Raw genomic sequence first — 72089 nt, forward strand, 5'->3', positions numbered from 1 at the left:
TTGTCCATTTCTTCCAGGTTGTCCAGTTTGTTGGCATATAATTTTTCATAGTATACCCTGATAATTGCTTGTATCTCTGAGGGATTGGTTGTAATAATTCCATTTTCATTCGTGATTTCTTTTTGAGAAGCCTGGCTAGAGGTTTATCAATTATATTTTTTTCAAAAAACCAACTCTTGGTTTCGTTGATCTGCTCTACAGTTTTTTTTAGATTCTATATTGTTTATTTCTGCTCTGATCTTTATTATTTCTCTTCTGGGTTTGGGGTGTCTTTGCTGTTCTGCTTCTATTTCCTTTGGGTGTGCTGTTAGATTTTGTATTTGGGATTTTTCTTGTTTCTTGAGATAGGCCTGGATTGCAATGTATTTTCCTCTCAGGACTGCCTTCGCTGCATCCCAAAGCGTTTGGATTGTTGTATTTTCATTTTCGTTTCCATATATTTTTTAATTTCTTCTCAAATTGCCTGGTTGACTCATTCATTCTTTAGTAGGGTGTTCTTTAAGCTCCATGCTTTTGGAGGTTTTCCAGACTTTTTCCTGTGGTTGATTTCAAGCTTCATAGCATTGTGGTCTGAAAGTATGCATGGTATGATCTCAAATCTTGTATACTTATGAAGGGCTGTTTTGTGACCCAGTATGTGATCTATGTTGGAGAATGTTCCATGTGCACTCGAGAAGAAAGTATATTCTGTTGCTTTGGGATGCAGAGTTCTAAATAGATCTGTCAAGTCCATCTGATCCAATGTATCATTCAGGGCCCTTGTTTCTTTATTGACCGTGTGTCTAGATGATCTATCCATTTCTGTAAGTGGAGTGTTTAAGTCCCCTGCAATTACCACATTCTTGTCAATAAGGTTGCTTATGTTTGTGAGTAATTGTTTTATATATTTGGGGGCTCCGGTATTCGGCACACAGACATTTATAATTGTTAGCTCTTCCTGATGGATAGACCCTGTGATTATTATATAATGCCCTTCTTCATCTCTTGTTACAGCCTTTAATTTAAAGTCTAGTTTGTCTGATATAAGTATGGCTACTCCAGCTTTCTTTTGATTTCCAGTGGCATGATAAATAGTTCTCCATCCCCTCACTCTCAATCCGAAGGTGTCTTCAGGTCTAAAATGAGTCTCTTGTAGACAGCAAATAGATGAGTCTTGTTTTTTTTATCCTTTATACCCTATGTCTTTTGGTTGGATCATTTAGTCCATTTCCATTCAGTGTTATTATAGAAAGATAGGGGTTTAGAGTCATTGTGATGTCCATAGGCTTCATGCGTGTAGCGATGTCTCTGGTACTTTGTCTCACAGGATCCCCCTTAGGATCTCTTGTAGGGCTGGTTTAGTGGTGACGAATTCCTTCAGTTTTTGTTTGGGAAGACCTTATTCTCTCCTTCTATTCTAAATGACAGACTTGCTGGATAAAGGATTCTCAGCTGCATATTTTTTCTGTTCATCACAGTGAAGATTTCTTGCCATTCCTTTCTGGCCTGCCAAGTTTCAGTAGGAGATGGGTCATGAGTCTTATAGGTCTCCCTTTATATGTTAGAGCACGTTTATCTCTAGCTGCTTTCAGAATTTTCTCTTTACCTTATATTTTGCCAGTTTCACTATGATATGTCATGGAGAAGATCGAGTCAAGTTTATGTCTGAAGGGAGTTCTCTGTGCCTTTTGGATTTCAATGCCTTTTTCCTTCCCCAAATCAGGGAAGTTCTCAGCTATTATTTCTTCAAGTACACCTTCAGCACCTTTCCCTCTCTCTTCCTCCTCTGGAATACCAATTATGTGTAGATTAGTTCTCTTTAGTGCATCACTTAGTTCTCTAATTTTCCCCTCATACTCCTGGATTTTTTTTATCTCTTTCTCAGCTGCTTCTGTTTCCATAATTTTATCTTCTAGTTCACCTATTCTCTCCTCTGCCTCTTCAATCCGAGCCATGGTTGTCTCCATTTTTATTTTTGCAGCTCATTGATAGCCTTTTTTAGCTCCTCCTGGCTGTTCCTTAGTCCCTTGATCTCTGTAGCAATAGATTCTCTGCTGTCCCTTATACTGTTTTCAAGCCCAGAGATTAATTTTATGACTATTATTCTAAATTCACTTTCTGTTATATTTAAATCTTTTTGATCAGTTCGTTAGCTGTTATTTCCTGGAGATTATTTTGAGGGAATTCTTCCCTTTGGTCATTTTGGATAGTCCCTGGAGTTGGTAGGGACTTCAGAGCACTTCCCCTGTGTTGTCTTGAATAACCTGCGTTGGTGGGCGGGACTGCAGTCAGACCCAATGTCTGCCCCCAGCCCACTGCTGGGGCCACAGTCAGACTGGTGTGTGCCTTCTCTTCCCCTCTCCTAGGGGCGGGATTCACTGTGGGGTGGCGTGGCCCGTCTGGGCTACTTGCACACTGCTAGGCTTGTGGTTCTGAGGATCTGGCGTATTAGCTTAGGTGGATAGGCAAGGTGCACGGGGGCGCGGGAGGGGCAGGTTTAGCTCCCTTCTCCTTCGGTAATCCGATTTGGGATGGGCCCTGTGGCAGCAGCAGGGAGTCAGACCTGCCACTGGAGGCATGGATCCGCAGAAGCACAGCGTTCAGTGTTTGCGCGGTGCAAGCAAGTTCCCTGGTTCCCTTTGGGATTTTGGCTGGTGGATGTGCCGGGGAGATGGCGCTGGCGAGCGCCTTTGTTCCCCGCCAAGCTGAGCTCTGTCATTCCAGGGCTCAACAACTCTCCCTCCCGTTGTCCTCCAGCCCTCCCGTTCCCTGAGCACAGCTGTTAACTTATGACCTCCCAGATGCTAAGTCCCGCTCGCCCTCCAAACACACTCCGTCCGGTCCCTCTGCTTTTGCCAGCCAGACTTGGGCTCTGCTTGGCCGGCGGGCCGCCCCTCCGCCCCGGCTCCCTCCCGCCAGTCCGTGGAGCGCGCACCGCCTCACTGCCCTTCCTACCCTCTTCCGTGGGCCTCTTTTCTGCGCTTGGCTCCGGAGACTCCGTTCTGCTAGTCTTCTGGTGGTTTTCTGGGTTATTTAGGCAGGTGTGGGTGGAATCTAAGTGATCAGGACACGCCGTGAGCCCAGCGTCCTCCTACGCCGCCATCTTCCCAGGATCCTCTCGAAATTTTCTGATTGTTTTACTTTTGGTATCTCCTTTGCATTCAAATAATCCCCTTTAATATTTCTTGCAGATGAAAATAAGTGTACCATTAAACCTCTGTAGCTAGTTAACTTGTCCCTTTACCCACATCCCCGCTGGTAATGATCAATTTGTTCTCTGTAGTTAAGTCTGTTTTTGTTTCCTCATTTTTCTTTGTTAAAATCTACATATGAGTGAAGTTATGAGGTAATTTTATTTTGCCTAGTATGATGCTCTATCCATGTTGTGTAAGTAGCAAGATTTCATCCTTTTTATGGCTGAGTAATATTCCACCATATATATACACCACATCTTTTTTATCTGTTTATCTGTGGATGGACATTTGGGCTGCTTCCATAATTTGACTCTTGTAAATAGGGCTGAAATAAACAGGGATGTGTATATGTTTTCAAATTAGTGCTATTTTACCCTTTGGATAAATATCCAGTAATGTCCTTACTGGTTCATATAGTAATTCTATTTTTAATTTTTTAGTTTATTTCGAGAGAGGGGAAAGCATACATGGGGGGAGGGGCAGAGAATCTCAAGCAGCCTTCCACACTCAGCAGGGACCACAAGATCATGACCTGAGCCTATATCAAGAGTCAGACTCTTAAGATTGAGTCACCCAGGCATCCCCTATTTTTAATTGAGTAGCCTCCATATTGTCTCCACAGTAGATGCACCAGTTTGCATTTCCACCAACAGTGCATGAGGGTTCCTTTTCTCCACATCCTTGCCAATATTGTCATTTGAGTTTTTGATTGTAACTATTCTGACCCTTGTGAGGTGGTACCTTGTTTTGATTTGCATTTCCCTGGTGAGTCATGGTGAGCACCTTTTCATGTGTCTGTTGGCCATTTGCATGTTGTCTTTGGAAAAAATGTCTTCTGTCCATCTTAATTGGATTATTTTTTGGTGTTCTAGAAGTTCTTTATGTATTTTGGCTACTATCCTTTTGTCACATATGTCATTTGCAAGTATCTTCTCCTATTTGGTAGGTTGTCTTCTAGTTATTTGATAGTTTCCTTTACCATGTAGAAGCCTTTTATTTGGATGAGGGGTCAGTAGTTTATTCTTTTATTTCCCTTGCCCCATGATACTTACCTAGAAAATGTTGCTAAGGTTGTTGTCAGAGAAATTACTCTGCTTTCATGTAGGATTTATAGGTTTCTCATCTGACATTTAGGTCTTCAATCCATTTTGAGTGTCTTTGTGTACAGTGTAAGGAAAATGGTCCATTTTCATCTAACTGTCCAATTTTCCCAACACCATTTCTTGAGACTTTTTCCCATTGCATACTTTTGCCCCGTTGGTTGAAAGTGAATTGACCATATAATTCTGGGTTTATTTCTGGATTTTCTATTCTGTTCTTTTGATCTATGTATTTGTTTTGGTGTCTGTACCATACTATTTGGATTACTGTAGGCTTGTAGTACAAGTTAAAACCTTGATTTGTGTTACTTCCAGCTTTGTTTTTCTCTTTAAAGATTGCTTTGGCTATTCTGGGTCTCTTATGGGTCCATACAAATTTTAGGATTATTTGTTCTAGTAATGCTGTTAGTATTTTGATAGGAATTGCATTATATCTGTAGACTGCTTTGGGTATAATAGACATTTTAACATTTGCTCTTGTAATCCATGAGCATGGAATATCTTTCCATTTGGTTTTTGTCCTCTTTGGTTTCTTTTGTCAGTGTTTTAGTTTTCAGAGTACAGGTCTTTCACCTCCTTGGTTAGATTTATTCCTAGGCATTTTATTTTTGGTTGAATTGTAAATTGGATTGTTTTCTTCTCTTCTACTTCATTATTGCGTAGAAATATAATGGATTTCTCTACGTTGATTTTTTTTTTTTTTTTTTTTTTTTGTATCCTGCAACCTTAATGAAGTCATTTCTCATTTTCTAGTAGTATTTTAGTGGAATCGTTAGGGTTTTCTGTATGTGGTATCATGTTACTTGCAAATAGTGAACGTTTTACGTCTTCCTTCCTGATTTGGATTCCTTTTCTTGTTTGATTGCTGTGGCTAAGACTCCCAATACTATGTTGAATAATTATGGTGAGAGTGGACATCCTTGTCTCATTCCTGACCTTAGGGGAAAAGCTCTGTTTCTCACCTTTGAATATTATGATAGCTATGGATATACCACAGTTGCTTTAACTGTTACCCCAGTGGAGGACATCATGGTTGCTTCTATATTTTGGCAGTTATAAATGAACATTTGCTATAAACATCTGTGTGCAGGTTTGTGTGTGAGCATAAGCATTCAACTCCTATGGGTAAATACCACAGGAGATAGGATTGGTGGATCATATGGTGAGAATAAGTTTGTGGCTTCTTACAAGACTAAACAGTCTTCCTAAATGACTATATCATTTTGCATTTCCACCCCAATGAGAGTTCCTGCACTCCCACATCATCACTAACATTTGGTGTTGTCAGGTTTTGGCCATTTTAATAGGTGTGCAGTGGAGCCTGGGTGGCAGTTGATTAAGCATTTGAGTCTTGGTCTCAGCTCAGGTCATGAACTCAGTTTGTGAGTTTGAGCCCCACATCAAGTTCTGCATTGATGATGTGGAGGCTTCTTGGTATTCTCTCTGCTCCTTCCCTGTTTGTCCTCTCTCTCAATAGATAAACTCAAAAAAAAAATAGGTGTGCAGTGATATCTCATCGTTCTATATTGCGTTTCTCTATGATCTATGATGTGGAGCATCTTTTCATATGCTTATTTTCTGTCTGCATACCTTCTTGGGTGAGGGGTCTATTAAGATCTTTGGCCCATTTTGAAATGGAGTTGCTTGTTTTCTTGGGTTTTAAGTTCTTTCTATAATTTGGAGAACAGCCCTTCCTCAGATATGTCTGTTGTGATTGTCCCAGTGTGTGACTCCTCTTTTCATTCACTTGATCTTGCTGAGTTTACCATGTGGAGTGTAGGAGAATTTGAGAATGCAAGAAGAGCTGAGAGTTCATTGGAGCTATTACTAGGTGGGTACTTCACTGCCTCCTACCCCAAATGTGTTGGTGCCTCTGGGCCAGGTCTGAGACCCCTGTGGCCCTCCTGTCAGTAGAACCTCAATAATGATGAAGAAAGGTTAAATGCCAGACTACACAAGTAAGGAACATTGGTGCTGAATTTTTATTGCCATTAATTAGTTTGTTCTTAAACTTAATAGGCAATTCTGTCACATGCTTTGCTTATTTATTTTAATATGAAATTTATTCTCAAATTGGTTTCCATACAACACCCAGTGCTCATCCCAATAGGTGCCCTCAATGCCCATCACCCACTTCCACTCCCTCCACCCCCCATCAACCCTCAGTTTGTTCTCAGTTTTTAAGAGTCTCTTATGGTTTGCCTCCCTCCCTCTTTTTTTTTTTTTTTTTTTTTTCCCCTTCCCACTCCCCCATGGTCTTCTGGTAAGTTTCTCAGGATCCACATAAGAGTGAAAACATGGTATCTGTCTTTCTCTTTATGACTTATTTCACTTAGCAGAACACTCTCCTGTTATATCCACGTTGCTATGCTACAAAAGGCTAGATATCATTCTTTCTCATTGCCAAGTAGTATTCAATTGTATATATAAACCACAATTTCTTTATCCTTTCATCAGTTGATGGACATTTAGGCTCTTTCCATAATTTGGCTATTGTTGAGAGTGCTGCTATAAACACTGGGGTACAAGTGCCCCTATGCATCAGTACTCCTGTATCCCTTGGGTAAATTCCTAGCAGTGCTATTGCTGGGTCATAGGGTAGGTCTATTTTTAATTTTTTGAGGAACCTCCACACTGGTTTCTAGAGCGGCTGTACCAGTTTGCATTCCCACCAACAGTGCAAGAGGGTTCCCGTTTCTCCACATCTTCACCAGCATCTATAGTCTTCTGATTTGTTCATTTTGGCCACTTTGACTGGTGTGAGGTGATAACTCAGTGTGATTTTGGATTTCCCTGATGAGCGACGTTGAGCATCTTCTCATGTGCCTGTTGGCCATCTGGATGTCTTCTTTAGAGAAGTGTCTATTCAGGTCTTCTACCCATTTCTTCACTGGATTATTTGTTTTTTGGGTGTGGAGTTTGGTGAGCTCTTTATAGATTTTGGATACCAGCCCTTTGTCCGATATGTCATTTGCAAATATCTTTTTCCCATTTTGTCGGTTGCCTTTTAGTTTTGTTGATTGTTTCCTTTGCAGTGCAGAAGTTTTTATCTTCATGAGGGCCCAATAGTTCCTTTTTGCTTTTAATTCCCTTGCCTTCGGAGATATATCAGTGTAAGAAATTGCTGCGGCTGAGGTCAGAGAGGTTGTCTCCTGCTTTCTCCTCTAGGGTTTTGATGTTTTCTTGTCTCAGTTTCAGGCCCTTGATCCATTTCGAGTTTATTTTTGTGAATGGTGTAAGAAAGTGGTCTAGTTTCATTCTTCTGCATGTTGCTGTCCAGTTCTCCCAGCACCATTTGTTAGAGACTGTCTTTTTTCCATTGGATATTCTTTCATGCTTTGTCAAAGATTAGTTGGCAGGGTATGTATGGGGAAATCATCTTTCCAGCTTTTTCAGCCACAACCACTTGTTTCTTCTCAGATTCTCCCTGTTACTAATTTGTATTTACTTAGATGGAAAGTGTTGTATTAAAACATATGTACATGGATAACCTCCTTTTTACACTGAAGTTAGCCTCACACATATACTGCCCTATACCTCGTTTTCCTTTGAACTGTATATGTACACTTTGAATCATAATTTCCTCTGTTCATTTTGCATAGTATTCTAATACATGAAGATACCATAATTCAACCAGTGTTATGTTAGTGTACTTCCAGGTTTCCACTAATTGCTTATTTTTGAAAATGCTGCAGTGTATTTGTAGGCATATATGTATCTATGCCTGCATCGTACATACACATGTGTGCAATATATATATATATATGCATATGTGTTTATTCATGTGTTGTAAGTTTACCTATAGAAAAACTTGTAGAATTATAAGTGGTGGGTAAAATAGAATGCATATTATTTTGATGTGCGGAACTACCCTCCATTGCTGTGCTACAAGTAAACAGTAACACATGAGAATACCAAGCCACACTCCTGTCACTACAGTGGTGTCAGACATTTGGACCTTTGTTAATCTGAGCTGGGTCTTTTTAACACATTTTTTAAAAATTTTCTTGAAGTGCCTGGGGGGCTCAGTCAGTTAAGGGCCCAACTTCAGCTCAGGTCATGATCTCACAGTTCATAGGTTTGAGCCCCACATCAGGCTCTGTGCTGAAAGCTCGGAGACTGGAACCTGCTTTAGATTCTGTGTCTCCCTCTCTCTTTCTTCTCCTCTGTGTGCTTGCTTTTTCTCTCTTTCTCTCTCTTAAAAATAAACATTAAAAAAATTATAGAAAATTTTTTAATGATAAAGCGTGCTTAAATACACACATTCGTTTTAGGAAGGCAAGAAAATCCTGTTAACCTTTTATTGTTTTAAAATTTAATATATAGCTATTATCTCAATATTTGAATTGAACTCTTCTAAAGTATTATCACAGAGTAAAATATATGAAAACACATCTCTTATAAGTAAAGAAATTTTAAAAATAGGCTGTACCCACAGTACTTGTCACTTTTTTTTTTTTGTCATAATTACCCCTTTCAAGAGATCAAAAGGGTAATTTTCTTCCATTAGGTCACACTGAGTGCCACTTTCTGAGGAATGTTAAATGCTATGAGTTCCGCAGTATCTGCGTGTCTTTGGAGAACTGCTGTATCTTTCTCTGAAATTTGTGCCGTATTTTACGATTGTGTATCATGAACAAATGAGTGTGTAAACGTGGTTTTCCATCGACTGCCATTTTATAGTGTGAGGTTGACCGCCATTCACTGCCAAAATATTTGATTTGGATTTCTTTCAACTTAATACAAATCTAATGAAAATACGTTTTTCAGGTCTTTGACTCAAACGGAGTTCTGAGACTGAGGTTGGTAAAGTTGAATTCCAGCACATACTTGTAAAGAGAGGTTGAGTTCAAAGTGTCATTTAGTATCAAAATTGGACTAGGCCATTGGGGGGAATAGAATTAAGTACTCTGAAGATGTTCTGTCTCTGAGGAAGAGATTCTGTTTAAATCTGAAAATATGTAAAAGTTCCTACATGTACCTCTATCTGTAAGTATTTTAATGTCACAAATAGTGAAGATTATTGTCAAGCCACTGTCAACAAGTATGAAGCTAGGAGGTCAAGCAGTTGTTCAGGAAAACACCTTAAAAATCGGTTGCGTTCATACTGACAGGAGACCACAGAGGCCACTCTGAGTTGGCTCCCTGCTCTTTGACTTTATTTCTGTAACTGGATAGTGGCACCAGGCGGTCTCACCTCTGTTAAATATACCAAGGTGTCTGTAATTGCAGAAGGCCTTCTCTGCGGTGTCATCAGAATGACCTGCAGGTGATCTGATGGTGAAGTCCAATCCTTCTATTTCATTATCTACTCTTTCATTCTTAAACACAGAATTACAAATCTGTGCAGTAATGAGTTTCAGGAGCCTATTAAAGACTGCACCTGTGTTCAGAGTCAGCCCCTGAAGCTGTGAGCTTTCTCTTAGAATATCCAAATCCATGCACGGAGTATGAAAACCTACGGAAAGGTGGTCCGAGCTCCTAGCTGGATATATGGATGGTGTGATTATGAATGAACATGAGGCCTTAGATTGCATCTTAGAAGTTCAGTAGTTCTAGAAATGTCTAAAAATCTGCCTCCTCCCAATTTCAAGCAGACATCCTCAATTCCCTTGAAATGAAAAGTGTGCATATTCTAGTTCTGTTAAAAATTCTAACTAGTAACATATAGGCATCTTCCTAAAATAGACTTAAGGGCGCCTGGGTGGCTCAGTCGGTTGAGGGTCCAACTTTGGCTCAGGTCATGATCTCGTGGTTCATGAATTCGAGCCCTGCGTCAGGCTCTGTGCTGACAGCTCAGAGCCTGGAATCTGCTTCAGATTCTATGTCTCCCTTTCTCTCTGCCCCTCTCCTGCTCATGCTCTCTCTCTCTTCCAAAAATAAATGAACATTTAAAAAAAAGTTTTAAGTAGACTTACTTTTTCACTTTTAAACATACCAAACAATTCCCTTCCAGAACATAAAGGCCAAGAAGATAGTGGCATGAATCTGTTCCGTTCACTGCTGTATTTCTAGGACCGAGAATGTTGTAAGACAGTATCCAACAAATATATGTTGAATGGAAACAAATTAATTTTAGCTGTTCTCCCTCTGATTGGTAATAGTAGACGGAAGGCATTTGTGTGATGTTCATCACCTCTGGCTGCCATAACTAAATGCAACATCCTGGGAGGCTTATTAACAGGGATTTATTTCTTGTCCTTTGGGACCTGGAGGTGTGAGATCAGGGTGCACGGTCAAGTTGGGGGTCTTCCAGGCCCCGTGACCCTCCTCATGGCCACACGTGGCAGCAGGGATGGGATGGGGGGGGAGGGTGCCTGGGAGCCTTATTCTAAAGAGCAGTGAGGGGCTCCTGGGTGGCTCAGTCAGTTAAGCATCTGACTTTGGCTCAGGTCATGATCTCACAGTCCGTGAGTTTGAGCCTGCGTTGGGTTCTGTGCTGACAGCTCAGAGCCTGGAGCCTTCTTTGGATTCTGTGTCTCCCTCTCTCTGACCACCCCCCCCCCCACCCTTCATGCTCTGTCTCCCTCTGTCTCAAAAGTAAATGTTAAAAAAATGTTTCTAAAAAGCAGTGATGTCATTCATGAGGGTCCCACCTTATGACAACCTGACTTGCAAAGGCCATCGTCCATGACTATCACCTAGGCTTCAGAATTTACCATAGGAATCTGAGGGGACACGCACATTCAGGCCACAGCATTATTGTTTAATAAATATTTTCAAAATTGTGATTAGTTTTAAATAGTATTAAAAATCTGCACTAGATGCATCGAACAATCTAAACTTTTTTTTTTTATCATGATTCAGCTTACCCATTGATATACATGCTACCTAATGGTCATCATTTATAACGTATGGACCCTTCTCCTCCAGCTCCTGGATAACTAGTTCTTTTGCGTTTTAATTATGTAAGCCACCAGCCCTGTTAAATTTGCTCTGTATGAGCTTTATTGTTATTGATTAAACCTTTTGGCAGGAGTCAAGTTTTACCTGAGGAAAGAATTTTTAAGGATATCTAGATAGATAGATAGATAGATCTATATATGGCTCCAACCACAGAACTTTCTAGGTCCCTCTCTATTTCGTGCTCTCACGTTGTCCTGATGGGTTCATGTTTTCTCCTCTGACCACTCTTCTCTTCATCCTCTTCTCTGTAGAAGCTTCTATTGCCCACAGTCTCCAACATCACAGGCCATGAACGGCCTGTTCCAACACAGCCTGCCATGTGCTTCAGGATCGCGTAGCTCCTCCTATGTGTTTATCATGTTCTCCTGTGACTGTCACCTTGCACTGTTCGGGGCCCACGAGGGATGAGGGGGTGTTTGGGGGCGGCTACAAGGTGAGCCTCCTCAGCTCCACGTAGAGCAAATCCAGGCTGTCAGCTATCCTCTGGCTGGACCACAGCAGGTGTGACTTTGGGGAAAACCCGGGGAACCATTTCTTCTTGGTCGGTTTACATTGTCATGTGCGATGCATGATCTTGAAAGCTGAAGGCACAAGCCCAAAGGGAGGCCATGGTGTGGGGGATAAATCCCATATTAGTGGCGTCTTTGTGAGATTTGATAGCCGCTGAAAGGTACTCCAGCGCTAACATTGTGCCAAACAGCTGGAAGGTATTTTGGGGGCAGAACTGTTAACTATGCTTTGGACCAAGTATGGTTTAACAAATGGTGACGGGGTTAGTAGTTGTTGCTTTATTATTTGTTGATCCTGTCCTACCCTGGGTGTTAATCAGTCCATGTAGGCAACATCGTCTGCTTTCAATATTCCAGTGGCACTGCACCAAATTTTCCAGCTGAGCAAACTAATGTAGAGATGCTGCTGAATTCTGTAGGGTCGACTCCCAAGAAGTAAAGTCCATACTACAGCCGCATCTCTAAGTTCAAGTCCTATGCGTTTAACTGCCTGGAATTGCCACACCGTGGGTTAAATCTTGGTGTTCTTACCCCTCATTTCTTTAATATTCTCTGTCTTCACCTGCAGTTTCTTCACTAGTGAAGTAATTAAAGCTGCTTATAAAGCCTCAATATTGGCCCTGTTTAGGGTTTTGCCTCCTATTCGGTGGAGGTGTTACGTGTGTCCACAGGAATTCCCGAGCCCTGGGCCAGCAGGCTGTCGGGGGGGGGGGGGGGGGCTTGGGCACAGGGGCAGAAACTGCAGAGTTGGTGACGGCCCTGGACAAAGCCTGCCGGCTTGAAGGAGGGGGTGAGGCTGGGAGGGCATAGGCGGTCAGGGCTGCTGCCTCCCAGGCTGCGGTCAGGGCGGGCTTCGTGCCCAAGCAGCACAAGCTGGCCGCACCTCCCCACCCTGGGGCTGTTGGTACAGGCCGTTCCCGCTGCCCAGCGTCCCTTCCATCGTGGACCCTGTCACGTCAGTTCTGACTGGTCGTGGTGACACTGCAGGCTTCTGCTTCTCTGAAAACCAACCCTCAGCAAATCTGCTCTGCTTCTGGGTTGGATTTACAGAATTGCTTGCTGCTCGTTTGGTTCCCTGGCCGCCTAGACTCCGGACTGAAGGCCAGCCGGAATCATACCTGTCCTGGTTTCCGGCTCCGGGCGTGGCGGAAGAGGCCTTGCTCTTGTCTGCTTTTCACACAAGTGAGAACTCAGTCTTGTGGCTTCATTCCAAAAGCAGACCTGGGCCAATTCCCCCGGCAGTTCTAGGAAGCCGGTAGAATATGGAAACAAGCTAAACTGTACTGTTTCTGCGGGAGTCACGACTTGATGGTCATCATTTTTGTGACACGTCGTTTTCCCCACAAGTCCCTCTAAAACGAACATTATTGGTGGAAATCTCCATTAAGGAGTGAAAAAACACAGCTCTAATAGCCATGATAATTGTAACAACATATCGGTCATCATGTATTCCATATTCTCTATGCACTAAACTGGGCTAAGCCCTTTGAACATATTTTCTAACTTAATCTGCACAATAATCCTAACAGGAAAAGTTTGTAGCTTAATTTTAACCACCGATCTAGAGATTTGAGTTATGATCCTCTTCAGTTCCTGGCCCACTATCATGATTGGCTGGGCACACAGATCTTCCCTTGCTGATAGGCATGAATTTCTAATATTTTCTTCCTTTATTGCTAATCAGCACACCCACCGTCTTCCTCACAGGCAAATTAACACTTTGCCAATAAGTCTATGGAGAAGCATACATTTTCCTAACTTTGCTAAACGCACAGCTGTGTTTTTACTTTATGTAACTGCTGTTGTTCTAGATGTTTCTCTCACTTTTCACTGCATTATTTTTTTAAATATGAAATTTATTGTCCAGTTGGTTTCCATACAACACCCAGTGCTCATCCCAAAAGGTGCCCTCCTCAATACCCATCACCCACCCTCCCCTCCCTCCCACCCCCCATCAACCCTCAGTTTGTTCTCAGTTGTTTTTTTTTTTAATTTTTTTTTTTTTACGTTTATTTATTTTTGGGACAGAGAGAGACCGGGCATGAGTGGGGGAGGGGCAGAGAGAGAGGGAGACACAGAATCGGAAGCAGGCTCCAGGCTCTGAGCCATCAGCCCAGAGCCTGACGCGGGGCTCAAACTCATGGACCGCGAGATCATGACCTGAGTTGAAGTCGGATGCTCAACCGACTGAGCCACCCAGGCGCCCCTGTTCTCAGTTTTTTAAGAGTCTCTTATGCTTTGGCTCTCTTCCACTCTCTTTTTTTTTTTCCTTCCCCTCCCCCATGGGTTTCTGTTAAGTTTCTAAGGATCCACATAAGAGTGAAACCATATAGTATCTGACTTTCTCTGTATGGCTTATTTCATTTAGCATCACACTCTTCAGTTCCATCCACGTTGCTACAGAAGGCCATATTTCACACTGCTTTTGAAAGTTCAGTCTGTGGTGCTGAATGTGTTCTATTCTGTTGGGCCCGGTCACTAAACATGACAGGAAAACCTCAGATTGCAAGCAACTTGCTCTCGAGTGTTCTGCAAGACGAACAAAGTTTTTTAGTAAACCGTAACTTGATGAGTAAGGTCTTGTGATGCGAAGAGTACGTGATGCTGAATGTCACATGATCACAACTGAGCCAATAGTGGGGTGTGTGTGTGTGTGTGTATGTGTTCTGTCTCTTAGATTGGGGGTGATCATCTCCCATGCTTGGATGCTTGGCCTCAGGCTGCAGTGTTTGGCAGAAATGTGATTTTTCAGAACGTTGGACAGTGCCCACAACTGGCACTGGTGTATTTTCTGTCCCTTCAAAGCACCTGTGGACAGTCCTTTGCTTTTCCAGACAAGAGTGAGCTTAGGAAGGCTTTGCTTCATTCTAGGTCAGGCTGCCTGCAGACCTAGACCCTTTGCTGCCTTATTACCAGTTCCATTAAATACAGTCTATGACCAGAGTTAATTACTACTGCCCTGTAGTCAACATCCACGTGAGGGTATACAGTGGCCCCCATGCAGAAAGATTCCATTGAGCCAATAGATAGCAGCGATTCTGTTACTGATCGTGAAAGTTGTCCTACACGATAACCCTCCTGTCTCCCTCACACCAGCCATGAAGGTTTTCAAAAGTGCAGGGTGATTTGTTTATTTTTCTTTATATTTTGTATTTATTTTGTATTCAAGTACCCTAATAATTTTTATGTGAATATTTTTCGGGTTGTGGAATGAATCGTCTGAGTGTCCATTATTTTTTCTGGGGAAACTCACTTTGATATACACATGCTTTGGATTACAAACATGTTCCAGAACAAATTATGCTTGCAAACCAAGGTTTTGTATCATCAACTACATTTTACCAAACTGTTCCCCTCACGACTGGCATCTGGGTTATTTCCCCTGCCGTCAAAACTGCACAGTGGTGAACATACTGGGAATCGCCATTTGTAGGCCAAACATAGTTTAATATTTACAAGTTCGTGCTATTAAGATATAACCTCCATACCTGAGCAAGATGTACTCTGGATCGTACATACAGACTTTTAAAAATGACACTTAGAGCAGTTTTGGGTACCCAGCATAACTGAGAGGTATGGAGAGTTCCTATACACCCCTGCCCCCCACAGCCCCCCTCCCTCCACTGTCCACATCCCCCACCAGTGTGGCACATTATTTACAGCTGGTGAACCTACGTTGACCCACCATTATCACCGGAGTCCACAGTTTACGTTAGGACTTCCCTCTGTTGCACGTTCTGTGGGCTTAGACATGTTCACAAGGATGCGTATCCATCGTTATGGTATCTTACAGGATAGTCTGACTGCCATGAGAGCCTCTGTGCTCTGCCTGTCTATCCCTCCGTCCTCGACCCCCTGATCTTTTTACTGGGTCCCTACTTTTGCTTTTGCCAGAGTGTCCTATAGATTCCAACTATAGATAGGAACAGTAGGTTAATGGTTCAAGATTGGCTTCTTTTACTTAGTGGTGACTCTTCATGGCTTCACAGCTCATTCCTTCTTAGCACTCATCTTCCATTGTCTGGTTGTGCCACAGTTTATTTACCTGCTCCCCTAACGAGGGAATCCTAGTTGCTGTCAGGTTTTAGTAATTAAGAAGGAGATGGCTGTTGGGGCGCCTGGGTGGCTCAGTCGGTTGTGTCCGACTCTTGATTTTGGCTCAGGTCATGATCGCATGGAACATGAGTTTGCTCTGTGCTGACGGTGCAAAGCCTGCTTGGGATTTTCTTTCTCTCTCTGACCCACCTTGGCTCGCACACACTCGTCTGTCAACCCCCGCTCTTGTCTCTTGTATACGATTAACCCATTGTAAAATTTCTCAGAATATATCCAGACTCAGGCCAATTTTTACCATTTTCACTGCCACCAAATGCTATACCTCTCTTGACTAGATTATTGCAGTGGGCTTGTGAATCATCTCCCTGATTGTCTCTACCCAGCACAATAACCAGAGTCCTTCTTTATGCAAGTCGGTGCTCATGTTACCTGTCTTTAAACACCCATCCACAGTCCTCCTGCCTGTGGGATCTTCTACAGGTGGGGGCCCCTTCTTGTGCTGAACTCTTCTCGGCCGTGCTTCTGCAGGGCCCCTTCTACCACTGAGCACAGCTGGATTCTCCTACTTGGGAACCCCACACTGGAAGTCCCACCAACGCCTTCCAGTCTTCAGATTTTTCTCAGGTATCACTTTCTCATCAAGGGTGACCCCACTCTTCCCAGTTAAAACCACATCCTCCTCCTACCACTACCATTCCCTAGTCTACTTCCTGGCTTTTCTTCCATAACACTTCTCGGCTTCTGACACACTAAATATTTTACATGACTTATGTTACCTACATTCCACTGCTGGAATCATAAGCTACAAAAAGGCAGGTTGTTTTTTTTTGTTTTTTATTTTTTTTTTTTTTGTCTTTTGCCCACTGATATATCCCAATATATGGAACAGTGCTTGGCTTATACTAGGTGTATGGTAAATATCTGTGAAATAAAAGGACTTTGTATTTAAAGTTTCTACGTTCTGGGGCACCTGGGTGACTCGGTCGGTTAAGCATCTTACTTGGGCTCGGGTCATCATCTCACAGTTCACGAGTTTGAGTCCTGCGTTGGGCTCTGTGCTGACAGCTCAGAGCCTGGAGCCTACTTTCAATTCTGTGTCTCCCTCTCTCTCTGCCCCTCCCCCACGCCTGCTTTATCTCCCTCTCTTTCAAAAATACTAAAAAGCTGAAAGTTTCTACATTCTGAAGGGATACTCTTGATGAGTATTAGCAGAGAAATACACATTTCATTAAAAGCTATAATGTGTTGCATGTTAATCCTCAAAGTCACTATATTTTAGTAATCTTTGAGGTATTGTGGAAAATAATATAGAGGAATATATAAAAAATATAGAGGAAGCTGCCATTTAAACTAGAGGGAAATAGTTAAGTGTTAGAAGTTAGAAAAAGCAAGGGCTCAAAATGATACATAAACAGTGATGACATAAGAGATTCTCATGGTGGAAGAATCCTTATTCAGACAAGATTCTGCTTTGGCTTGGATCCAATACTACACATTACATTTAATCCTATGCTATTTATAATTTATAACTTGTGTGAAATCCTACACACAGATAAGTATGTATTGGAATCTGTGTTTCTGTACATATACATAATTGAGATATTAATAGGATGCAATCAATTCATCCACAAAATTTGCTCATTACTCCCAAATGTCATTTTTGTATCCTTAGGATTTGTATCTTATGTGCTGGGGACCAAAATAATGCCACAATATAAAGTTTCATATTTGGGTGTTTTGTCACATATGCTAAGCTATGTTCAAGTCCTGAAAGTAACACCTTTCTGGTTGATTAAGTACAACTTTCTAAAGGCCAGCAGCAAGCTGATTAGCTGGCAAAACAGTGTAGCTTGTAATGTATTCCATAGAACTCTGGAGAAATGTGTTATTTGCTTATATCTGTCCTACTACTTATGTGATACATGGTTCACTTAAAGACCTAGGTATATTAACATGCTCCCTGAATAAGGACATGGAATCTATGTCTGTGTTTTTAAATCTATGCAAGTCTGGGTTTTCTAGATGTCATTGATATAAAATCATCTTCCAGAGCTAAAATACACAAAAAAAACCAAGCGTGGTCTTTTTAATCTTAGTATTCTAATGGATTAATCTTGACACATTCCTAATAAGGACCTAATTATAACATTTGGTGGGTGTTTATCAGAAGTCGGATACAAAAAATGCCCAGTTACCTCCTTTGAGATGTATTAAATTGGCTCATACTCCCCATATATCTAAGAAATTCATACTGTTTGAGACCCATTCCTCCCTACTTATATTCTGATCACTGCCTTTTAGGTAGAAGTTTAATTAGGAAAACAAATACCAATGATACCATGTTCTCAGTCATCAGATCACAAGAAGTAAATTCCCATATTGTTAGGTAGACTCTCAAAATACCAGAAGACACCACTGCTTTTTACTCGTCCTGGGGAGACCATCATGGAATTAACAGAATCTGTGGTGGTCACTCCGTTGATGTAGAATGTTCTTGATCTTCATCAACGTGGGCTACTACACTGGTGGGTTCGCAAGTTTGTCTTCTGCTCTGGCCTTAAAGGCATGTTCTCCAGGCCCTGCCCTCCTGGACACTCCAATACACCAATAAAGAAATTTGGGAATATTTTTACTGATCTGATTTTAAAAACTACACGTTGGCTGCATCTATACCTGAGCAATTGCTGTTGATAGCATGTGTAACTTGCATTGCGACCTTTAACTCTTGAGGGTAGGCGTTTGTCCGTCCAAACCGGTGTTACTGGACATGGCTCCTAGAAAGTTCGAGTATTCCACAGGAAGGTGAGCTGCCTGTTTCATCTGGTGTTTAATCTGGGATGATTCCCAAGCAGTTATCCTTGGCTCTGAAACTTGTTCAGCGGAGTTATCCATAACCTAGAAATCTTAAAAATTTCCTGGAAATTAGAGTTTCCTTCCCCGAGGGCTCATGCAAAGGCGCTCCATGAGGCATCAATAAAAAGGCAGTGGGCTTATTTTGCAAACGAAGAATCTTTTCCTGAGAAAGAGGATCTGTATGAAACACCATGTATCACCCAAGTGTGAAGTGATAAATAGAATATGTACCCAGCCAGAGACCTTTGCAATTAGAGAAAACATTCGTTGCTTCATCTTTTTGCAAGGTCGGATTCAATTAGCATGTTCAGTGGACAGTGGAGTCCTGGCTTTTCTTTACAACCTGTAATAGACTCAATTATTTTTCAGGGTTGCTTCTGTTCTGTAAATATGCCAGTATCACTTGGTTTAAAACTACACATTTTAATGAGAACTGTAGCTCCTAATTCGTCTCATTTCTGGAACTCTCTTCCAGTGTCAAATTTCATACCAGGGATGGTGAACAGCCAAGCAGTAAATGCCTACCCTGTACGGTGTGTATCAAATGTATACTTTGTATACTAACAAACTCCAACCTCCCCCCTGGTCTTCCTGTTCCCTATATTGGGGTTTTCGTTTTAACACAGTAGTGTGATCAGATGGGTCTGTGTAAAGTGACAGATATTTGCCACAGCAGAGGTCTATCCAATGTCAGCGTGACAAAGAGTGCACTAAAAAGGCAGTGAGCACTGTATATGGGCAATTCCCCATCTGTTCTCGGCCGGTAACCGTCGACTGGAGAGAGTTGTCCGGGCACGGGCCTCTGGATTACAAACACGGTGATGTACTGTGGACAGGATCAGGAGACCATATATTCCGCCACTTCCTTTATCATTTTCTCCCGTATGTGAATTGTGTAGCAGAAATTGACAGAAAAAAAAACCGCTCCTAAGTGACTAAGTAAATATATAATTTATAGGCTGCTCTGATGGTCTTACCGTTATTAAGCTACCCACCTTGTACCCAGAAGATAGCAAACGTGGGTATTATCTCTTTGTTTCTGTGCCTTCCTCCTTTTGCTATACAGGAGTCCACATTTTAAAAGCTGGTAGTGTTCCAGGAGTTAATTTGTGAATCAATTGTTTGGAACTTGGAATACATTTTCTCATGGAAACAATATTAAAAATGGTTAGGTTCCCAGGACAACCTATAACATGCCTACTTAATCTATAATAAACATTAATCTAGAACCTAACCAAGCTGTATACAATAGGCTTGATTTATTACTTGCAACGGGAATATATTTTTACCAGAGGGGGAGGCAGAACTCAGTCTGACTTCCACCCCATCTGAAATGCACACACATGAGCATATCCCACCTTGTCAGCACCTGAATCTTGAGTGTGCAGAAATCAGCCCTCCCGATACATCTGGGTTGGGGCCCTGGACTGGTCAAGACTTCATCTGAGAGAGGGGAAGGGGGATTTAGGAAACGCTCAGTATGGGAGCTTAGTGACAGGGTCATTTATGCAAAATCACCAAACACAAAAATACAACCTAAATCATCTATATGGCACTGAATAAATGGACTGTGCAGAAACTGTTAAAGTGTGAGACCCTTTGACCTCAGCTAGACATGCTCTACAGCTGAATCATGACCAGGAGAGCAGCTGGGCGTTGATTCTGGAGAGCTTCATACTTAGGGAAGTCTGAGTTACATTGTAGAACAACCACACAGACTTCAATGGCTTAAAGTAATGAAGTTTTGGTTCTCACTCCCGTTGCCTAGCTATCCCATTTTGGTGGCAGGGTTTGGGGGCGAGGTTCTGGAAGAATGTCCTCACTCAGAATCCCAGGGTAACAGCACGGCCAATGTGGTGGTGGTTCACATGCCTCGTGCCAGGTAGACACCTCGGGAGGACTCCTCTCCGGCAGTTAAGGTCTCAGGCTGGAGGTGGCCTGTGTCCTAGCTCATCAGCCAGAGCCAATCGCTTATCTTTCCCAAACACAAGATGACCAGACATGCAATCTTCCTGTGTGTCCAGAAGCATAGTGAGAGGTACGTCTAGGAAGGGAGCCAGAAATATTTGTGAAAGTTTTAAGATGGCCACACATAGATTAACAAACTGTAGGGGTGCCTGGGTTGACTCAGTCAAGCGTCTGACTTTGGCTCAGGTCACCATCTCACAGCTTGGGAGTTCGAGCCCCGTGTTGGGCTCTGTGCTGACAGCTTGGAGCCTGGAGCCTGCTTCAGATTCTGTGTCGTCGTCTCTCTCTGCCCTTCCCCCACTCATGCTTGGTCTCTCAGAAACATTAAAATTTTTTTAAAAAAGCCGTTAAGCCTAAGCAGTTTTGAGTACTTTGGAAGTGTCTACCACTAATTTTGAAGATGTCAGATAAGTGCTAGGAGAATATTACCAAGGAGTGAAGTCTGAAATGCTTGAATAATTATTGAGGTTTGATTCTGAATGTGCTCTTATAGGTCATTTCTACCTATATTATAGAACTATATATACTGAACTAAACAGTGGATTTTTCTGATAAGAAGAAAAATCCACTTGAACTAAAGGAACTTGATGTCTTCTATTGCTGCCGATATGATGGAGAATCAACTTTGTGATTTTTGCTTTTGTCCTTGAATAGCACAAGAAACTCCTTCTCTTACACAAGACCTTCCTTGATCCATTTCCTCCCACAAAATCAAGCCTGCACTGTGACCTGAGTAACCTGAGATTTACGGTCGGTGGGTTCAGGAGCTACTGTCTCTCTGATTCTCACACCTTCTAGTGCTTGAAGGAAAACTTATCATGCAGAGAGGGCTTATGGCTTATTATTCACCTAATTTAATTTCTGATCTTTAAAAAAAACCTGTTCGTTGTAAAAGAAAATATTTGAATTTGCTGGGTGGAAAATGCTCACAATTTTTAAATTTTCAAACATCTTGGTACACATAATTTTTATTCCCCTTAGTGCAAATTTTGATAATCAAGTAGGACTATTTTTTTAGTATTGTAATAAAAATACTTGAAATCTGATATAAGATCACTTAAAATCTTCCTTGCATTTGCTGACAAAGTCTTGGGGATTTTAACAGTAGGTAAAGACAAAAATCCTTTCATGTAACAATGTTGGTTTTACCTTTTTTCACACATCTTGGAACAAAATATTTCTGAAAAATACTTTGCCATATACCTTAAAATTCAAAATTTTTTGACAGCACCCTAACTTTTTTGACAAGATGAGTAATAATCGTGACATGAGAATAACTGGCTCCTTAAATCATTTGGATGTGATAGTTGCGTTTTTTCTGTGTGTGTGCGCATGTGAATGTCATACTTACCTGATAGTGTTGTTTCTTTTATGAATCTATTCTTTTAGTAACTGAGCAAATATTTACGGAGGATCTACTGTGTACCACCATACAACAGGTATGCAGAGACTCCTGAGTTGAGCAAGGATAATTTTAGTGTGATGAGACAGACAGTAAACAATTAAATGACGTGAGCATGTAACATGCCACATGGTGGGGAGTGCAATGAAGGGAAATAAAATTGGAAAGGAGAATGGTCCTGTTATGGTTAAGTCTCTATCTTTGAATTGGCAAATTATACTTAAAAAATTATGAATTTGTTTTAAACAATATAAGGATTCTAAGTAAATGGGCGAAGAGGGAAGGAGGAGAAAAGAGATGATTTTCAAGAAAGGGACCTTACACTTAATGATAAAACTGGTGTCTCACTGACCTAAAACTTTTTTTTTTTTTTTTTTTGGATTGCCTTTGTCACGTGTAACCCATCAGAAAGCACCAGACTGCTGCTTTGTTGACCTAACTCAGCATTTGTGGGTCCGTCCTCTAGAGAAATGATAAACCTGGACACGTTAAATCATTCCCCCTTCTATTTATTTTCTTGCCTCTTGGGTTCATCCAGTAGGCTAAAGGGTTTCCATGCTGAGCTCCAGTCATTCATTTTTCAAGTGTTACAAGACAAAAGTGAAATCCTTTAAAACATGATAAACGATTTAGGTTTAAATCATGGAATAGGTTTAAAACATGAAATTTGTGACCTCCAAGATAATGAAAAGGAGATCATTTGGGTTAGAGTATGAGTCAGAAGACTACAGTCACTTGAGAGAGATCATGGGTTTGGTTACAAACAACCACAAGGAAGCAAACCTGGCAATAAAACCAGTGAAATGAATTTTCTAGTTTCCCAGGGCATGTAAATCATGTTTACACCCATAGTCTATTAAATGAGCAACAGCATCCCTAAAAAACATACATTGTTTAATATACATAGTTTAAAAATATACATAGGTTATTGCTGAAAACTGGTAACTATCTGAGCTTTCAATGAGTCATGGTCTTTCTGCTGGTGGAGGGTCCTCCCTCGATATCGATGGCTGCTGACAGGGTGGTGGGCACTGAAGGCTGGGGTGGGGTGGCAAGTTCTTAGACAACAGTGAAGTTGGCAGCACCCGTTGACTCTTCTTTCGTGAACGATTTCTCTGTAGCGGGTGACGGTTTGATAGCATCCAACCCCCAGTAGAACTTCTCTCGGAACTGGAGTCTGTCCTCTCCAACCTGCCACTGCTTTCTCGACTGAGTTCACGTGATGTTCTGTGTTGTCATCTCAACAGTCTTCACAGCACCTTCACCGGGACTAGATTCCATCTCAAGAAGCCACTTCTTGGTTCGTCCGTAGGACATAACTTGTCCATTGGAGTTGTGTCAGGTGATGCAGACGTTCAGTCCCACCTTCAGGCTCCACTTCTGAGTCCAGTTCTCTTGCTGGTTCCCCACATCTGCAATTATTGACACTGAAGTCTTGAGCCTTCAGTTTGTTAAATTTAAAAAAAAAAAGTAATATCTGAAGTACAAGCAAAGCCCAGCAAAGTGAGGTATGCCCACATTTTTATTCTGTTCTTGGATGTAGACTTCTTGCGTCATATGCCGACAAATAAAAATAATGCTCCTTTTATCACTGGGAATGCTAGAAAGGAAATAAAATCAGTCCTTTTCATCAGTCCTTGTGGAAAATTGGTTACTTCATTAGCAGCTCTTCTCCCCTCAGTCACTGGGTCCTGCTCAAATTTGAAAGGCAGTGTAAGGGAGAGCCAATCAAAAAGTAAAACAAAAAACCACAAATGAATGAAATGGAAAGAATAGTCTATTTCCTTAAAGAACTTGTTATGAAAAAGGATCTAGATCTCAAAAGTGGCAAAAGAACCGAAAGCACAGCCACCTCAAGGTACCATGAATGACCAATATCCATCGGCTGCATAGTTATATTTGAGAAGAAAGATTCCATGTTAAGAGGTGAATTATTTCTTAACATGTCCAGCTAAACCCAAATGTAATAAATTCAGATTTCTTAACGAAAATGATGGGAATGATAACCGTTCTCAACGTGGAACAACTTTGGAAATGTAGGGATGAGTTTTTTTGTTCACTGAACTTTAATAAACTGTCCTCAAGCTTAAGTATTAATATTCTGAATGATAGGTAGATGTGTCAGATGAATCTTGGATCGTTTATATAAAAGTATTTTAACTGTTAAGCCTAGTTCTCCCACAGTCATTGTTGAGTAGTGTGTGTTGTTGGGGGGAGGGGGGGTTCAAAGTAGAAGATACTCTCAGGCAGCCTGAACTTCATCCTCCAATACCGGTGCATTTGGTTGCAATGATACCCACACCTTGTGCTGTACTGCCAGAGCCAGGATGCCTCTGTGTGCAGTCAGTTACTTATACAAAACCAATTTTTTTTTTTTCTCGCGAGGAGATTGACTCACTCACAGTCTGATACTGCATGAAGCAGGGGTCAGGGGCTTGTGGCCAGAAGTGGTCCTACGAGGCTTTTCATAGCCTGTGGGGAGGCTAGTGCCTGCTTCAACTTCCCAGCCTTACACAAATGAATCCCTGATGAGCCTCATCCTGGGTGTGGAGTTGCCCATCTAGAAACTGCAAATCAAAGCATATGCCCTTGTGATTGTGAGTGTCGGCTAACTTGTGAAACAAAAGTGTCTCCTCTGCCTGTGTCCTTGTAATCTTTCTGGCTTGGCTCTTCTCCCCTGCCCCTTCTGTCCCTGATTAGATCTCAACTTTAGCATCTCTAAAGGATGACAGCCTATCTGGTGCTACCTTCATGGAAATCTTGAAGACCCCACACTGTCTTAGATCAAACCATTAAAACTTCACACTTGATGGTAATCCATCCGTATGTATTTTGGCTGGTGTATTGACAAACCGACATGAAATTTTGTTTATGTAGGTAATGTTTCCAACAGCCAAAGGCCGTCTCTCTATCTCCTTACAATAACCTAGGCCAACCTCTTCTCATTCCTCCACATGGTTAATCGGGCATTGGGGGAGTTTTCTCTAAGGGGAGCGGTAGGGGGGACCTCTGTGCTGCATTTAATTCCAACACTGCATCTCATGGTGCACCTGGGAAAGAAAGCTTTCCAGAAAGCAATAAATCAATTGTATGAGTACCAGCGACATTGATACATTAAGTCCTTAGTTTTTTTTCTTAAATTCCTGAATCCTGAGGATACTAAAATTTATTTTTTTTATATAAAATTGCATCGCCAAGCTTGCCTATATAGCATTCACGAGATTAGTTTTAACAGGCAGGCATACGCATGTCCAATAGAATTCAAGTCAAATTCAGGCATTTCTCGAACTTTGCGATTACATTCTGTATGCTGCAGTGCTTAGAGTTTTTGTGATACAACAGGATAATGAACCTAAGTTTGAAATAGAAAACTCAAGAGCAGATCGTTTCCTTCGCATCATGTGCTGGTACAGATTCACTCCTGCTTGCACTTGGCAGGGTTAACTAAAACAAGGAAGCTGGATTTCACTGGCTAATGGTGAACGGAAGATTTCCAAGCTTGCTTACCTATTTGTTTCCCCTATACTGAATTCTACAAGCTAGAGAAAAGCTCAGACTTGGTTTAAAATGTAAGAATATTCGACTCTGGCGAGTTTAAGAAAATTAAGTTTGGCCATGGTAATTTACCATATTCATCACTGAGGCACCATTAATGTGAGCTGTTTAAAATTTTGATGTGAAACTTTATAAGTACCTTTCAGTAAACAAGAAAAGAATGGTCTGATTTTCATACATAATTTAATCTATAAATGAGAAACAAAAAATACTAGAAAACCTAACAATCAGCAGTTCAGATTCAACTATTAGTAAACAGTGCATTTAATGGAATTAGGGCAGATATAACGAGTCCTTAAACAGATGTAGAATATTTTAAGTCAGAACCTGTAATAATCTGCACATTAAAAACATACACCTACAATTTAAATGGAAAGTCATTTTTAGTCTTAAGTTTGTTTACTAATTTTGAGAGAGAGAGGCATGAGCAGGGGGAAGGGAAGAAATAGAGAATCCCATGCAGGCTCCATGCTGTTAGCACGGGGCTTGAACTCACGAACTGTGAGATCATGACCTGAGCCAAAACCAAGAGTTGGATGATAAACCAACTGAGCTGCCCAGGCGCCCCATCATTTGTAGTCTCTAAAACAAAGGCATGGCCAAATAGGTATTTTTTTTTAACTTGTCCATCTATTAGTATTGATAAAGATCTTTAGATGCAATTTCTTAGTTGCTTCTTGTTACGTTGTACAGTTGAAGAAACTGCAACTTGAGTAATCTGTTCTGGGACTTGGGACTGACCACGTATGGCTAAGCTAAAACCTGAGGTCACGTGTTCTGTCTCCCAGCTTTCCAGAGCATCAAACATTCTGGTATTGATAAACGAGGACATCTATGGAGACACTCACTTTTTGACTTTTTAAAGATAGACTGTAAGACAATCTGAACATAACACCATTACCACTGTCCTTACCGTGACTTCAATCCTTCCACACGATTTGTTTTCCTTCTCATAAAGTGATGTCTTTATTTTCTACCAGAAAACGTAGTTGAAGAGATAGAGGGTGAGACATCTAATTCTGGCCCATCAGTTTTTCCTAAATTATGTAAAATTAGGGAGTGGAGCTGGCATTAGAAGTTTCTGACCCTGGTTGTTTATGGATACCTGGGTAGAGTGTGCTTTAGAGGCACCTGTGTGATATGGCGTGAGGGTTACTCAAGAGAAAGTCTGTCACTTAGAAATGCAGGATAATTCTCTATGAAGGAAGTCACATCTGGGATGTGACAAAAGGAACAAGGACCAAAGAACAGGAAGACAAAAGGAACAAAAATGAAGGAAAAGTGAAGGAATTAGAAGGATCAATGGGACCCCCCTAAGTTCCTCCCACTAAAAAAAAAATGAAACTGTTTAATAAAAAAAGATGGTCTATAATTGTTGGCATTGGCTAACTTATGCAGGCTGTTCATTCTTCATACATTCTTACGTGGTTGCAGAGTTCAATTAAAAACAAATTTTGCTCAGGCTTCAATTCTACCAGTTGTAGAGATTCTAATTCAAAACTTAACCTGGTTTTGAGTGCAGTGCCCTGGCCACCAACACAACCTGGGCCCTTCTTTGAGGTAGAAAGTATTGGGATCCTCTCCAGAACTATTAAATTAGAAACCCTGAGGTTGAGGATTTAATGCTTAAAAAAAATCCTTGGCGAGCCCCTGGGTGGCTCAGTCCGTTAAGTCTCCAACTCTTGATTTCGGCTCAGGTCATGATCTTGTGGTTCGTGAATTTGAGCCCCACATCAGTCTCTGAGCTGAGCGTGAGGCCCCTGCTTGGGATTCTCTCTCTCCCTCTGTCTCTGCCCCTTCTTGTTTGTGTGCATGTGCCCTCAAAATAAGTAAACTTAAATACTTTGAAAAAAAATTCTGTGGTTCTGATTTATGCATAAATTTGAGAACCACACCTAAGGTCCTATAGTATTCACTTCAATACTGTGGACTACTGTAATACACAGGTAGCAGTAATCTAGATTAATACACAGGTAGCAGGACTGCGATTACTCTAACATGCAGGTCACTTACTATAGGTTATTCTTTGTTTTTAATTTTTTAATGTTTTTTTCTGAGAGATAGAGCATGGGTGGGGGGAAGGGCAGAAAGAGAGAGAGACAGAATCTGAAGCAGACTCCAGGCTCTGAGCTGTCAGCACAGAGCCTGACTGGGGGCTCTAACCCACAGACCACGATATCATGACCTGAGCCAAAGTCAGATGCTCAACACACTTGAGCCACCCAGGCGCCCCACTGTACGTTATTCTAAGATGCAGGTAGCACTAAGAACCTCTGGACAAAGGGATCTCTGAACTCCAGGCTCCTAAAATTTCATTTAAATAAAGGCTGAAATTCAGTAAAAGCTAGAGTGCACCCTACTTCTTGGATTTGTTTTGCTCTGTTCTACAGATTTCTCAAATAGGAATATTATTTTATCGAAGACTAAATTAGCTACTACATATAAAACATAGAATAGTGTCTGACATATAAGAAGTAAATATTCATTTTTAGTTTACTTCATTTACTGCTGTTTACTTATATTTTTGGCAAATATCCTCTGAAAATTTTACTATGAAAAAGGCTCTAAAAATCACTTGTTAAAAAATTTTATTTATACTTTCTAACAGGATTTATTTTATACTAATCAAAAATTCTGTTTACCTGTAATAAAAGAGATTCTTTCCATGAATATTAACTCCTGTGTAAGTCAAGTAACATTATGTCCTGATCCAATTATTTGGGCAGACATATGTCAGCATTTATTTCCTTTGTAACTGATGAAGAGGGTCCAGACCATTGGAATAAGACTGTTTCCTGCTAAATAGAAATGAGTAGAGTATCAGTAAACTTTCGTGTCTCTGTGAGCACTTCTATAATTATGTAAATGGATTCACTTTCTGTCGGTACTGAGTCACAGACTATAGGTAAAATATTTTGAAATAGATAATAATCTTCAAATTTATTTAAATTATTTGACTCTAATACAGGGTGACATGAACTCATAGCTGAGCCAAAAACTAAATTTTGATCATTGAAATTTAGATTGTTTTTGCAGATAAATAGGATTTTGTCATAATTTCCTATTTTCAATGGTCTTCTAGTCTTTAACCAGATAGAAGATGTTAAATTCTGTGGATGTAAATTTTTTTCACCTGTAATAGCATTTGGCTGAACCATTCTGAAATCTCAAATGCTCAATTTTAAGAAAGAAGACACCTGGCTTTTTGTTATAAATACATCAATAACTAATTTTATGACCTTGGATAAGTCATAAGCTTCAATTCTCACACAGATAAAAGGGAGAGTGAATCAGATCTCTGAAATCTTAATAGCTCTGTGTCTATGTGTATCCACCCAGGCTCCACCTAGGAACTAGACTTTGAGAGAAAGTTACAGAACCTTACAAGTAATTTTGAAAGGGGGATGGTCTGTGGGAGGCAGGTTTCTCACTGCTGGAGTAGCTGTTGCCGATAAGCAAAGAGAAGACTAGAATGATCTGTGCGTGAACCCACGTTTTACTTAATGGAGATACTGTTGGATGCATGTAGAAAGGTGCACAGATGTATGCACACACATCAGTTAGCTCACACACAGTTCTGTGCTCCGTCAGTGGAGAGAGCTTAGAAGCCACCGGACATGGTGCCCAGACCTTAGTTAATACCATTCTGTGTTCAAAGCAATTAAGATTTCTTTGGAAAATGGCTGGGTCCTAGGACTGGGGCAATAGCTATATAACAGCCTGGGACATCTGAGTTTGCCACAAAGTAAGGAAGCTCTCAAATCCCACCATCGTGGGGTTATGTCCAAGGCACTCAGGAGCTTTTTGAAAGAGCTTCTGATGGCCAAATATGTAATAATTTAAGCAACGCAATTAGACTGATATTATACCCAAAGTGTACAGTAAATATCCTTAAGCTTATGCTGATACAAAGAAATGACCGAATAAATAGAGAGAAGACAAACCTCTCCTGTAAAAGAATTATAGTTTATATAAACACTCCAGTCTCCGGGGGTGGGGGGTGGGGAAAGAACTCTCTGCTCCTTACCTGGCTGGCTCTGTCAGTTGAGCATCCGACTGCAGCTCAGGTAATGATCTCGCGGTCAGTTGGTTCAAGCCCTGCGTCGGGTTCTGTGCTGACAGCTCAGAGCCTGGAGCCTGCTTCAGATGCTGTGTCCCCCCCCCCTCTCTGCTCCTCCCTTGCTCATGCTCTGACTTTAACTCTCAAAAATAAACACCAAAAATAAATAAATAAATAAATAAAAACCAAGTTTGAGAAACTGTCACATCGAAAAGCCTATGGACACATGACCAGTAAATATGTGCTATCCTGGATGGCGGGCTGAAGCAGTAAAATGCAGAAGGACCCTGGGTATCAGCTAGAAAATCTGAATATGAATTTCAAATCAAAATAGTATTCAATATTGATTGATTAGTTGTGCAAATGAACCGTAATATATTTTCAAAATAGAAACTGAGGTAGGTGGAAACTAATGTATCCCCAGTTTTTCTGAAAATCTAAAAACATTCCAAAAGTTTTATTAAAATTTAGTATTTTAAATTTGACTAAGGATTTATAATGTAGTCAGTATTTTGCAGGATGATACCAAAATTTTTTCTGGATGTTTATTTTTTTTAAATGTCTGTTTATTTTTGAGAGTGAGAATGCAAGGCGCGGGGGGAGCAGAGAGAGAGGGAGACACAGAATCTGAAGCAGGCTCCAGGCTCTGGGATGTCGGCACAGAGCCAGACATGGGGCTCGAACTTCTGAAGACTGAGATTGTGGCCTGAGCCAAAATCAGATGCTTAACCACCTGAGCCACTGGAAAAAACCAACTGGTGTTTTTTTTTTTTTTTTTTTTTTTTTTTTTCAAAGACCTTATTTTGGGGTTTTTATGCTTTTCAGACTTCAAAGATAAGACATCGGCACTGTCTCAGATACTGGCTTCGTAATATACATGGGGGTGGCTGAGCGTTATAGTTGAGTGTTTCAGAGGTTTCTGTAGGTATCCTGATAGTATGTTCCTCTAAAGAACGTGAGAAAAATAAGACAAGTTCCAGAGTGCCAAAACTGTCACTCTAGGATTGTAGAGACACTGGGGGATGTGGAGTAAGAGGAGCCGTGTGTGGATGTGGAACACTTTCTGCAAGGACGGCCCATATTTCTATTTTGAACTTCTCTCACGACCGTGTTCCTTATTCCATTTGGCTTTTGTTAACCATGTTTTTTTTTTTTTTTTTTTTTTTTTTTTTTTTTTTTTTTTTTTTTTTTGCTTCAGAGAAGTGACGTCTTTGAAACTGCAAAGATTAGCGGCTAAACTGTACAGTGATAATGGAGAATTAAGCAAAAATACTGAATTCTTGGGATGAGCTATCTTTTGATATTAGAAAAAAAACCCAACTAATTTTGCTGGCTCGTTTAAAGTAACAGGGCACGGTTGGTTTGCCGAAATGTTTTCTACATGCCTGTGTCTTTCCTTCCCACCTGACAGCTCTTGACTTCACCTTTCTCTCCAGACAGCCTGCCGACTATCTTAGTCTCTCTCCACACCCCTCACTTTCTCTACACTCTCCCTCAGGGAAGCTGAAATGTCAGCTTTGACTCGGAAAAAGATGCATTCACCATCGGCTCATTTCTCCTTTATGCCATTCTTCACTATGTTGTTTGCCTGTGCATATGCAATTAATACAACTGAGAAAGGACTGTGGTCGTTATTTTTAGTTGCCTTCTCCCCTAATCCAGTTGAGACCTCTCCCAGAATCATTCGGAGAGGAAAGCTTACCTCCGATTCCCCTGCCTGCCCCCTACTCATTAAAACCACAACAAAACAAGACCGCTTGCAAACTTCCAGTGGCTCTGTTCCAAATGATGGGGGAGACATTGAAGTTTAACCCATTCCTCCAGACTAGGTGCTGCTCTGCCTAACAGATGAGACGTTTAGGGAATAGTTGCATATTACTGTAAAAATAAGTGTATCCTAGTTTATAATGGAGGAAACATCTATTTCTTTTTTAGTAGGAAGGATGGTTTCTGGGAGTGTGGGCTTTTGATAACCAATGTTAAGTTCCCCTTAACACCTAGTCAGTTTCTAATGGAGTCTCTGATTGTACATATAGAATAACATTCAGTATTTTAAATCCTTATCGTTACCCTAAGAGAATCGCAGAGCCTCCTTAATTTTGTTTGAAAATCCAATGAGACCCCTTCCTCCAGGGCGGTTAGAGGGTCCGGTCTTATCTGGGATCGCAATGGAGCCTAGAACAGATAAAGCTGTCGCTTAGCCTAGAGATAGGAATGTCCAGGGGGAAAGTCACAGAGGGTGGCCAATAGATAGGGGTCAAGGGGAGAGTAATATTGATGAAAATTAAGTTCAGAAATGAAGATCAGTTATTAGAAAAGTATCCCTTCATAGGAGTTATTAGACATCTGAATAGAATCCACTAGACAAATGTGGCTGACCAGGGACATTAAACTTAAGGGGTGGGGGGGGGGGTCACAATTCATAGGATTAGGCAAAAGAAGCTACTATTTGACATGTTGTGTCTATGAGCATCGAGAAAGTCCTCCTGCCCAAATTACAGAAGATAGAAACCAGTGTTAATAACAGCTTCCTAGTGCACAGGGCACTCTTCTGGAGGAAACGGACATGGTCTCTGACACACGAGCAGATCGTTCATTCTGCAATAAAATATTGGAGCCAACGCCTTGTAAATGATAGCCAGAAACAATGTGAGAAAGAGAACATACTTAGTTGCAGTTAGAAAAGAAATTTAATGATGCAAGCATAGACGATAGTAACTAAGCCAAAACTTGAAACTGAAACCTCTTTTTATCAAGGAAAACATTAATTGGTATTCTGTGAAGTTCTAGGTTCCAACAATTGCTTCCTCAGTAGGTGTGACAAGGTTATTAAGGCTGATGTGAAATTACTCCCAACTGTGGAAAAAAAAAAAAGTTTACAGATTTAAAATAAAACATTTGAAGGTTTTATGGTTTTTTTTTTTCCATTTGGAAATTTGGCAAATAAATTGCCAATTCTTCCTATAGATATTGTCCCATAATGAAAACACGTTCAAACAAGAGCTGTGTAGGAGATCTAGAAGTATATACGATGCCATGTACCATAAAGAATCCTTCAACTCTCCTGGAATGATGTAGGTTAAAATCAAAGTAGCCAGCTGTCTCCAGTATCACAGTTGACAGCTAGGGGATAGGTTGTTGCTGTATTCCTTATGTCAAGAAATCTCCCTCTTCTAACAGTGGAAGTTTTCCATTCAAACAAAGCATTTTGTGTAACTCAGTGAATAAAATGCGTAAAAGCTGATTACTTTGAAGCTGGTAAGGGTGAGGGGTATCTTTTTTACCACTTTGCCTCCTCATCAGCCTCTGCGGTGGCCCCAAGTAACTCTGGGGAATTCTAGGGTTTTCTGGAACATAATTTAAAAAACGCTGTTGTAAACTACATCTACATAACCTTCAGCTTCCAAATTGCTGCACTCTTGTATTAACAATTAGTTAATTGTTAATTGGAAGCCATAGGGAAATCACTGAACTTCTCCCCACCCCACTAATTTTACTGAGGAAAAATGGCACACGGTAAAAATGCAAATAGAGAAAAAAAAAAAGTTACGTAAAAATGAGGCTGCTTCCCATATTTCCCTGTTGTATTTCCCCCGGTATATTATGTTTCTTACAAATCTTTCCAAAATAGTTGATGCATATACATGCACACGTGTGTATCCACATGCCCCTTTTTTATACAATTGAAAGTAAAATGCATACAGACGTGCACTTTGCTTTCTGTGCCTAAGAATAACCATTAGAGTTCTCTCTATATTTGAGTATATACTTTTATTAAACATTGCATGAAATTTCAATATTTGAATGTCAGTATTTTATCAATCAGTAATAGACTATTAGATTAAGATATTTATACATTAGTTATTTAATGGCCATCTTTACAGAGATATTTGCAAATGTGTGCAAACACTTACGTATGATGGAGTCCCGGGGTGGAAATGCTGGGGAGTTCCTGCAGAATTGCCCTTCTGTGAGCCATGGAGACCAACATTGACCATGATCTGAAAGGGATCAGACTTCCCCTTCCTCCATCACATGCTATGTCATCACGTCTATTTATCTTTGTCAGAGATTTGAAAACACTGCATCATTTTTTATTTTAATTTGAATTCCTTAATAGCTTGTAGATAGAACATATTTTTATATATTTCAAAACCATTTCATTAACTTCTTTCTATAAATTGCCTGTTCATAGTGGTAACCAATTTTCTAATTAATTTCTAAGAACCTTTCTAATATTCAGGAAGCTGCCCCTTTTTTATATGGTTTGGAGAAACGTCTACATTCTTTGGCTTCTGATTTCGATGTAAATGCTAATTGTGAGTTCTTTCTAATGTCAGACATATATACACACACGCTGTCTGGTGGCCTAGATAAAATGCATCATTAAAACAGAATTTTCCTTTGTTTCTAGGAGAACAATACATATCTTTAGTCGTGTGTTTCTTCCGTTTCAGTAATGAGGGACATGTAGGCTTATTTTTTCCTTTTTTATTCATGGTTGTTGGGAATTTCACAGTCAAATTGAAGAGTCAAGTTTGTATTTGTCACCATTTTTAGTAAATTTTATCCTCCACTTTACAGTAGACTTTTCATTGTAGCTTCATATTTTACTGGACAACTTAAAAATATTGCCATTTTGTGGGTCTGTGTATAGATTCCAATTCATATGGGGTGTGTTGTGTGTATGTATCAGTCAGCCAGGGTTGGGGGGAGACAGGATCCGTTCTAAGAAGCCATGAAGTTATTAAACTAGACAGAAATGTTAAGAATTTTCCTTCTTGTAATTAGAAGCACATGTGTTCTGGATGTCTATCTCTAGTAAACTGCTACAAAAGAACAATATGTCCTCATTTACGATGTTGGGAGTTGATGGGCTGAACTAGGTGGTTGTCACCTGTGTCCCCTCATGCAGTCGCAGCTGAAGGTGGTGCCATCAAAAAACTCTGCTGACCTTCTGTCACTTGTATTGGGATGGCTGACTGAGCGGGGATGGTCCTCTGTGACCCCCCTCAGGGGACGAGCTTGACCTCCTCTACAGCCTGACCATCTCCACAAAGGTGGGTTTCTTACATGGTGGCGTAGAATCCCAAGAAATTCAAGGGCAGAAAACCTAGATCTTGATTCTCCAAGGGATGGCCATGAAAGGATTTGGGACCATCTTTAATCTCAGATACCATGCAGTAAGGGTGCATTACTTTTGGATAAGTTTCTTAGGAATATATACTGTGTGGGTATACATATACATAAATATAGATCCATGGACGTTCTGTGCTCTGCCATATGTAATTCTGTGCATGTGGTACCACTGCACTAATGGCATGTCCTACCCTTCATCCCCTCCTCACCACTGAACAAGCTGGCTGTCATAATCCCCTGTATATCTATCTAGATCTATTTGGAAATAGACACAGAACAATGTTTTAGGTGAGATTGCTTAAATATTACTGATATAATGGTAATTTTAATGCAGTGGTGTAAGAACTTTTTATCCGGGGAATTGCTGGGATGGTATAATTCTTTGAGGGAGGGGGCTCAGCAGGGAATGTATCCAAATGCTCACATAATCACGGAAATTTTGAGTATGGTAAAAATTTATGGATGATAGCGTTTTCTCAGGATAAATGGATTTTTGGGAAAGTCAGAACTGCAGTGCTACAGACGCCAGTGGTTGCACTCAGACGGATGTGACGTGCAGTCCTGGCTCTGGTCTCATTTGCCGGGAGCCTCTGAACGCCGTCAGCTTCCGTTTCTCCTCCTGTGCCAGAGTTGCCTATTGCAGCATAAAAAACTACCCCAAAGCTTGGAGGCTGCAAACAACAACGGTTTATTATGTCTGTGGACTGTGTGGGTTACCTGGGAGCTTTTTCTACCAATCTCCCTTAAATTTGCTTGGACACTGCTGGCTGGCCCAAGCCCTGGTTCGGCTAGGATGGCTGAATTGTCTGCAGTCTGCACGTGGTCTTGCGTTGCAAACTTCCTCACCGCATGGCGATCTCTGGGTCCCAAACAGTGCAAAGGCGGAGATTGCAGTCCTGTTGAAATCTGGGCCCTGCGACGCACATGATGTTGCTTCTCCCGCCATCCACTGATTAATAGACCAGGTTCACGGTGGGGCGAAAGAGGCTGTGCTTCCTGGTGGCAGGGATTGCAAATGATACATAGCCATATTTCCTCTTCTGGAGGCCCTAAAACCTCAAAATGTCAACAAAAAATAATACACGTGTTTAACGCAGTGTCTAGATTTTTCAATACGTTTTCCAGCATAAGACTTCGGCTGTTCTTAGCATTTGTGATTGCTATTTCCTGAGGACTTCTCAGTGACCAGTCCCTGACACGTTCAGAGTTTGTAATGAGGCTGCAGGAGGCACAGCTGTAGTCTCCTGACAGTGGCTCTGGTTGGTATGAGTTTCAAATGCACCTTTAAAGTTAAAGGTGATTGCGTTCGGGACTACCACCTTCCCTGTTCCTATGGCTGCTTTCCTCCTTGACTGCTCCTCATTTTTCTTTATAGCGCATATTCCCACCTCACATAAGTACGTCTTTGTTTATTTCCTCTCTTCTTCATGAGATAAAGAAGTCTGTATGCTTGCTTTCCTTTTGGAACCTCAGGGACGAGAAACTGAGGTCTGTGGGGTTGAAGGGGTGAATGAATGATTCCACCAGTTGCAAAACCCGTACCCTGTTAACAAAGGGTGGGGCAAGCAGTTGAGTATGACTGACATTGGTTTTTATAATAAGGGTGAGTGAGCAAAACTTGTTTAACCTCAGTACCTTTTTTTTTTTTTTTTCTTGGCTGAAATTTATATTTCTGAGAGTCTGCCCCACCTCCCAGGGCGGGGGGAAGGGGGGGTGGGGCGGAAAACAACACCTACTGAACAACTTACCATTCCTTTATCAGCGTTTTAAACATTCCTGAAGTACAGCAAAATGCATTATAACCTCAGATAACTTTTTTTAAATATTGTATCTTTAGCTCTTGGCTCAAGGTCCCAGAACTTATATTCAAGAAATCCTACCAATCCTAACATGCCTTCTGAGGCTCCTCTGAAATACTGTAGAATAATAACTGATTTCTCTTTACAAACTTGTTTAAGGAGTCAGATTTAGAATAATTGTTTCCGAGTATCTATGAATGATGGTACTTTGTTATGAAGGACTTTGTTGTGTATCATAGTTAATTTGAAAATCAGCGTGGATTGCTTTACTTAAAATCCAAAGTGTAAACCTAAGAGGCTTCACGATGACATAAGGTTATTTTAAGAAAACATTCTCAGTGGCAAACACTGTTTTACTAAAATCCGTCTCTTTAGATGGGAGAAAATGACCTAAGGCAGAATGAGATTTCAAGAACAATATTGTATGAGTACCATTTAAATCTGTTGTATTTAGTGGACACAAGTGAAGATAACTGATCTTAGTAAAGCATTAAACTTTTGAATGTCAATTAGACCTTTTAATTAATAAGCATTGAACCTTTTTGTAAAGAACATAATGTAAATATATACTTTTTTTTTCCATGCATTTTTATTCCTAAGGAGTCTGGTGGGTTCTTTGAAAGTAAAAATGGTCTTTATAGCCTGCCATTCTGGCATAATTAATATTATGCTGAAACAGTTCTTTCCGTTTATAAATGTATTTATCTTACTTGATTTGAAAATAAAGCGATGAGGAAGGTAGGGCCTAAACAATTATCTGCATTTTTCAGGCAGAACTGCTGAGGTTCAGAGAATCTCTCTGTCACACATGCAAGGTGCACAGCTGGTGAGTAGTGGAACTAAGACTAGAATCTGGGTGGTCTGCGTTCTACTCCATGAACTCCCCGACCATAACCACCACCTCTACAGGCACAACACTCATACTCAGATTCCATAAACTCCCCTCAAGACCCCTATAAAGAAGGTGCTATTAGCCTCATTTTTCAGATGGAAAGATGGAGGTTACAAGGGGGCACATAGTGTGCCCTAAGGTCGTAGAGCTAACAAGTGGCCGAGTGGGTAAGGGAACCACAGAAGTTTGTGCCTGTGATAAATGATCTTTCCTTTATGCTGCTTACTCTTCCTTGGTATGTTATGGGAATGTTCATTTCTCTTAGTGTTTCCAGCAGCTTACCAGAACCATGGTTCCACTAAGATTGAGGGCTTGAGCATGTATGGACTTGTGTATGTACTGTCTCTATGTAACCTCATTCCTTCTGGTTATCCCTCTCTCTCCTGGTTTTTTTTGTTTTTAAGCTCTGTACCAACTGGTACCAAATGGAAAATATCGATGTGCTATGGTGACATTTGCTCCTTTCCATGTTCAAGGTGCTCACGTTTTTATTCTGAATGAAATTATTGCATTGATTTTTCAAATCCTATAAAGTATGAAGCCTAGGACAGTGTGAGAATCCACCCTAGGAGCAAGGACTTTAAAATGATTTGTGACTGCTCTTCAAATGGAACAGAGGGGGGTTAGGAAGTATTTCCTGTAAGGATGATGCTGATTTTCATCGTTGTAAAAAATCTTGCCAGGATTGAAGCTATATTCATTCTTCACAAGCCAAAATACCTTCGTCATATATATGGGTGCTAAGAATTTTTTTTTAACTCATCTTTCTGAGAGCTTATTTGGCCAAGAATTAGAAATAGACTGCATTTGTGAGTAAGTGGATATCTGCTCCAATTCCTCAGTTCAAATGCCGTTGAAGACAGAATGAAATAGAGCACCCATAGTTCTGTTCTGGGGGCTGTGGATTGAATTAGAATGGAGATTGAAATAATTGTTGTCCTTAAAGGCAGAGAATCTAGTTCTTAGGCAAGAAGATAGGGATGTTTTCTTTTCCATCTACACTCCCTGTTCTGTTAAGTGATTACATATATCATTTCAATTACACTGGGATTGATAATGTAATTCCAATGTCAACACGCTAATTCTCTGACATTGAATTAGAAATAAGATGAGATTTCTTAAGAGCTTTTAGTAAAAGAATGCATCTGAAGCTTATGGACCTAAAAGGGAATGACTAGCACACTTCATGACTCAAATCATTTTTAATATAAATTATTGCATACTTATCAAATATGATTAAATAGTTTAATTGGAAATTCTTAAGGGGTGCCCGTGTGGCTCAGTCAGTTAATCGTGATCCTCAGGGTCGTGGGTTCGAGCCCCACGGCAGCTCTGTGCTGACAGCTCAGAGCCTGGAGCCTGCTTCAGATTCTGAGCCTCCCTCCCTGTCCCTCCACTGCTTGCGCGCTTGCGTGTGCACTTTCTGAAAAATAAACATTTAAAAAATAAAATGGAAAATACTTTAAAAAATCACTTGGGTTTAAGAAAATGAAACATTATAGGAAACATGCTCATAAGGTGTCAGTATTCTAGCAGATAAGTATCCTTGAGTCTATGTATTTTACACATGACATGATTTGCCTAACACATGCATTTGCTTTCCGTAAATGTACAGAATTTGTTTCTATCGTGTAATTGTTTGGCTCACTTGAGCTTTATCATAATAGCATGTCTTAAAAACTTCCTACGTTAAGGGCATAGTTTTTCAGTCCGTGAACATGTCTTTCACAAGTGTCTTTGATCCCCAGTGGGGGGCCCCAGTGCTACATTTCCACGTTGAAGAGGAGATCCCCAAGTCTGATCTGTTCTAAATCTTAATTCCATTTATCTCCCAACAAAATATCACAAAAATCTTTCTACTCTTAAATGTCGGGATGCTGACCGTAAGGAATGCGCAGCTCCCAGAGCTTCTCCAACAGAAACTGTTGTTCCTCCTCACGGGGACGATTCTTCTCTTTAGAAACCACGAGGTGTTTTTTCTGGTGAGTTATTCCAGGCGTGTAGACTTGTAACAGCTGACCGAAGGTCCTGGAGGAGATTGCTCTTCGATGCAGTAAACTGAACATACACAGTCCTGCTTATGGGGCGCGGGCCCGCTAACAGGAAAGCTTTCCTTGTCCGCGTTTACTTCACCATCCAATCCTCTTAGTTGAACGGCATATTTGGTACGGTACTTACTGGGTCACGATGAGGAAACCCTGCCTCTCTGTTCACTTGGATTTGGAAGATGGGAAGTCTTGCCTGTATTTCCCTCTTCAGTCTTGGCACAAGTGGGAGCTCTCTTTATATTAAAAGAAAGAACACTTTTTGGAGAGGCTGCAGATACGCATGGGGAGATAGTTAGTAGGTACTTCAGTGGCTCTTGCTTCAAGTTGTTCATGGTGCTTTGTAATCGGAGTAAACCGTGTTAGGTCTTCGGGGCTGCTGGTACAACTTGGATTCAGGAGCGTGTCGCAGAGCGTAGTGGAGGCTTGTGCGGAATTATTCCGGGACGTAGCAGTATCTACCCTCCCTGAGTGAGTCTGTGCGTCTTGTTTGATCTTGCCGGAGCATTTGGTCTTTGTGTCGCACATACGCTCGTTGAAATTTGTAATTATCTTGCTGTGGACTCTGTCTCTGCCATGTTTGTTGCTCTCGGACACCTGGCACCACGTAGTCCATGAGCCTGTAGAGGCGAAGTATTACTGCAGACGACACTACCTGTAGTAGTGGTCCGCTGGACAAAGTTATCGTGTGCAGAGGCAGAGTATGACTCCAGACAACACCACCCTGTGTTCCTGGTCCATCGGACAAACTTAGAGAGGTATCTACCTTGGGTGGAGTTTTAGAAGTTCGAAACGAGCATCTTGGGACCCTAGGTTTTGGGCCCGCTGGATCAGTGCATGTAAGAATTTGACAAGATGCAAATCAACAATGGTTCTTGCTCGAGTGACCAACAGGCTTTACACTCTAGGGTCTACTTGCACTGTTCAGATTTTCAAGGATGATTGGATTAGACCTGCCTTACTCTCTGAGCCTGTTGAAGCCAATGTCCTAAACTTTTCAGATCCCATAATTTTATACCTCCTTTAAAAGGTGCTAGTGATTCAAACCCTGTCACATTGACTCCTGCTAAACCTAGTAGCCCACTTCCAGAATTTTCGTTCAGCACCGCTGGAAAAAACATGAGTCCAGTTATTCCACCAAACATCCCAAGACCTTAGGGTTTGGGACTTAATCATGGACACACACCTTATAGTAGCATCCTTCATCAAGGACTTGAAGTTCCAGGATTCAGGACTGGTTTTACAGGTGTGCCAAGTCGACTGGAGCTAACAATACAATTGGACAAGTGAGACCATGATGTACTTATGTACTTAGGAATATTGATCCCTTGACTTCCAATTCATTTAGTAATCAACTGTGTATTGAATGTTCAATCATTTACTCTACCTGTTAGAGAATAGTATGTTCAGGTTACATGAAATCAAGGAAAATAAATTTTTGTAAAATTTATTTGGGGCTGCGAGAACCTTCTAAATATTAGGGTTATACTTGAGGAAGCAGATCTGTCACATTATTAAATATTCAGTGAAATTTATAAACATGCTTCTTGAATAATGACATACATTCTAGGAAAGGGGGGAGAAAAGTGTCCGTTTTAAAAGTCTCTCTTATAGTTTTTCCAAACTTAATTCATACGTTTTTCTTTGATTTATATCTTGCAAAGGAGAAGTAAAAGTTTTTATCAGAAATTCTAGAACATGTTCTGTCCAGCATAGCTTAAAAGACTTATTGATTTTTTTAATAGTGTTTCTCATTAAAATATTTTGTTACATTTGTAAGTAGTTCTTAAAGTGTTTTATTTTGGTTAAATGAATAACAAATCCTTTGTTAATGAACAATGAAGGAATTCCAGTTTTCTGTATTACATTTAATCAAAGACCAACATTTAAAAAATGACATAATAAAAACTGACATAATGATGGAACTTAAATTTTTTGTCACCCTTTTGATTGGCATTTTAATCTTTTTTAACAAAAAATCAAATATATTGCCAAAATATATGGAATCCTATGTATAATATGGGATTGGATATCTTTTCAAAGTTGCATAAATAGTTTGAGTTTATATTATCATTTTGCTGAAATAGACCTTAGTTTATAGAATACAGTATTGGGAGATCTGTAATGGTCAATTTCTAACTTACTTTGCTTTGTCAAAGTCATAAATTGATGAAGTGTGAGAGTCACGTGGATTATTTTATTTTTTGTTTTGATTATTTTCCAAACGTAAATGTTAAGGACTTGCCAACATGGCCAGTATTACTTATAAAAAGTATCACAAGCAACGTTCACCAATTAAGACAAAAAAGGAAAAAAAAAAAAAAAAGGTTGGGGTCATATTTAAGGTAGTTTGTTCAATTGCATGAACCTAGAGAAAACCAGATGAAGGGAAGAAACGGGAAGAATTATTTAGTTCTTGCCAAAAACGCAGATGATTCAGGTCAAATTCATTGGTTAATAATCATTCATTTCTCCATTGGATATGGGTGTTTAAGATTTCATTTATTATCAACCACAAATCAGTGAGCGTTTTCATTTGACATAGTAGTATAGGTTGCCTTTATGGTTAAATTAAAAAAAACCTGTAGCTGTTAAATTCAAACAAAATGAACTATAAACAATTTATCAAATCATACACTCCATACTCACATGGAATGTGAGGAGTCCAAGTTTAAACTTTTGGGACCTGGTTTTCTTTAAAATCAGAAGAGTTTCAGGTCTTCTCAAAATCTTACCAAAACTCCCAAAGGGCGTATTCAAGTAGAATTCTATTCCTTCTTTCTTTCTTTCTTTCTTAACATTTTTATTTTCATTTTTTAAATGAAATTTATTGTCAAATTGGTTTCCATACAACACCCAGTGCTCATCCCAAAAGGTGCCCTCCTCACTACCCATCACCCACTGTCCCCTCCCTCCCACCTCCAGAATTCTGTTTCATAGTTGGTAAGCAGAATGGTACAGTCCAAGACTGGCTTGAATTCCCCTCCAGAGGAAATTACTTGCAGGAAATGCAAACAAGTCAATGGGTTATTATTTGATACTTTATCACCTATGAAGAGAGCCATGTAATATATACAGCGTATTATGAATATGAAAGACACTGCACTCCTGATGATTTTTTGCATAATAACAGGTACTGAAATTGTTACATTTGCTATGATCTCATATGGTAAAAACAATTGCATATGTTCTTCTATGTTGTGTGCTATTTCAAGCATGCTGACTCCACAGTTCCCTCCGAACATAAACGTCTGGTTTCTCTAAGTAGAAGCAGGAGTGCCATGGGCTCTAATTGCCCTGAGCCCAATCAGGTATGTTTTTAAGGGTAAGAAATCATTTAGGGCAAGTGGGAGATGGGGACCAAGACCTAGAATGTAGGTGTCTGTAAGCATCACAGAAAAGATTTAGGAACCGCTTCAGAGCCCAGGGACCACACACGAACAGCCGCGAAGGATCTCCTTCTCTGAAGCAGACTCTAGGTCACGGGGCCCTGGGAACCCATGCCATAGCCAGGAAACTCAGCAGCACCCGGACCAAGCTCCTGCAGATGGAGTCGTGGCCACAGGCCTGCGTTGTCTACAAGTTTCCAGAAACCAGCGGCGTCACACAGATTCGCTACCTGCGACTGGTAGAGGAAACCATCTGATGTGGGTGTCATCGGGCTGATACAGCGAGACGTCAGCCGGGCTGTTTGCCGTTCTGCAGATTTCAGCATCACACCCATTCCCGGCCTCTGCTGATTGCGCCCCCTTCCTCGGGCTTCAAGGCCAGCAGTTGTGGGCCCGGTCCTCCTCGCCTGGCGTTACTCGGGCCCCTTTTCTGTCTTCCTCTTCCACTTGTCACTGCCCCAAGACGGCATGGGGCCCATCAGGACCATCCCGGATGATCCCTCTGTGTTACATTCCACTGATGAGCAGTCCCGGACTCATTTCATGTAGCATAACCTACTCCCAGGTTCCGACGGAGGCTATTCTCAAGTGCCGTATTAGTAATCATCTTGTTTATGGTATCACCTGTATGAGTGGTCATCTGGTTTATAGTATCACCTAGCTCTTAAACTGTGGCCTAAAACCGAATGGTTCACATATTTCTTAATTTCTGTATGTGTTTTCGGTGTTGTTTTGATTTATTGGCCGCTGGTTATTTGGACAGCTACAACGCCACACGCTCTCTCTAACGCTTTCTGCCTCTGTGCCTTTCTTCTGCCTCTCATGCCTGCCGTTTCAGGAGAAGTTTATAAATGGAGGGTAACAGACCTGCGTTAATTTTTTTCGTATGAGCGCAAGTCCTGATGATACCCCTTTCTCTGACAGTTTGCACCAGCCCGACTCTGACTCAGTTTTTAAAATCTTCTCTTTTGGCAAGAAATTCCTGGCTTTCCTGGGTTCCTTAGCTGACACTTGTTCTTGGATGACTGTTGCGTTGTTTTTCTTGGTTGTCCAACAACCTTCCGTCTTCTAGAAGGACCATGGGAAATCTGATAGTCAGCAGCCAAAGGAGACCTAACTGGGACTATGTTCTCTACTCTTTTCCCTTTTCTCCACCTTTTTTTAATACTTTCATTTGTGTATTTTTCATTTTTAAAATCTGGGTACAGTTGATAGTTTTGGGCAAACAGCATAGTGATTCCAGTTCTCTGCATCTGCTATTCTCATAAGTGCACGTATCACCACATGGCATTGTCACCACCACTGCTCCTGGTGTGGTGCCTTTATCCAAGGGACCTCCTCACTTGGTGACAGTGACCTGGAGCCTGTGCTTCTCACTCCCCCTCACCCACACTCCCTGTCCCTCCACGCACTCCCCCCAGAAGCCAGCAGTTTGTTCTCTGTATTTATGGGTCTGTTTCTGTTGTCTTGTTTCAGATTCCACGTGAGTGAAATCATATGGTAATGGTCTTTCTCTGGCTGACTTAGTTCCCTTGGCATGATACTCTCTGGGCTCATTCATATTGTTGCAAATGGCAAGATCTCTTTTTTATGAGACTTTTTTTATGGCTGAATAATATTCCATTGTGTATCCGTTCGTTGATGGCTAGACGCTTACGTTGCTTCCATATTCTGGTTATTGCAAATAATGCTGGAATAGACTTAGGGTGCATATATCTTTTAGAATTCGTTTTTTGGGGGGCTTAGGTGGCTCAGTCAGTTAAGCATCTGACTTCAGCTCAGGTCATGATCTCATGGTTCATGAGTTTGAGCTGCACATCGGAGTGAGCCTGCTTGGGGTCCTCCATCCCCCCTCTCTCCTTACCCCTTCCCCACCCATTCTCTCTCTCAAAAAATGAACATTAAAAAAATTAATTTTCTTCTTTCATTTTCTTTGGGTAAATACCAAGTAGTGGAATTATATGATCATAAGGTGATTCTACTTCTAATTTTTGGAGGAAGCTCCATAGTGTTATCCACCGTGGCTGCACCGGTTTGCATTCCCACCAAAAGTGCAAGAGGGTTCCTTTATCTTCTCATCCTTGCTGGCAACATGTAGTTTGTTTTGTATTTACCACAAGCCATTCTTACAGGTGTGAGGTTATATCCTATCATAATTTTGATTTGTATTTCCCTGCTGATGAGTGACGTTGAGTATCTTTTCATGTGTCTGTTGACCATCTGGATGTCTTCTTTGGAAAAATGTCTATTCAGGTTCTGTTTTTTTGTTTTTGTTTTGCCCATTTCAATCAGAGGAATGTTATTTACTATTACTATTCGACGTTCAGCTGTAGAAGTTCTTTCTATATTTTAGGTATTAACTCCTTATAGTTACATATTTGTAAATATCTTCTCCCATTCAGCAGGTTGTCTTTTAGTTGCTGTGGCTAACATAAGAGCAATTATTGCCTGTGCTCTCCTCTAAGAGTTTTATGGTTTCAGGTCTCACAGTTAGGTCTTTAATCTACTTTTAGTTTATTTTTGTGTATGCTGGAAGAAAGTGGTCCGGTTTCGTTCTTTTGAATTGCTGTCCAGTTTTCCCAATGCTACTTATTGAAGAGACTGTCTTTTCCCAAGTGCATATTCTTGCCTCCTTTGTCACGGATTAATTGACCATATAATTGTGAGTTCATTGCCGGGATCTCTGTTTTGCTCTGTTGGTGTCTTTTTGAGCCAGTATCCTACTGTTTTGTTTACGACAGCTTTGTAGTATCTCTCAATACCTGGGATTGTGATGCGTCCAGCTTTGTTTTTCCTTCTCAAGATTGTTTTTGCCATTTGGGGTCTTTTGTGCGTCCATAAAAATTTTGGTGGTATTCTAGTTCTGTGAAAATGCTGTTGATAAGGATTGCACTGAATCTGTGGATTGCGTGGGGTGGTACATTGTTTGCCCCTTTTATTTCTAAGTGAACTTGTCAGTGCTGCTGCGTACGTGGGAACTAGGCTTGCGGGAAGCCCAGCTGCATTCCTCGTTCCCACACTGCAAGGAACCATGCATGTGCAGATCAGTATCATGTTGAGGGGTGTAGACGTTGAAGCCCTACTACGTGGCTTTGACCAATAGTTTTAGTCCTTATTTAGCTGTGCAGCCTTGGGCGAGTTAATTTCTCCCGGTGTTAATGTGCCCATATGTGAAGTAGTAGTTTTAAGATGTGTGAATTGCAATATGCTATGTACGAAATAAGTTATTATTTATGAAAAATTTATAAAACACAAATGCTGACATTTTAACAAACAGCCTATTTCTACATGCTTTTTCACACATAAGTTCAACTTTCTCTTTACCTTTTCTTTTTTACCTTTTCAATAATTACTTTATGACCCTTGGTTCCAGACCTTTAGACTGTTAGCACATTTAGAAGAGAACTTTAGGAGAACAATCACATAGAAGAAAGCATCTATGATCACCAAAGGGTGATTATAGTTAGGGTACTGAGCAATGTGATTCTTTACCATCTATAGGGAAAAGGTAGGTTCTTGATGTGGAGAGACCACAGAAATGGCCTATCAATAAGTGAAGATTTGTTTTCTTGACTAAAGACATTAATAGATGCCATCCCTAACTTCACATATATATAAACTAACATGCCTGATGCTCTGATGTTCATTAAGGTTTTGTTTAAAGTAAAAAAAAAAAAAAAAAAAAAAAAAATAGGCCCAAGTGACTTTTCCTAGAATGTAAAAACAACTGAATAGGACAATGAATAAATAAGTTAACATTTTATGGTGTCAGAGGGGACAAATAAGCAATTGATTTCCTTTTTTAAGAACACTTAGAGCAGATTCAGGAGAGAGGTGGTGTGAGGTCGTGATACAAGAGAAAAAATAGAAATAAAAGACAGGAGGGATTTGGCGAGAGAGACTCCTAATTTCTATTGTACTCAGATGTTCACCTGCTCTGAGCGAGAATAATCCATCAGGGAGATATACACCCATAGTTCAGTGTTCATGCTACCAAGCAAAGACCAAAAATGATATTGAAGTTTCATGAACAAGATGATGCCTATATTATTGGAGTAAATATCCTGAAAGTTTTAAGAAAGCTAGAAAAATATAGGTGAGAGTGTACAACTTTATTATATTTAATGTTTACTTTGGTTAGCAATTAAAAAAATAGGAAGAGGAAACTGAATACTAAGAAAAAAATTTTTTTAGAAAACCATAAGGGTTAAGAGTAAGAGTGCCATGTAAGAGACCAAAATCAAACCATCTAACAAAGAAGTTAGCAAGAAAGGTCACCCATAACACAACTTATGGAAGTCTCAAAACACACAATATGCATTTCACTAGAAAATAATCTAATGGTGGCATCTTAAATACCATGGCCGGAGCCTGGAAGGGTGGGCCCATAGGACATGCTATGTTAAGTTTTTGAATTCTCTTCATGAGAAATTGATTCAAACCTGAAGACAGATACATGGGTAATAGATGGAGAGATGATCGATCATATTTGTTGAAAAGGCAGCTGCTGGTCAGTATGTCATGGATAGTTATTCTAACACCGATGCATTCACTCGTTACTAAAATGCTATCTAAAACTGCGAAATTGGTGCATGCATACGTGTTTTGTTCTGAAACAGAGGGTTACAGACTTCCTTTGTTCCTTTCCTAAAATGTTTCTAATTTTGTGTTGACTTTTAGGGTATTCTTATTGAGTTTTTAATTATCATGATCGTTAATATTACTGGTTTTCCCTGATTAAAACCTTACACTTTAATATAAGAAGTACAATGTGTATTTTATGAGCCAGTGGTTCTGCCACAATGTCAATATCTGTTAACAAAATCTTAAATCATGGCTAAATTATATGTGAGCATTTTCACCAACAGTTAGGTTTGGAGGAGTTACTTTAAAATTTCTGGCTACATGAAGAGTAGATAGAAGTTCTATACTAGGCTTCGTTGCTCTAATTCAGTTCCTTTTCTGATATTGGTACTTCATCTTCTGAGCCTTTATCTAAAAAATGGGAAACTGATAAATTCCTAAAAGGTTAAACATGTCCCTTTAACTCCTTTGCTAAGTAAAGTAGCAAACGGTAGCTTCTTTTAAAGAGATATTTATTCCTACTCCACAACATCCACAGAATAGGCTGAGAATAACATTGAATTACTATACTGGTCTTTGTTTGGAATCTCCAGGGCACTGTATCTCTTTCTGCCTTCTGATAGTTACGTATTTGTCTCATATCCACGTATATCCTATAAGCTGTTTGAAGACCTATTAGACACCTACTTCATCTTGGAAACCTCCACCAGTAGCTAGATGCTTAGAAAATATGCTAAAATAAAAGCATGTAAGAATGTTGGTTAGTTGTACTAATCCCGGTAAACCAAGTTGGACTAAGATAGACAGCAGTAGTATGCTATTTTGCATAGAAAGTTTTATGCAAACCAGAATTATCCTGTTTTAAAGATAAACATCAAGGAGGCCTGTTTTCCAGACTGCTAATTACTTAACTTATTTTAACACGCTAGAATTTGAGATAAAGTCCTCCTGAACTCTCAAATGGAGGCCGTACAACGTAAGACATAAGATCCTTATGACCTATAGCACATAAAATGATGGTAGAATAATTAATGTTTCCCTTTCTTTGCTCTAACAAATAAAATTGCCTAGAGAACATAACACCCCAAGCCTGGGGTACCTGGTATACTCTCTTGGTGGCAGTATTTCCTTCCAATCCATCTTTTGAAATGAAGGAAAACTTACTCTAAGGGTAATAGCCAAGAAGTGCTTTACAGCTCATGAGCTACATGTCCTTACTGGGCGTGCTTCATCTTCCTTCAGTGAGTTAAGCCTCCAACTCTTGATTTTGGCCCAGGTCATGATCTCATGGTTTGTGAGATCAAGCCGCATATCAGCATGGAGCCTGCTTGGGATGCTCTCCCTCCTTCTCTGTCCCCTACCCCCCTACCCCCTGCCCCCTGCCCCGGGATCATGGTCTTTATCACTCAAAATAAGTAATTAAACTTCAAAAAAAAATGACTAAATGCTTTTAATAGAATAATCTTAGGCCAAGAAGCAAATACTTTGTTGTGTACAGGATTCTATTTACATCCCATCAAATAGAGCACTGACCTTATTAGTAAACCCGAAACCACTAGTTTTGATGAATAACATAACTGATGTATTTAGCCCATTTGAGACAGGTCCAATAGTTTTCAATATTCTTCAAATTTTATTTGAAGAACCCATTAATGAATGCGTGGTCTCCTCGAGAATGAGTAAAATCTAATGTGGAATCTTGAGCCTGTCGGAAAGCTTAGTTGAAAAAAATCCAATAAAATTAAAATATTAATCACTGAAAAGTCATGCAGGAATATTTTACATCTTCTTCCCTGAGTCATCAAAGCTAAAATTGGGAGTCTCCGGCAAACAAACTGAGCATGATTCAGATACTATACGTCAAAACCCAGACTAAACACTCCTGCCCCTTTGCCGGAAAAAGCATTGCTTTAAAAACCAAGTACAAAGAGGTAAGCTTAAATAGCGGCCAAAAAGAATCCTTTCCCGCAAATAGTGGCTCTTGTGAGGAGACCCGACAAGCCTGCGGCAGGAGTTCTGTTGAGGTCCAGTTTCCTCCTCATATCCTGGCTTACAGTCACACGAGTTCTGTGGGGTAACATCCTGATCATGTGTCTAACTTAAACACTGGAATAACCTATAAAAAATAGAGAACCAAAGACTGATTTTTCTACGTGGTATTTGGTTGTCTGCAGAATTCCACATACTATCAAATGGAATTTCGAGCAAATCAAGATGAGCAGAAAAGATAAATTCCAAATAGTAGGAAATAATTGTCTATAAACTGTTAGCATTTTTTTTTAAGTTTTTTTTGAGAGAGTGAGGGAGGCAGAGAAGAGAATGACAATCTCAAGCAGGCTGTGCACTATCAGCATACAGCCTGATGCGGGGCTTGAACTCATGACCTTGAGATGATGCCCTGAGCCAAAGTCAGACGCTTAACTGAAACACCCAGGCGCCCCATAAACTGTTCCCATTTCTAATAACAACTTAATATGAGTGTTGTAAGAGCCATGATTGCAATTTGATAGATGTGGACCTGAAATGTTCCATTGCTTCTTAACATTTGTAGCCTTTTGCAGAGAAGAGTTTCTCCTTTAAGTTCCTTTCTCGGAAACCATTCTGTTTATCTCTGTTACTTTTGAGTGTAAGTTTCACAATAAAGTTTTACAGACAGAACTGTAGTTTAAGAAAAATCAAAGTTTCTTATCCTCTCATGCGGATGTTTGGACGTCCTTTAAATTTTTTACCCATTAATTGAGTGTTGTTTTCATGAGCAAATGTTAAAGTTCAATATGTTAATTAGGTGGGAAGAAAAACCTCACCATGCTGATTAAGCAAATGAATGTAATAAGGGGTCACAAGTGGCTAAGGAGGGAGTTTTTCCCTTTTTTTTTCCTGACTTTGGAGAAGAAACCAGGGCAAATGCTCTCACTGGTGAGATATAGGCAAAACTGAACTGACATGGATTTGCAGAGACACAGAAGGACACCCTCCCATCTGCACTTAAAGATGTAAAAGAACAAGGTGTTAGACCCTTTGACAAGTTTCCAATGCAGAAGTTGTGATAGTGCAGACAGGAAAACTTAACATGGGAATTCAAATTTCAGACAAACTGGGTGTGAGCTAGGTTTATGGGAAACGTGATAGAAAGTAAAGACCAACAATAGTGATGGTGCAACTATTGCCAGGAAGTCACAACTTACTACAACAGCATCCTGTATCCTCCGCATCTCTAGTTCTGAGCAATTCAGTCCTAGAACTCCTCACGGAGAAATCTACTTGAACATCACTTCCGTACCATCTATGTTTTCTTCTTCCTTAATGAGATCTGGCGACTTTCAAGCACACTCACTGGAAAAGCAGCCACATCGTTCGTGCTTTTTGGCAGAAGATCAAAACCGTTAGTTCTTAGTGCTTTCTGTGGCAAACTCAAAATTGGCATTGACACCAAAGTCAATACCCAAAGGAGTCATTTGCCTGCTTTAAATAATGTCTGCATAACCAGCACTCTCTATGTGTGCTGATGGGCAAGAAGCTCTAACGAGCTGTGGACGGGACACGGAAGGTTGTTACCTGATACTTGGAGTCTGGATTCGTTCATATTTTAACATGGTTCATGGTTGTAAAAGTGATTCAGTAGAGCTACATTTTCGAGAGTTCCCCTTCTAGGATGTTTTTATTTTATGGGTCCGATCAGCTCTCACTTCCCTTATTCCTTTACTTTTGTTAATGAAGCTTCTACGAAGTTCTGGGATGCCAGTGACCTGCCATCTACTGGCCGTCCTGCCTCTCCATTTCCTCAGTGACCCTGGTACTCGGGCGTTTCAAAGATAAGTTGCTGATTGAAATGAAAATATTACAGCCGCCTGTCCCTTTTTGTGTTTATGGTAGTGACCGAATAGAATCTTGTTTTTTCTTGTATGCACAAATAAGTATTTTATATAAATTTCAGCTAAAATCCATATTCATTTGCAGCTGGGGTTCTTTATTTTTGGGTTTGCCCCTCTTGAGTCTATTACGGGAGGCTATCCTACTTGCTACTCACTTGCAATATTCCATGTGATTGCCTTAAAGTCCTCTCTGATCTCTCACCAACGAGGTTACCGTGGGTGATCCTGTCCTTACGTTCCTATTGGGCACTAGGTATTTGGTTTTGGCATGATATTACCTGCACTGTCTTTTTTGTATTTTAATATGTTGTGGATGGGATACCACTGCACTTTCTCTTACATAACTGCAGTTAATTAAATGGTGCACGATACCATTTTGAGTCGACATCCTTATCCCATCTCTTTTTACAGAAGGAATCCTGTCCTCATTCTAGCACAGAACCATGTAATTGATTCTCCCCCTATATAAAGACCCTGTTGCAACTGACTAGTCGAACTTCTTGTGGCCGAAGAACTCACGGGCATTCCTACTTCTGTGACAAACATTACTCCTGTCTGGAATGATCTATCTTTGTAAATCATTAAACGTCCAGCCCATCATCCCTGAGGTATGGAGCTGTCCCTTCCAATGGCACAAAGTTACTTCTAACTCTCCTGAATTCCCAAGACCCTCATTCAACTCTTGACTTGGCTTCCTGGTAGGGTGGCTGCTCTCAAGAAGTTACCGGAACATTGATAAGCTCCTTGAGACCCTCCCATTTTGCAAATTCACAAAAACACCTTGTACAGTTATAATCCTCTCTCGAAGTGTTCCAACTTATATTAACCTTGATAAGTGCGGTTAGTAAATACTGCATGTCAAAACTAATGCTGTGTAGGTAATAAAGGGCTCTCTCAAACACTTTTCCTTGCACATGCATAACATTTCAAAGCTCTTGCAAGGTGCACTGTGTGTTTTAGTGTTAAGTGCTGGGAGTGAATCTGTAGTGGAGGAAAGTTACCTGAGCTGTTGAACATTTTAAAGATGGGCTACTAGGACAACAACAGTAGTGTGATGTAGCACTGTGGCAGGACGGGGTCTTGATGCTTGCTGACGAGAGTACAGAATGTGTACACGTTGCTTCCTTCGCGGGAGATGCTGCGTTCACATCTCTTTGCACATTTGCTGTTGTTTGTTACCTAGGTGCAATTTATCTCCCCTAAGAAACATTCAAAAGTGGGAGGGGAAGATCGATGCTTATTGTTTTATTTTTAATCATTGGCGTAACTGAGGGCAGTTTTGCACTTCGGTAGTCGGGGTCTGGGGTGTAGAAAAAGATCACCCCAGCCTGCCTTCCTGTAACGGCCATTGAGAACCTGATTTTGGGACCATCTCCCACGTCTTCACTTGGCTGATTTCTTCCTGGGTCCTGAGGTAGATGTGATTTTTATTGCCAAGCCCCTGCAAAACAGAATCCTGGGCAAAAAGATTACCATTCCATAAATGCCATAAAACTCTGGATAGTATTTATCACATCTTAATGTGGCACATTGTTTATCAATCTTATTGGGGGAAAAAAAAAAAAGACACGATGGTCTTATTCACCCTTGTGTCCTGGTGTGTAACACAGTGCCCTGCCGTATTTCCTTCGCTAAAACTTGTGGAAGGAAGGGAGCACTTAGTGAACAAAGTCTTGCGTGTATTTGACTTTACTAGATAAGTATTTTTTGAAAGTATGAATAGATCATTCTGGTGAGCTGGGCTCCACCCTGTTACTGTGAATAGGAAAACAAGTCAAGAAACATTAAAAAGGCCACAAAATCACAGTATTTTATATCAAATGAAAATTGTATAACCAATGGCATTTCTTCTGGCTATACCAGATTGTCTTTAAAATAAGTAAACGATCTTTTGTGATATTGCAATTAATACAGCCCTTTATTATAGAAAAATCATATTTTTATTAACATGTTTTTGGTATTTGGCTGTGTATTTTATATGGTGTCTTTTTAAGGTCCCTGCCTCAATAGAATTTTTATCTCTATTCTGGCAATGCCTGACATCATGCTTTGCATATGGAATGTACTTATAAACTGCTTGCTTGCTAAATTTAATTTAAATTAAATGTTCAGAAACTTAATTTTATAGTCACCATGCATGAGAGAACTTTAGACTCATCAACAAAGGAAGGTCAGTATGAATCCTGACTTTGATCTATTAGTCTTCGTTGAGTGTCAAAAGTAATGGAGAGCCCCACATAAGGGATTGTACTCGTTCTATAGAAGATTTTTACTCAATCTCCTAGTTTCAGTGCTGTATCAGTTATCTGTCCTCTATCTCCCTGTTCATCTGCATTGCAAGTGGGAAAGTAGTAAGTCTCACTATATTTACCATACATGTTTGCTCTAGTAAAAGTTTACTTTTCTAATTGAAAAGTTGGTTCATTTGCAGCTAGAAACAGTTCTTAATACACATATGAACAAAATTGTACTCTTAAAAGGGAATTTGAGAAACACTCACCTCTCTCCATATCCCCATGAGGCCTTCAAAGTCAGAAAAACCAATAGAATCGAAGAAGTCTCATTTGTCCACACAAAATATTGCTCTATTGCATCAGTAGAATTCTTTTCCTGAATGGCATTGCTTTCAAAATATCTTTCTAGAAAAGACCTAGCCTTTTCCTGGCTTAGAGGACAGACAAGCTATCCCCATGAAACCGAGGATTGCTCGAGGTCAGTCAGACTTTGCTATTTTTTTGAATCTAAATGTCCAGCTCAGTACGGAGTTCAGAAAAGCTGCTAAAATATTATACTCATCATGGTGTACCTCATTTCCGTGAATTGACGTAACAAATTTTCTTCCCCCTGGTGTCCTTTAGACAAGGAGAAATGGAGCATTTCTGATGTGGGGAGACCAAAGAGCAGTATTTTTAAGGTGTGTTCTAAGGAGCACTAATCTAGCAAGATGCTTAGGTAAGAAAATACCCCATGGTTTCTCTTGGAGAATGTACAAGCAACATTAGCATCACTTCCCAACTTTGCCTAAATCTACTTTCTGTGTGGTACTCACACTTTGTTGGGAGAAGACAGCCTCGGAGTGATGTGTCAAGTGGGGCATTTTGGCGAGGCCCTGGTGACAAGAGAGGAGTGACTGGAGAAGTTGGGGGGTTTGCTACGTGAGTGCACATGTCACCATGTTGTCACTGTGGCTGAAGTTTGACTTTGCTGTTGAAATTGAAATGAAACATTTGAAACCCTCTCTTTGCTCTGAAATCATATAGTGATTATTCCCAGTAATACATACATGTTTATATTTGAGAAGTGATAATATGTTTAAGGTCAAGCCCCATGTTTATTTGGCTTGATGAGAAGTAAGAGGCTACTTCAAACTGAGTCGGTTGATGGATTCCATGTCAGGGACAGTGTGAATGGGAGTGGATGGGTGCGAGGGAGATGAAATTATCCTGGTCAGTGGTTCTGCCTTAAAGTTACCCTTGATGTGCTTTAAAGGGAAGATCCCAGCTTTATTTCAAAATACAAAAAGATAGGTAAAGATCGCTAAATATAACACTGATTATGAGTATGAATGTTAGAAGTGATTCTGAACATTTTATAATTTAGGAAAGAACACATTAATCCAAAAGAACAGTTGGTCAAGAAACAAAACAAACAAAAAACAATAATGACCTAACACAAGGGAATCGGTAGCTGTCTTTGTTTCTATAATTTCTGAAAAGACAGATTTCTGCGTGGCTGTCAAAAAGGGGGATGTATAACACAAGAAAAGGGTGTAATTAGCAGTTAATTTAAAGTAACTAAAGTGTATTAGCCTTAGTCAAGTGAACGGTTTTATTTTTGTTGCCGTCTTTAGTAATCACACATGTATGAGTCATTAAAAAGCCAATCTGGTTGGTTTCAGTGCATGCTGTTTTATCTTGTTTTCTCTCTGCCAGCGCGCCCGTTTACCCGTAAATGGTTCACATCTGTTCTTTGTAATTTAGTGATTATGTGAAGGCCTCTGCCCCCCTTAAATAAGATTTAAGAAAAAAACTTTGATTTCTGAGGTTCTTTGGTTATTTGCAAACTTTCCTCGCAATTGGGTCACCAAACCTCTATGAAATATTAAACATTTAAAAATGTTTGTTATTTTCTATGATCATACCCAATTTAGCTTAATATCGTTTGATGGATGGTCCCTGGTATTTTTCAAGCTATTGGCAGCACTTGGCCGTTTTGATTCCGATCCAAAGAAAAAGCTGGTTCATTGGGATCACCATATGTCTCAATGCCAGGACAGCCCTTGTTTACACCTGTTGTCCTGATGTAATTATCGGTATTCCTTCTCTCAAAACTGTGCACTATTGGATGACCGTGAGTGTGTTCACCCTCCATATGAGGCATGACTTTGGAATCAGTAAGAGAGAAAATGATTTCACGCTGCGGTGGAAGAGGTCCTGGAGAGTGGCTGTTAACTTTTAAGTTGGTATTAATCAAAATGAAAGTTTTTGGAATTCATCTACTCGAAAAAAAGGTATAAATTATAGCATATTTTGGTATATAGTAGGTTATATTTCTAGTTTATGTAGAGTCTGTTTTAGGCTATTTGATAACAGTGCAAAGTGAAACCTTGTTTAATAGGGTTTCCCCATCACGTCAGAGAAATGTTTTTCCCAGCATCACTCGTGTATTTTTTTCTATTGTACTTACTAATACATCTAGCCTTGCCTACTGTAGGCATTTGATATACACCTTATTGATTTCCATGTGTTACATGGCTCTTTTACTTAGAGGCCTATTACATCTTCTAGCGTTCATGGAATCCGTTGGTTTAGAGAACCAGCTGCTTGACAGAGGTGAAATTGCCCCTTCAGGTGAGGGGAGAGCTATGTGCTTGGCATTGCAGATCATTTTATATGTTAGTTGAAAGCTGAGTTTCTTCCTAGGGATTATCCCGAGCACTGAGAAATTTGTGTCGATATCTTCTACTTGAGCCCGTGGATAGGGTCACATCGATAATTACTGTCTAACCACACTGGATACACGATACGGGGTGCTGTGACATATTTGACTAGAAAATGACACTGGGGCTCAGAAGAGGGGTTGACCTTCTGACCACAGGCCTGTTTGTGATGCTCCTGCTGTGTTCTTTGCCTCCCAAAAATGAGATGAAGGCCTATCCAAGCTGTATCACAAGTCACAAATGGTAGTTCTGTAAACTACCAAGGATAAAAACATCTGTCTGCTTTCCCAGTTAATGATCCCAGCACATATCCTCCTTAAGTAACCTGTAGTTCCCTGCATCTAAATAAACGACACTCATGGCTTCCGTAAAGCGAGAGCCACACCTGATCCAAATGTGAAACGGTGACATTTCCTTGGGAGTTATTCATAGCAATGGAAAGGGCACGTTGCACTTACTTACAAGGCTTTCAGCCAATACTGAGTAAGTCTTACTGTGTAGACTACAGTATTATTCTTAGAACTACCAAGATTACAGATATTATTAGGTATCCATTCTGCAAATTATAAATAATGGCAAATACCTTTTAGAATTCAGACTGTATGCTCCAGCAGACATAGGCCTTTCTGGGTGATTCTGAGAGCTATCTGTTCTGCAGAAGGAACGATCAATACTAAATGCAGACATACTTGAAGATCACACCGAGTTTTAGAGTTTCTTAGGCTTTCGGAGTGACTTAAAGATAACGTCTAAGGAAATCCAGTGCAGAACTTCTTAATGGTTCTCATTTTTAATTTGTAAATATGCCTCATTGAGGGGATCGTGTGTGTTTGTGGCTCGTGTGCATACACACATGCATGTATTAGGACAATACTATTGAAATTACTTAAAAAAAACATAAAATGATGTGCTTTGAACTTTTAAAGCTGATCGCTTGCTGTTGTTGATTACATAGAACTGTTGACAAATTCGTTTTCTTTTGGCGAATAGACATGTAAGTTTTGTATTTTTGTTTGTTGCTCATATGATTTCTAAGGTATTTTGCTCTATGTCAAACTCTTTATCTAGAAGATGCTCTTGTAAGTCCTGACATACACAGAAAACAAAGATGTTAAGTAGATTTAATCTTCACTTATCAAGAGAAAAATGTGCAACAGGATGGCAAGGATTTTTATACTTGAATTACTGTTTAGGAAACTTGTATATTTAGAAGAAGTAAACAGGTGAGCACTATTAAAATTTTTTTAGAAGGTTAACGTTCAAGTTCCAAACGACAAATCCTTTGAAGGGGGAAGGACAGGAGGGGAGGAAGTAAAAATCCCAATGGTCTGTGACCGAGAAGACACGGACAACCTCCTTTCCCGAGGTTGTCCTCACTCCAGACCGTGGAGAGACCAGTAGAAATGTGGAAGGTCCATGGTGAGCTCCCCAGCTCTAACTCCCCTATGACATTGTTACAGAATCAAACAAAACACATACCAACACATACCAAAAACAACCATAGCAAAACGCTTTAAAGAGGATGGGCATATTTTGGATTTTTTTATTAAGTGCCCAATTCTGCACTTAGGTCTCTCTTACTGCACCAACTGATGTGATGCCAGCAGCTAGAGACTGGCGATGATATCTGAGCTGCATGAGTAAAGTGATGACAATATGGGATTTACGAGATCGCTGTTGTTATTGAGGACCATTACATCAGAATCTAATAAACATCCTGACTAAGCAAAGCTTATGCAGCATGAAGGAAGATCTATCAGCTCCTGTTTTGAAATACTTTCGGCTTATTCTGGTTAGCTTACAAGGGTGTGGGACAGCTTAGTAAAGTTTGCTGAGAAAAATCCCCTGGGTGTGGGTGAGATCTCCGATGCCTGTAAACGTATCATGCTGTACCTCCTATCTGGAAAGGAAAGCTGAAGCGCTTTATTATCAGAGATGCACAGGGATGTGAATGGTTTCATTAACAGTTTACAATAGTTGTAGAGCAGCTATCCATAATGTTTATAATTATCTGACAAATATAAAAATCAGTGTGTTAGAATTCCTTATGTTTTATTTTGTGGATCCTATTGTTGAAACTGTCACCCCATTACTAAAAAGAAAACAAAGCCCCACAATGCCCCCTTCGTTTCCAGTGAAGGTAGAAAGCACACTTGATCCTACTTCTGCCTGATGGAGGGAGAGGGAAGGGAGCCCCTGCAGGGGACAAGGGTCTCTCACCAGTTTGCAGTTCAGCTGTCAGCCGCACTGCCTTCATCAGCAGGACCGACCTGGGTTAGGGGATCCCCATCCCTGCTCACACACAAAGCAGCGTGCAGAGTGTGGGTCCTTGCCACGTGGCCTCTCCATTCAGCTACTCAGGACATGGCAGGTGCGTTCCTTTGGAGGGAATGATGCAACCCCGGGGAAGCGGGAGAGTGTCCAGCAGTCTTCCTCTAACTTCTCTTTGAGAAGATCCCATCACTGCTGCCGCACTGTGTTGGTCAAACGTGTGGCACGCTCCCTGAAGCACAGGAAGGGATTAAGGGGGGGAGGGGGCTGAAGACCCAGGTGGGTGCAGTACATCTTGTAGCCTGGCTGCACAGCGAAGAAAGACCCAGAAGTCTGATGTGTTCTCAGGAGAGACAGTCAACTGACATCAAACCTGGTAAGGATTTTATGCTACACTCATCAGACCATAACTAAATTATCATAACTGTGCTCCATGAAGAAATGGCAAAACCTGCTGAAACAAAAAGAAAGTCTCAGCAGACTGGTAGAATAAATTTCTTTAAAAATATATGGAGAACTTAGAACTGAAAAAAGCTTTAAAAATTCATTGAGAATGCTCCAGAATGAAATGGAGATAAGAAAGAATAAGAAAACTTGATAATAAACAATATTTTCCCATCTGTAGCAGTAAGGAGTGGGGGAAATATTTAAAGTAAAATAACAGCTTCAGGAATTTTTGGCGAAAACATCAAAAACTCTAACATTTATGCCACAAGAATCTTGAAGAAAGACCATGGCTCAGGAGAAAGAAAAAAATCGCAGGGAAGGGGTACACAGAATCTGAAGCAGGCTGCAGGCTCTGAGCTGTCAGCACAGAGCCGGACACAGGGCACGAACTCCCAAACTGAGATCATGACCTGAGCCGAAGTCCGATGCTTAACCGACTGAGCCACCCAGGCGCCCCTGAGGCTGAATAGTTCCTAAATTAGAAGATAGAAACTTACATAACCAGTGCCTCAGTGAAACTCAAACAAGATAGTTTGAAAGAAACCTGTGTCCAGTGCATCAGAATAAACCTGCTGAAAGCCAAAGGTATGGGAATAAAAATCTTGTAAGCATCCAGAGGGAATTGATAGAGTGTACATAGAACAAGGATTCAAATGACTTCAGGTTGCTCGTCAGAAACCATAGAAACCACACGTCACGTTTCAGGTACTGATGAAAAAGAATTTTATATCTGGTGAAAATATTCTGATGAAGATAAAAACATCATCAGATGAAAATGAGCTAGAGGAATTTGTTGTCAGCAGACATGCTCTAAATAAATACTAAAAGACATTCCTGAGACAGAAAATGATACCACAGGTAAAAATGAACTTTCAAAAGTGGAAAAAAAAAAAGGAGTAACACAAATTGGAGATCTGTGAGTAAATGTGCCAAGTTATTTTTTTCCTAAGTTTTTAAAAATGTATGTAGTGGTTGAATGCAAAAGATCTAAGAGTATGATGATATTTTCACATATGAAATACATGAAAACTACACCAAAAATAGGGGTAGCCACAAGACCTTTATATTGGTAACGCTTCCGCATTTCTAAATTTTACTTGAAGTGGTAAAATATTAACTCTAAGTAGACTGTGAAATCTTTAGCACGTGTATGGCCCTTGAAAACTTAAACTATACAAAGAGTCAATATATATAAACATTCAAATAGAATAGTAAAATACAAATTTCAAAAGAGAAAATTAAGAGCCAGAGAGAAAAGGTATGAAAATGTACCAAAATACAAATATATCGATAATAGCATGAAATATAAATGGTTTAAACACACCCATTGAAAGAGGTCAGGGTGGTGTTATGGGATGTACATTAAAACCACAGTGAACGAGACACCTTTTGTCTGGCTACATCTCTATGAAAATTATTAAAAATGAAAACCTATATATAAGCAGTGAAAATGGGTAGAAATTAGAACACTTGTACACTGCTGATAGTAATGTAAAATGGCACAGCTTCTTTTAAACAATGGTCAATATCGGGGCGCCTGTGTGGCTCTGTCGGTTAAGCGGCCGACTTCAGCTCAGGTCATGATCTCATGGTCCGTGAGTTCGAGCCCCGTGTCGGGCTCTGTGCTGACAGCTCAGAGCCTGGAGCCTGCTTCCGATTCTGTGTCTCCCTCTGTCTCTGACCCTCCCCCGTTCATGCTCTGTCTCAAAAATAAAACGTTAAAAAAAAATTAAAAATTGTCAATATCTAATGAAACAATGTGTGCCTGTACCATGTTTTCTAGGACTGTGTATACCAGAGCCATGAAAAACCCACACAAAAACCTTTACATAAATGTTCATAGCAACTTTATAACAATTAAGAACAAAACAAAAATTGGAAAACAAACCCAGATATTTTTCATTGGGTGAACAGGTAAGGAAATTGTGGTGCCTTCAAACTATGGAATACTACTGAGCAACTAAAAGGAAGGAGCTTTTGATACCTTGATTTATGCGGGGGGTGGGGGGTGTATCTCAGAAATTGTGCTGGGTGGAAAGAAAACTTCTCTCAAATTCTTACATGGTGTGTAATCATTTCCACTTGTATAACATATTTCAAATGATAAAAGGATGGAGGTAGAGAACAGAAACCGTGGTTTCCAGGTATCGTAAAACCTCGGATTGCAAGTAACTTGTTCTGCAAGTGTTCCACAAGACAAACATTTTTAATCTTGTTAAACCATCGATGTCTTGCAGTATGAGTAGTACCTGACACCGAATGTCAGTGATCCCAACTGAGCCCATGTTTATTGAAATTGACTTTGATACTCAAGTGCTGTGAATTACTAGCATGTTTCCAGAATGAATTATGCTCACAAACCACGGTTTTACCATATTAGGATGAAGAGGACTGGGGGCAAGGAGATAGCTTTGGCTATTAGGTATCAGGAGGGATCTTTGTGATAAGATTTATCACATGCATTTACTCACGTGAGAAGATTGAGTAGAGCTAAACACATTCACGCACTTGCACGCACCCAGGGTAACGTAAACACTGGTGAATTCTGAATAAGGTCAATGGATTCCATCTACACCAGTTTCCTGATTTTATCGTATTGTATGTATTCAAGATCTCACCATTGGGAGAACGTGGGTAGAAACACATTTGAACCAGATCAAGTCCTGTTTTCTCTATTTGAGCTTAAACAGATCAGGCATAGAGGAGATCATGTTAATTCTAACAGCTGGCACCATTTTCCACTCTTACTGAATTTTGCTGCATTGTTTATAAGTCTGTCTCCCTAAAGTGTGAGTTTATTGAGGAAAGGCATAGTGTCCTATCCATCTTTGTATTCAGACCGTCCTATTGTGCCCAGCCCATTATAGGTGCTTAATAAATACTTTTTCAATGAATGAATATGTGAAAGAATGAAAGCTTGCTAATTAAAAAAAGTACTCTGAGGAGTTTCTTGGGCTGATGGAGACTTAGATTTATTGAAAACAAATCCCAAATTTTATGTTTTAGAATCTTAGAGTAGTTTCTTCTATTGAGTCTATTTCTGTAAAATGGAATTATGCCTAATGAAAATATGGTCTGTTAGATCTTAAATAGCCACAGACAACATGGCCCCCTAATCTCTATTAAGGTGTGCAAAGGGAGTCAGGTACATGGCGATCCCAACGTAATTTTTCATCTGAGAGAAGATATTTCCAGAGCCAGCCTAGAGAAGGTCTATGGTGAGTGTAGTATGTGAATTATGAATATTACTTTTACTTCAGAAACTGTATTTCGTGGTCTTGTATATTCTTTTGACGAAGAATAAAAACAAGCACGTATTCAGTATGACACTGTTGGAGGGTCTATTCCGGATAGGTAGCCTGTAGGAGCATGTCCCTGAATACCCCTGCTAATCGCCATCGTGAGAATGTAGAGTTCCTGTCCGTCCTTTACATTCCCATCAAGCACAACGTGCAGGAGATCATGTTCAGTGTTTCATCAGGGGTCGGGAGTGCCAACCCAGGGCATATTCCTTATATCAGTGTCTGGATGGCAGGCCTTGATCTCCTGGGAACGCCAGCAGTGCGGGGAAGGAAAGGGCCGCTGGTAGGTGTTACTGGGCTAAGTTGCTACGATATGAAAACTTGCACGTGGATCCCAGCAGCGTTGCTCCGCCCAGTCAACTGTCCCTGGACTCCCTGTGCATTGTTTCCCCCAGCAAACCTGTGCCACCATCACTGTCTCTGGGTCTTGCCTTTTGCCTCACTTGACCATCACGACCGCTAGGCTTGCAGTCTGCCGGGTCTGGCTGTGCAACCTTCCACCTGTGGTGAAGCATCATTTCCTCCTCCTCCCATTGACCCTTACTAGGGCTTGATACTTAAAGGAAAGTAAAGAACTATCTCCTTCACGTTCGATAGTTTAGATAATGTTATTTAGACGAGATACACATATTCCCTATATTTGATCTTTTGTGTTATTTCATTTAGACATTATCACTCACATATTTGACACCATTTTCTGTGGTTGGCAACTATCAAATATCCCTTTATCATAGGTTATTTTGAAACTCTTTAAATCAAATCATAGCACAGTAAACAATAAGATTGCATGTAATGAAAAATAGTGTTAGAAAAGGCTTATCAAATTTCTGAACTTCGTACTCAGAATATGAATGTTACATAGTACAAATTTATATGAAACCAGAGTGGATTCATGGCTAACTGATTTTTTTATAATGTTTGGCTCTACTTTGTGTTTAATAAAAGAAAAAAACACAGATTCACGACAAAGAAAATTTATAAAGTAAGCATCTGTAGCCAGCAGCATCAGATAAAAGAAACAATGTCCCCTGGGAGCCAGCTTTAAGCCATCCCTAGTATCATTTTAGCTTTCCACAGCAAGGGTGACCACTATTCAGACTTCCAACCCCTACAGTAGCTGTATCTGTTTGTAACCTTATATTAATGAAATCACACAATGTTCTATCTTGTGAATGACTTATTTTATTTAACACTATTTTGGATATCCTTCATGTTTTTGGCTGTAATTGTAATACATCTTAGCACCATGCAGTATTCTCTGACCACGGTTAATTCATCTGTTTACTGTTGATACCTGCTTGGGTTGTTTCTGGCTTGAGGTATTTTAAAGAGTGTTTCCACAAACATCCTCATGCGCGTTTTCGTGAACTTATATGCGTTTGTGTGTGGTTATGTACATGGGAAGGGGATGCTGGGTCCTAGGGAATGTGTGTGTCCAGTTTAGGTATACCATCAGAACGTTACCCAGAGTGACTGTGCCTATCTATATGTTCTCTGTAAGAGTTCCTCTTAGTGGATGCTCCTCGTTCTTCGAGGAGCCTTTGTGGTGAGCACTTAGAGGTATCTCGTTATGGTTTTGATCTGCGTTGTTGAGATGATTAGTCAAACTGAGCACCATTATGTGATTACCAGCCATCTGGATAGCCTCTCTTAGAGAGTGCTTGTTCAGATTCCTCTGTTTTTCTGCTGTTTCATATATTCCCTAAATGATTCAACTACCTCGTCCCATTCTGTGTCTTTTCCCTAACTTACTGGTGTCTTGATGACAGTGAAATGCAATTAATTAGTTTTCCTCTTCATGAATGCTTTTTTTTTTTTTTTTTTAAGAGAGAGAGACTTCAAGGGAGAGGGGCAGAGAAAGACAGAATCAGAAGCAGGCTCCAGGCTCGGAGCTGTCAACATGGAGCCTGATGTGGGCTCAAACTCACAAACTGTGAGATCATGACCTGAGCCAATGTCAGACACTTAACTGACTGAGCCACCAAGGTACCCTGTAGTGCTTTTTTATGTTCTAAGAAATATTTGCTTATCCTGAAATCATAGGTCGTGAAGATATTCTTCTATTTTAAACAAGTTTATTATGCCTAACTCCTGGTATTGTGTATTCATATATTTTATATATTGCTAATATTTTACATATTAATATTAGAGATTATGCATCGTATTTTACCACATGCTATATACTTTCCAAATTTATTTCTGTAATCTATCTGAAATACTTTTCACATATGGTGTGATATAGGAGTCGAGAATCTTTTTTCTTTTAAATTTCCATAGGGATAACACAATGATTCAACACAGCTGGGGGAAAAAATATTCTTCCAATGGCAATATGACTTCTTAATCAAGAGATCGTACACCTGTGAGTCTCTGCATTTTGGTTTTGTTCCATTACTTTTTTAGTCCACCTTTTGCCTGTACCGCATGGGCTTACGTGCCATCATTTTTTAAATTTTTTTTTTTAACGTTTATTTATTTTTGAGACAGAGAGAGACAGAGCATGAACGGGGGAGGGGCAGAGAGAGAGGGAGACACAGAATCGGAAGCAGGCTCCAGGCTCCGAGCCATCAGCCCAGAGCCCGATGCGGGGCTCGAACTCACGGACCGTGAGATCGTGACCTGAGCTGAAGTCGGATGCTCAACTGACTGAGCCACCCAGGCGCCCCAACCATCATTTTTCAAAAGATGTTGGTGCGTAGTCACGTTTTGAGTACTTCCTTTTCAATATGGAAAGGGGTCGTGTTCCTGTCCAACAGTGCAGATGCAGGACGGATTTTGCTAGTAAACATCTTGACTAGTTTTGAAGATTGGAATATAAGACTCCCCCAGCCGTATGACATAACACGTTACCCACTGTGACGGACATGGAGACCTCGGGGTCCCCACCGGTAGAAACTTCCTTTTCCTCGGGCAGTGGGTCCCTGGGTGTGCACTTTCTGGGGTCGCCTCTGCCAGAGAGGTATTCGCCAGCTGGAGGACCGTTCTCTGGCATTTCTCCACGTGAAGGAAGAGCCATATGAGCCAGTCATCTGTGCCATATGGGCCGAGGGTGAGAATTTTGCCTCAGGCTGTGGTACGGAACCTCATACTTGACTTCACAAACTTGCTCTGCAAGATATCATTTAGAAGCAAATTAGAAAGAACTTAGTAATGAGCCGTTCAGAAAATCTTGAGCAGTGTTTAAAGTCACAAATCATCTTGTTGAAAGAACTTTAGTTTAAGAAAGTTTTCAAATGTTATGTTCAAACTGATAGAACAGAAGCATTTCCCCCCTGTATCCCATTTACCTAATTGTGAGTCAAAATTACTAATACTACAATGTAGAGACAATATCTTACAGCCTCTGGATTTGATTCTACTTTTAAAAATAGAATCTAATTTTCTATATTTCTTTATAGGATTGTGCCAATAATATCTTAGAGTGAATAGTGAAAGGATCTTGGCATTAGCTCAAGTCCCACTTCTGTAAGTCATCAACAATGCACCTCAGTCTGGTGGTGCTCATAATTTTCTTTGCAAGATGGAGACTTTCACACAATCTCATAAGGTGTTTCTGAAGGCCAAATGTGCAAAACCCACACTGTATGATATGTAAGTGGTGGTATTATTACTTTGTTATCATTAGATGGTATTTTTAACCTTGACAGGGTGCGTTCAAGCCCTCCATGTAATTGTCACAACGACACTAGACAGAGAGGGTGATGGACTTGCCCAGCATAACACAGTGTACTGCTGAGGGACACCTTATCAGAACCCTAATTCTCTGCTTCCCGGTCCGTGGACAGTTCATGGAGACCCACAAATTACCCACGGTGCTCTGGGCGGGGCGATCTAGTTCCAGTTGCAAATGTCATGATAGTATCGGAGAAAACTGTTGCTGAAATGTGGCCGGGAAATGAATGAAATCACTTCATTTCCAGGTGAGGAAACATAGAGGGTTTAAGTGAAGACCTGTGTTACAAAAGTCTAAGCCCAGTTCAGTGGGCAACTAAACTAGATTACAGCCAGCCCTTCCCCAAACTTTATCTCACTCGTCACATACCCATGATGCAGTTTTGACCACCATAACGGAGTAAGGATATTATTAAAAAAACGAATATGATTTCTGAGAAAAAGAAACACTCTTGTAAAAGTACCATCATCTAATTGATTCATTTTATTCAGTGATTCTTAATCTCGGGTCCCTTAAGTCTTAGGGAGATACAGGACTCCCTGGATGTTTACATGCAAAAGTTTGCATGCATGCTCTTAATTCTATTTTTGTGAAAAAAGCTTCTGCATTTTTTTATCTGGTTTTTCAGTCTGATCTGCATACTGCACGAGAGCGAGAAAAGTAATTCTCAGTGGAATGGAGTAAGGTGAAAGGGAAAAGTCCATAGTATAGGATTGTGTGAAGCCGGGCAGAATCTGGGGGGAGGCCATCCAAAGAGGCATTCGTGAAGTGAGGGAGGGAAGAGAGAAGGAAGTGTGATATTTGTGTCCTTATTATATTACCTGCTTGAATCAACTCTTTGTAAAATGGGGTAGGGGCCTGTTGGAGGTTTTTCTGGAATTTACATAAATATTATTTTTCATTGAGTTGTGTTAGTGTGTATGTAGGAAGAATAGGAGTTAGACCCTAATAAAATTCTATTATGAATATAATTATTTAGTTCTCTCTATGCCGGTTTCTCCTCATTTTGTATTTAAGGTAAACGAGCACCCGAAAGGTCAACTAATTTGCCTAACATCACTTAGTAAGTACGTATTGGTAATGAGATTCAGACTGAGATTAGGTGATTGTAGTGACCGCACTCTTCACCCCCGTACTGAACCAGCTTTCACAAGGGTTTATGTAGCTTTCGAGCCACAGGGTTAATACAGAGATTCGTAGCAAATTAGAATCTGATTCACCACATTCAGCCACAATTATTATTGAAGAGTCACTATGCATTAAGTGAAAAATAAACCAACGTTTTCCAATTTAAAAAAGAAGTTCATGTAATATTTAAATCAAGGATAAAAGCCAACATCTGTTATTTTCAAAATTATATTGCTAGAAGAATTGAGATTTTGTTTCTAATTTTTTTTTAATGTGATAATTTACACAAACGTGAAATGCACCATCTTAACCGTTTTTTAGTATGTAGTATCATGGAATTAAGTGTACTCCTAATGTCCCACTGTCTCCAGAACTCTATCTTGTAAAACTGTGACTCGATTCCTATTAAACGCCAGCTCAACATTCTCTCTTCCCCACCTTCCAGCCCCTGGCAACCACCATTTTGCTTTCTGTTGCTGTGATTTTGACTAAGTGCCTTAGAAGTGGAATCATACAGTGTTTTCTCTTTTTGTGACTGGCTCACTTAGTGTAACGTCCTCAAGGTTCATCCATGCTGTAGCCTATATCAGAATGTCCTTCCTTTATTCAGACTGGAATGATTGGTATTCCATTGTAGGTATATACCACGTGTGCCTACACATTCTTTTGTTGAGAGATCCTTGGTTTGCGTTTATGTTTTAGCTGGTGTGGGTGACATTGCTACGGGTAGGGTTGTACAAATCCCTCTTCAAGACCTTGCTTTCAGTTCTTTTGGGTATATACCCAGAAGTAGAGTTGCTGGAGCTTATGGTTATTTGAGCTTTAATATTTTGAGAAACCATCAGACTGTTCATCGGCAGCTCTACCAATTTAAATTCTTACCAATACCTCACAGTGATGCCAATTTCTCCACGTCTTTACCAACACTAATTTCTGGGTTTTCTGTTTGTTTTTGGTGGTAGCCATTCTACAAGGTGTGAGATGATATCTCATTATAATTTTGATTTCCCTACAGATCAGGAAGTGGTGTTGAGCATCTTTTCACATGCTTATTGACCATTTGTGTGTCTTGGACAAATGTCTATTTAAATCCTTTGCTCAATTTATTTTGGATTATTGCTGAGTTTTGGAAGTTGTAAGTTCTGGACTTCGTTATCAGGTACACGATTTGCAGTGTCTTCTCCCATTCTGTGTATTGCCGTTTAACTCTTGTATAGTGTCTTTTGATGCCCAATTTTAAAATTTTCATGAAATCCATTTTTTTTCTGCTTTTGTTGCCTATCCCTTTGGGGTCCTATCCAAGAAGTTACTGCAAAATCTAATATCATGAAGTTTTTATCTATATCTTCTAAGAGTTTTATAATTTTAAATCTTACATTTAGGTCTTTGATCCATATTGTTAATTTTCCATATGGTGCTAGATAGAGTCCGTATTCACTTTTTCTTCCATGTGGATATCCAGTTTTTCCAGAACGATTTGTTGAAAAAACTTTTTTCCCCATTGAAAGTTCTTGGCATCCTCATCAAAAATCATTAGACTGCATACTTAAGGGTTTATTTCTGGGCTTTTTATTCTATATTATTGGTCAAATGTCTGTCTTTATGCAAACTTCACACTTTTTTTATTTTTAGTGTTTATTCATTTTTGAGAAAGAGTGTTAGCAGGGGAGGGACAGAGAGGGAGACACAGAATCTGAAGCAGACTCTGGCTCTGAGCTGTCAGCATAGAGCCCAATGTGGGGCTTGAACCCAAGAACCATGAGATCATGACCCGAGCCTATGTCAGATGCCTAACCAACTGGGTCACCCAGGTACCCCAATTTCACACTATTTTGATCCTGTTTTATACTGTTTGGAATGAAGAAGTGTCCTTTAGTTTTACTGTTTTGCAAGATTGTTGGCCTATTTAGGTTTTCTTGTGATTCCCTTATAAATTTTAGGATAAGTTTTCTATTTCTGTAATATATATATTATACATAATATATATATATATAATATGTAATATATATATAAATTTATTTATAAATTTATATATATATAAATTTATTTATAAATATAAATTTATATATATAATATACCAATGGGAATTTCATAGGGATTGCATTGAATCTATAGATCACTTTGGGTAGTAAGTATTGACTTGTCAACAGTATTAAGTCTTCTGATCCATGATCAGAAGTGGATCCATGATCCACTTATTTATGCTTTTTTAAAAATTGTTTTAAAAATGTTCATTTATTTATTTTGAGATAGAGTATGAACAGGAGAGAGGCAGAGGGAGTGGGAGAGAGGGAATCCCAAGCAGGCTCTCTATTATCGGTGTAGAGACTGACGTGGGGCTTGAACCCATGACCCATGAGATTATGACCTGAGCTGAAATCAAGAGTTGGGCGCTTAATAACTGAGCCACTAAGGTGCCCCTAAGCCGCGTTTAACTTCCTTTACCAGTTTTTTATAGTGTTCATTGTACAAGTTATTTTCAGATTGTTCATTGTTAATGTGTATAAATGCAACTTATCGAGTGTTGACATTGTATCCTACTTAGCTGATCTTATTGTTGAACAGATTTTTCTATATATAAATTATATTATCTGTGAACAGATATAATTTTATTTCTTCCTGCTCAATTCGATGCCTTTAATTATTGTTCTTGCCTAATTACTCTAGAACTTCAAGTACTACAGTGGATAGAAGCGGTTGAAAGCAAGCCTTCTTGGCTTGTTCCTGATCTTAGAGGAAATGTTTTCAGTCTTTCATCATCGAGCATGATGTTCGCTGTGGGTTTTCATATGGCTTTTATTATGATGAGGTAGTTTCCTTCTGTAACTAGTTTGTTGAATACTTTTATCATAAAATAATATTGAACTTTGTCAAATGCTTTTTCTGCATTTGATATGATCATGTGATTTTTTTTTCTTTCATTCTATTGATGTGTTTTATGTTAATCAGTTTTTGCGTTTTGAACCACCCTTGCATTTCACAAATGAATTTCATTTGGTCATGCTGTATAATCCTTTGAATATGCTGGCTATTATGCTTTGCTAGTGTTTAGTTGAGGAATTTTAAATCAGTGTTTATAAGATATGCTTGCATTTTGCTTTTATTGTGTCTTTTTTGGCTTTTATATTAGGATAATGTTGGCATTAAAAAATCGGCTAGGAAATATGCCCCCTTTTCTATTTTTTTAAATTTATTTGTATTTATATATTTATTTATGAAAAATCTGAGAATTGAAACTGGAATTCTTCTTTAAATGTTTGGTAGAATTCACCAGTAAAGCTTCCAAGTCTGGGGATTTTCTTTGCTAGGAATTTTGATTACTGATTCCATCTCCTTAATAACTCTATCTACTCAAATTTTCTATTTCTTGGTGGTTAATTTTTGGTAAATTTTTTGTTTCTAGAAATGTGTTTGACTAGATACTATGCTCCTATCCTCTTTACATCTGCAAAATAAGTTTTAATGTCCTAAAAATCCTTTCTGATTTCAGTTATTTGAATCTTTTCTCCTTGTTTTTAGTCCTCCTTGCTAAAGAGTAATAAATCTTTTTAAAGAACCAATATTGGTTTTGGTCAATTTTCTGTATCTTTCTATTCTCCATTTTGTTTATTTCTGCTCTGATTATCTCCTTCCTTCTGCTACCTTTGGTTTAATTTGTTGTTTATCTAGTTTAAGTTATAAAGTTAGGTTGGTTTGAGATCTTTCTTATTTTTTAATCTAAGCACATATAAACTTCTCCTTCAGCATTCTTTTTGCTGTGTCCTATACTTTTGGTAGACTGTGTTTCTGTTTTCATATAAGTAATTTCTAATTTACCTTTTGATTTATTCTTTGATCCACTCGTTCAATATCCCACTCTTAATAATGGATAGAACAACCATATAAAAAAGAGAAATAAGGAAATAAAGGACTTGAATAAAATAGTAATACGGAGTGTTCTTTACTTTCCACAAATTTGTGAATTTCCTAATATTTCATTTTTCTATTTACTAGACTGAGAGTTCCTTTTCATCCTGAAATATGACCTAACCTGGAAAATGTCCCATGTGCACTTTAGACTAATTTGTATTCTGCTGTTTTGGCATCAAGTGCTCTGTAATGTCTGTTAAATCTAGTTAGTTTGTTTTATTATTCAAGTCCTTTATTTCCTTCTCTTTTATTTGGTCTTTCCATTATTGAGTGGGATACTGAATTCCCTGTTATTGTGTAAGTGTCTACTACCCTCCATTCTGTCAATTTGTGCTTTTTAAATATATTTTGATGATTTGTTATTAGATGAGTAAAAGCCTATAACTATTATATCTTCTTGCTGCATTGAAACTTTGATTAATACATAATTTTTCTTTGTTTCTTACAACTTTTTTGACTTTATTTTGACTGGTATTATGACTACCACTGCTCTTTTTATCACTATTGTGGAATATCTCTTTCTGTCATTTTATTTTTGATCTATTTGTGATATTGGATCTAATTTGAGTGTCTTAGATCCAGCACATAGGTGGGTCATCAATTTTTGTTTTACTTTTTTTTTTTTTTTTTATCATTCAGCCAATCTCTGTCTTTTGATCGGAGAATTAATCTATTTACATTTAGCATAATCACTGATAAGGAACAATGGCTACCATTTTGCTGTTTCCTCTGTGTCTTATTGGCCCCGCCCCAACTTTGGTCATTTATTTCCTGAGTTACTGTCATCTTTTATTTGTATTATAATTTATTTTAATTTACATCCAAGTTAGCATATAGTGCAACAATGATTTCAGCAGGAGATTCCTTAATGCCCCATAGACGTTAACCCCATCCCCCCTCCAGCAACCCTCTGTTCTCTGTATTTAAGTCTCATGTTTTGTCCTTCTCCCTGTTTTATATTATTTTTGCTTCCCTTCCCTTATGTTCATCTGCTTTGTGTCTTAAATTCCTCATATGAGTGAAGTCATATGATATTTGTCTTTCTCTGACTAATTTCACTTAGTATAATACCCTCTAGTTCCATCCACCTAGTTGCAAATGGCAAGATTTCATTGTTT

At 39.9% G+C, this 72089-nt stretch overlaps 1 pseudogene; it reads left to right on the forward strand.

The window, feature by feature from the left end:
- Window positions 1-11525: 11525 nt before the first annotated feature.
- On the forward strand, window positions 11526-40863 carry LOC125933544 (zinc transporter 6-like; annotated as a pseudogene).
- Window positions 40864-72089: the final 31226 nt, after the last annotated feature.

Source organism: Panthera uncia, chromosome D2 (assembly GCF_023721935.1).
Source record: "Panthera uncia isolate 11264 chromosome D2, Puncia_PCG_1.0, whole genome shotgun sequence".
In the NCBI taxonomy this organism is placed as follows: domain Eukaryota; kingdom Metazoa; phylum Chordata; class Mammalia; order Carnivora; family Felidae; genus Panthera; species Panthera uncia.